The sequence below is a fragment of the Rutidosis leptorrhynchoides genome, chromosome 3, assembly GCF_046630445.1.
Source record: "Rutidosis leptorrhynchoides isolate AG116_Rl617_1_P2 chromosome 3, CSIRO_AGI_Rlap_v1, whole genome shotgun sequence".
Taxonomy (NCBI): domain Eukaryota; kingdom Viridiplantae; phylum Streptophyta; class Magnoliopsida; order Asterales; family Asteraceae; genus Rutidosis; species Rutidosis leptorrhynchoides.
This window is the reverse complement of record NC_092335.1, coordinates 428,080,840-428,152,928: the sequence shown is the minus strand read 5'-3', so window position 1 is coordinate 428,152,928 and position 72,089 is coordinate 428,080,840. Positions and strand designations below refer to the sequence as shown.

At 33.7% G+C, this 72,089-nt stretch overlaps 1 protein-coding gene across 1 annotated transcript; it reads right to left on the bottom strand.

Moving 5' to 3' along the window:
* Positions 1-36,144: 36,144 nt before the first annotated feature.
* On the bottom strand, positions 36,145-36,546 carry LOC139901459 (uncharacterized). Its single transcript, XM_071884171.1, has one exon. It carries the CDS (start codon positions 36,544-36,546, stop codon positions 36,145-36,147), a length of 402 nt encoding a protein of 133 aa, XP_071740272.1.
* Positions 36,547-72,089: the final 35,543 nt, after the last annotated feature.

Genomic DNA, 72,089 nt, shown 5'->3' with positions numbered 1-72,089 from the left:
AATTCTATTTAAAGGGCTCTCTCTATCCATTTCATCACACACTAAATTTGTAATTCAATTTATATTTTCAAGCTTTTAGTTAGTTTTTTAGTAGTAGTTATCATAGTTTTTGTGATGACCCGGAAATTTCCGACCAAATTTAAACTTAATTCTTAATTGATTTCGACACGATAAGCAAAGTGTAATGTTGAGTCTCGAAAATTTTGGAACTATGTTCATATAACCAATTATTCTTCGACTGTTCTCGACGATTCACGAACAACTATTTGTAAATAGATACATATATATTTAAAAATATAAATATAAATATATATATATATATATATATATATATATATATATATATATATATATATATATATATATATATATATATATATATATTAATTCGAAATATAAATTGAAATATTATATTATTTAGTTATTAGAATTAATTTTGTAAAATAAAATAATATAAGATATAATAAAATTTATTATTAAAAATGAATCTATATTTAGATATAAAAGTTTATTGGATACATTTATTAACTAATTGTAATACTCGGTTGGCATTTCGCTAGTGTTCATATAGATCTAATACGAGTTTATGAAGATTTAAAATAAAAGTTGAAATGTAAATCGATTACAAAATTTTTAGGTTTGATAGAAATATTTTTACATTCTTAGTTTCAAATTTTGGTACTCCGTACATATTAATTTGGAACAGAAAATAGATAATTAACGAACCTTTTTGATCAGGTTTTATACTGTTAATGACCAGAATAAACAAATGTATATAATATAAAAATTTGGAATTTTAGGAACACTTTTAAATGTTAACTGTTTAGCAATGGACACGATTTTCCATTCGGGTAAAACTGTCGGTAAACTAAATTACAAATATGATGGCTTTACTATTTTAAAAAGGTATCATAATCATTCACGATATGTAACTGATTGATTCACATTATTGTTAAAATTATATTATATTATAATTATCCTAAATTCTAGTTCTATACATATACATATAGATACATGAGGTGATATTTTCACACATCACCTAGTTCTTCTTCTGCAAACGACGACTGCAACCATCTACCCTCTACAACCTCATCACTATCACTCACGACTACACCCACCACCACCATAAACCACCAGCCACTCCACCATGGTTCCACCACCAAAAACTTAAGCCATCACCACCATATAACCGGGTCAAACTTAATCTAACCGAATCATCTTGTTATTTCTTCTACAAGATCACCACCCTCATTAAGCATAACCCACTAGAACACCTTTATTCTCTTATTGTTGCTAATTTGGTACTGTCTTGTTTTTGTACAACCGAAACCATAATCATCATCATTCATTGTTTGCTACTCATAAACCATGCTAATATTCAGGGTATTATGGCTGCTGTTCGATCTTAATCTCACACACACAGACTACTCAATCAGACCCAAGTGACTAGCGAACTACTACTGCTCAAACAAGACTGCTGCGATTACTGTTTCTGTTTCAGCTACAACATCGAGTTACTTTTGCTGCTACGCGTGCTTCCTTTTCTGTTTTCCTGTTGCTGCAGCCACTGCTCGACGTATGAGAGTCACGAAAGAAACCTGCAAACTGCATACCTTCTATTTCCTATTCCTATTCGGTTGTAACCCAAACAATTACCTTCGGTTGCCACCATTTACTACTATTCTTGTTCGACTTACAACAAAACGAAACCCACCACAACCCCACAACCACCTTTCTTCTTCGTAACCCACCTTCATCAAAACACCCTACAATCACCACTACAACATCATCCTCCACCATGAACAACCACGAGCATTTTTTCTGTTTTAATGCACCATCGATTACCATCTCCAAATCATTACCTATGATCACCACTTGCATACTACTTCTATTTCCGTTATTCGATCACCAAGATATAACCACAACCTCACCATTTTATCACAAACCATAAATTTCATCATCTTCATCAAATTGATCAACAAACCGTCATCCCTTGTGACCATGGTTGTTGTTTCTGTTTCAGTTTGTTGACAAGCAAGACCCAGGGACCCAAAAAAATCTGCTTCTTGTTTGCTACTTGATAATGCTAAAAACGAACATATATTTCATAGCATTATCCCTCAAGAAAGACAAGCGTTTAGTTGCAATTGTTCTATTTACAATTGATATTCGTTTAAATAATAAAAGGTGAAGACAAAAGATAGATTCGACGAATTGAAAACGCAAACGACCAAAAAGCTAAAAAGTACAAAGTACAATCAAAGTGGTTCAAATTATTGGTGAGAAACATCTCAAAATTACAAGAGTACAAGCCGTAAAACGCAAAATACAAGATATTAAATTGTACGAAAGGACGTTCGAAAATCCAAAACCGGGACCAGAGTCAACTCTCAACGCTCGACGCAAAGGACTAAAAATTACAAGTCAACTATGCACATGAATATAATATAATATATAATTAATTCTTAAAATTATTTATATATTATATTGTTATTTAAAAACCGTCGGCAAGAAGCAAACAACAACATGTGAACTCTCCCAGCTGGCCATGCGATCGCATGGCCAGGAAGAAGGAAAACCATGCGATCGCATGGCCCCAATTATCAGGCCACATCTATAAATTTCGCGTGTTTTGGCTCAAATTGAGACATCTTTTTCTCTTCCTATCAATCAATGTATATATATATATATATATATATTAATTATAATTTTAATTTTAATTTTAATTTTAATAATAAGGGTATGTTAGCGAATGTTGTAAGGGTGTAAGTCGAAATTCTGTCCGTGTAACGCTACGCTATTATTAATCATTGTAAGTTATGTTCAACCCTTTTAAATTAATGTCTCGTAGCTAAGTTATTATTATGCTTATTTAAGCCGAAGTAATCGTGATGTTGGGCTAAATATTAAAGACGGGGTAATTGGGCTTTGTACCATAATTGGGGTTTGGACAAAAGAACGACACTTGTGGAAATTAGACTATGGGCTATTAATGGGCTTTATATTAACTAAATGATACCTCGTTAATTTAATATATAGACTTATAATTTGACGTATTTATATATAACCACATACGCTTGACTGGGTACGGTGGGCGGGTTATCTATAAATACCAAAAATTATTCATTTTACCGGACACGGAACTGGATTAATAGTTAATGGACTAGTTGAAACAGGGGTGGATTACATTCAAGGGTAATTGGTGTAATTGTTAACAAAGTAGTAAAACCTTGGACTACACGCAGTCGATAACCTGGTGTATTCATTAAACAAAGTATTAAGACCTTGTTACAATTCGAATCCCCAATTAGTTGGAATATTTGACTTCGGGAATAAGAATAATTTGACGAAGACTTCCGCACTTTATGATTATGACTGATGGACTATTATGGATAAATCCGTATGGACATATCGAATAATCCAGGACAAAGAATAATTAACCCATGGTAATAAACTAAAATCAACACGTCAAACATCATGATTACGGAAGTTTAAATAAGCATAATTCCTTTATTTCATATTTAATTTCCTTTATTTCATATTTAATTGCACTTTTAATTATCATACTTTTTAATTATCGCAATTTTATTTATCGCAATTTCATTATCGTTATTTACTTTACGCTTTAAATTAAGTTGTATTTATTTTTAATATTTTACATTAGGTTTTAACTGCGACTAAAGTTTTAAAATCGACAAACCGGTCATTAAACGGTAAAAACCCCCTTTTATAATAATAATACTACTTATATATTTATATATTTACAAATCTAGTTTTAAAAAATATAGCGTTAAACTTGGCGAGTTCTCTGTGGACGAACCGGACTTACTAAAAACTACACTATTGTACGATTAGGTGCACTGCCTATAAGTGTTGTAGCAAGGTTTAGGTATATCCACTCTATAAATAAATAAATAACTTGTGTAAAATTGTATCGTATTTAATAGTATTTCCTTGTAAAAATATAACTATTTTGTATACACCTCTACGCACATCAAGTATTTTTGGCGCCGATGCCGGGGAAAGCTAAACGCCGAAAGCGCAACGCTATATAAAATTTTTTTTTAAAGTTTTTATTAAGTTCTTTTGTAAATATTAAAAATAAAAAAATATAAAAAGAAAAATAAAGTATATATTTCTAAGAGTTGTTTAAAATACATAAATTATAAAGTATTTTTATTTCTATTTTAGTTTTTAAAATTTAAGTGTTTATTTATTTTATATAAATAATTTAAATAATTATAAAACAGAATTTTAAAAACAGAAAAATATATATAAAAGCCTCGGCCCGAGAACTGTAGCAGCCCAACTCCTGGCCCGAAACTCTACTCCATGCGACTGCATGGAAATATAACCTCGAAGCCATGCGATCGTATGGCTTGAGTTGACAGGTCTGTAACCTCAGCCGAGCAGTTTAGGGTTTAATTTAATTTTAATTAATATTATTAACCCTAATTAGGGTTTATTAATTAATTAATTTTTAATATTTAGTTTTAGTTTTATTATTATTTTGTATTATTTAGTTTTAATCTAGTTTTAATTAATATATAAAATTAATAGTTTTATAAAATAAATAATATAAAATATAATATTTTTATAAAAATTGTATTTTTACAACTTTAAGTTTATTTTTTATATTTTGTATCTTTTTATTTGTTTTAGCGTAATATTTGTATTTTTCGTTCGTATTTAGTTTTAAGTCATAGTTTTTGCCATAGTTATTTTAATTTCTAGATTCTTAGGCTTTACCGTAAAATCCCTTAAGTGCTTTTTCTTTAGACTAAGATTTAGGTGCTTTAGAATTTTGCGACGCCATTTTAAGATTTTAGTACTTACTAAGTTATTGCCGTTTTAGATATAGAATTCCTTTTAAGCTTTAATATCTTTAGACGTAACTTTTAATTTTTAGTTTTTAGACTTTTAAGTTTCGACGCGCTACGTTCTTTTTATTATTTTTTGACGTTTTTCGACGCACTCTTTTTCTTTCTTATTTTTCGCCGCTCTAGTTTTTATGACATAGAATTTTCTATTTCTTCTCTAAAATTTCTTTAAATTTCAATGAAAAATTATTTTAAGTGGTTAAATTGATAGACATCCAAAATTTTCTGCTTCGTAGTAATAGTTGGATTTGTTAGTGGCTGAGTTGTGAGCTTCCGATTTAAAGGGTTCTGGCTCCGTGCTACATCTATTGGCTATTCTAAACGTGGGCAAAAGCAGAAAAGTCTATTAATTTGATAACTTATATAATTTTTATCTTTTATAACTAATAGGATATTCAGAGAATGCACCGAGCAAAACATTCACCACCTTTTATACGTTCACCACCTGTAACTCGATCAAGACATCTAGCCAATATTGTCGCCGTTGATTTTTCTTTAGAATCGTTATCCAGTCGACCAAGTACTCCAATTCAAATTTCCGATAATCCATTTTTTGAACCAGACCTCACAATTGAGAATCCGGAGGATATTCAGGGACAATTCAGAGATCCTGAACCATTAATCTTTTCTCCAGAACCACCAATCATTCAAACAGAGATTGTCGAGGAACAACCCATTAAATCAGAATCCTCTAGTGATTCAGATTCAACAAATTCAATCATGGAAAATCTGGAACCTCTAAGTATGGAAGACCGAATGCGAGCTAAATGCACTGGCCAAGGTCACGCAATTACTCAATCAGACATTAATGCGCCAGATTATGAAATTAAAGGACAAATTCTACACATGGTAACTAATCAATGCCATTTTAGTGGTGCGCCGAAGGAAGATCCAAACGAACATCTTCGTACATTTAATAGGATCTGCACTCTATTTAAAATTAGAGAAGTTGAGGATGAACAGATCTATCTCATGTTATTTCCCTGGACTTTAAAGGGAGAAGCCAAAGATTGGTTAGAATCGTTACCTGAAGGGGCGATTGATACATGGGACGTTTTAGTTGAAAAATTTCTTAAACAATTCTTTTCGGCATCTAAAGCCGTAAGACTTCAATGAGAAATTGTTACGTTCACACAAAAGCCAAACGAAACTCTATATGAAGCGTGGACAAGATTTGGAAAGTTATTAAGAGGATGTCCGCAACATGGTTTAGACACCTGTCAAATAGTACAAATATTCTACCAAGGATGCGACATCACTACAAGAAAAGACATCGATATAGGAGCCGGTGGTTCCATTATGAAGAAAACCGCAACTGACGCTTACAAAATTATTTAAAGCTCGAGAGTGTTACCTTTTCTGTGGATAGAGCCATGTAACAACCGCAATCTGCAGATGATACATGTTGTTATATTCAAACTATAGATTCACATGCAGAATTGTTAGAAGAATTTCCAGAATTACAAGGAACAGGAGAATGTTCTTTAGGAGAAGGAACTGAACCAATTGATGAAACTGAAATGTTAGCTACACTTATGGCTAATGGATATGAACCAACAACAGAAGAAATTCAAATGCTAAAAGAAGAAGACAGATATCGATATAAATTATCGATAGAAGAACCACCGACATTAGATATAAAGCCACTTCCAAACCATTTGGAATATGCTTATTTACATGGTGAATCTGAATTACCTGTAATAATATCGTCTTCTCTTGCTGAAAATGAAAAATCTCAATCATTACTTTGCTAAAAGCTCATAAACCAGCTATTGCATGGAAAATTCATGATATTAAAGGAATAAGTCCTTCGTATTGCACACATAAAATCCTTATGAAAGAAGGTCATAAAACGTATGTACAACGCCAACGAAGACTACATCCTAATATGCAAGATGTTGTTAAGAAAGAAATTATTAAACTGCTAGATGCAGGTTTAATTTATCCAATTTCTGATAGTCCATGGGTAAGCCCAGTTCAATGCGTACCTAAGAAGGGTGGCATGACTGTCATCACAAATGAGAAAAATGAGCTTATTCCTACTAGGACTGTAACATGATGGCGTGTTTGTATTGATTATTGAAAATTAAATGACGCCACCAGAAAAGATCACTTTCCCTTACCTTTCATTGATCAAATGTTGGAAAGATTAGTCGGAAATAGTTACTATTGTTTTCTTGATGGTTTTTCCGGATATTTTCAAATTCCAATAGCACCCGAGGACCAAGAAAAAACTACGTTCACGTGCCCTTATGGTACTTTTGCTTATAAACGCATGCCATTTGGACTTTGCAACGCCCCTACGACCTTTCAAAGGTGCATGATGGCGATTTTTCACGACATGATAGAAGAATGCATGGAAGTTTTCATGGATGACTTTTCAGTCTTCGGTGATACATTTGAATCATGTCTAGTTAATCTTGAACGAATGCTTATTAGATGCGAACAATCAAATCTAGTACTTAATTGGGAGAAATTCCATTTCATGGTTAAAGAAGGCATCGTTCTTGGTCATAAAATCTCAAAGGAAAGAATTGAAGTGGATAGAGTTAAAGTAGATGTAATTGCTAAACTTCCACATCCCACCAATGTTAGGGGAGTTAGGAGTTTTCTAGGGCATGCCGGTTTTTACCGACGTTTCATAAAAGATTTTTCTAAAATTGCCACTCATATGAATAAACTCCTAGAAAAAGATGCACCATTCATCTTTTCAGATGAATGCATCAAATCTTTTAATATTCTTAAAGAAAAACTCACTAATGCGCCGATCATGATAACTCCAAATTGGAATCTACCATTTGAACTAATGTGCGATAGTGATTTTGTAATGGGAGCCGTTTTAGGACAAAGGATTGAAAAACGATTTCAACCTATTTATTATGCTAGTAAGACGTTACAAGGAGCACAAAAGAATTATACAACTACTGAAAAAGAACTCCTTGCCATTGTCTTTGCTTTTGACAAATTTCGTTCATATCTCGTTCTAGCTAAAACGGTGGTCTATACCGGCCATTCTGCTCTTAGATACCTATTTTCAAAACAAGATGCCAAACCAAGATTAATCCGTTGGATCTTACTCTTACAAGAGTTCGATATTGAAATTTGAGATAAAAAGGGAGCAGAAAATCTCGCCGCTGATCATCTTTCTCGTCTTGAAAATCCTGAATTAGAAGTTCTGAATGAATCGGCCATACAAGACAACTTTCCTGATGAATATCTGTTGAAGATAGATTATAATGAAATTCCATGGTTTGCAGACTATGCAAACTACTTAGTATGTGGATTCCTTAAAAAAGGGTTGTCGTACCAAAAACGAAAGAAATTCTTTAGTGATATAAAACACTATTTCTGGGAAGATCCACATTTGTTTAAAAGTTGTCCCGATGGAATAATACGCCGATGTGTATTCGAAGATGAAGCCAGTCAAATCTTAAGCCATTGTCACACAGGACCAACAGGAGGGCATTATGGGCCTCAACTCACAGCAAGAAAAGTTTACGATACTGGATTTTATTGGCCTACAATTTTCAAAGACGCACACCTTCTTTGCAAATCATGTGATGCTTGTCAAAGGGCCGGAAAAATAAGTCAACGTGATGAAATGCCACAAAATGTCATTCAAGTATGTGAAGTATTTGGCATTTGGGGTATTGACTTTATGGGTCCATTTCCAAAATCTCATAATAATCTCTACATTCTCGTTGCCATTGATTATGTATCTAAATGGGCGGAAGCACAAGCTCTCTCGACTAACGATGCACGAGTTGTAGTCAACTTTTTAAAACGTCTTTTTGCAAGGTTCGGAACACCGAAAGCTTTAATAAGTGATCGGGGTAATCATTTCTGTAATAATCAACTTGAGAAAGTTCTCAAAAGATATGGAGTAACTCATAAAATCTCAACCGCTTATCATCCACAAACAAGTGGACAAGTTGAAAATACCAACCGAGCTTTAAAACGTATTCTAGAGAAAACTGTAGGATCAAATCCGAAGGAATGGTCCATGAAATTGGAGGATGCACTCTGGGCTTTTAGAACAGCCTACAAAACTCCAATTGGGACCACACCTTTTAGACTCATTTATGAAAAAGCATGTCATCTTCCAGTAGAAATTGAACACAAAGCATTTTGGGCTTTGAAGACATGTAATCTTGATTTACATGAAGCCGGACGTCTACGATTAAGTCAACTAAATGAATTAGAAGAATTAAGACTTGAGGCATATGAAAATTCCTTAATCTATAAGGAAAGAACGAAGAAATGGCATGATAAAAGAATCAGAAGTTCAAAAGAATTTAAAGAAGGAGACAGAGTTCTTCTTTTCAATTCAAGATTTAAGCTATTTCCTGAAAAATTGAAATCAAGATGGTCTGGACCATTTATAGTCAAAAGAGTTTTCCCATACGGAACAATAGAGTTAATAAATTCAAATGGAATTGAATTTAAAGTTAATGGTCACAGAGTTAAACATTACATACATGGTCCGATGGAAGTTGACAATGAAGTCAATCATAATTTCACCACTCAAAAAAACGCTCAAAATGAAAACATAAATATGTTATCAACAACATATAAAAAATCAAAATTGGTAAATATGGAGGATTCAAATTGGAGTGATGAAGAAGAATTCCTATATAAACCTCCCATTCCAAGAAATGAAGAAAAAGAAGTTCAAATAGAAGTGAAAGAACCAAGAAAAGAACACCCGAAAAAGGTTTACAAACCAACTCGACTTATTAAAGTAGGAGACCCGGGCGAATTTATCATTTCTTGCTTGCTTAATGATGGTGCTATATATAATGGACTCGCAGATTTAGGAGCAAGTGCAAATATTATGCCTCTTTCCTTATACAAAAGATTAGGTATGGGTAAATTAAAACCAACCAAAATAGGTGTTCAATCATTTGACCTAACCATTAAACACCAGGTTGAAATAGCAAATAATTTACTTGTTAACGTGGGAAGTTTGACCTTTGTTGCAAACTTCATAGTTATTAATATGGAGGAAAACCTTGATATTCCTCTAATTTTAGGCCGCCCATTTTTAGCAATCACCGAAGCATTCATTGATGTAAGAGAAGGTAGAATGACACTTAGGGATGGTGATAAATCGATCACCTTTGTGAACCGAAAGTTTAGATCTCCACCAACCAAAACTGGTAAACCAATAAAAATGCATAAGTATGGGGAAGATGAAGAAACACTTAATGATGATTCGATCACAAAGAACCCCGTTGATGATACGAAATTAGATGAACCCATTTTTAAAAGTTCAACGAAGAAACTTTATAAACGGATTCACGATGCTAGGATTAAGGGAAACTTTAAGTTATGTAACCGATTAGTATCCAATTTATCACCAAAAGAAAAGGCGATGTTAGTTGAATTTGTGAAAGTTACGGAGGAAATCAACAAATGGATTGAAGCAAAAGTCAGAGATATACAAGTTGTTGATGATCCAATTGAAAATAACGTTAATCACAATTTCAACACCAAATCTAACTAAGTATGGGGAGGTTCGAATCTTTTTAGGGTAATATGTATTTCTGTTAGAGTTAGATATTTTGTTTTCGTGTAGTTCTCGAGAATGGAATCCGAATGGTCTTTCCCTAGCAGACCCTAAAGAACTAGTCTTCTCCCCCCATTCTGAATTTTTATTTTTTTAGATTTTACGAGATGAAGAATTCCTTTAATCTGAACCATGGTCTAATGCTACATGCTATGATTACTAAACGTAATAACGACACACTTTCGAGTGAACTGGTATCATTCATAAGAGCCAAAATGGACAGAGTAAGAAAAGAACTCAGAAAAGATCATCATAAGATACATTTTGGGAAAGGAAAATCAAAATCCGCAACAAAAAGAAGAGCACGACACCTTGAAAGATGTTATAAATGCGGAAAATGGTCACACGAAGGTAAATGTTCAAATAATCAAACATATTCAAATACCGAATTTGTTACTCTATGCAGAGAAGGACCGTTTATATATTTAGAAGAAAAGATATTGAAGATTCGAGGTTATGCTTACGTAGCTATGGAAAACCAAATCACACGACTCTCCTATGAGTCAGCTAAAGAAGGTCTCTGAGAATTCTTTCTCACATGTAAGTATGTACAGTTTTTATTTTTTTATTGCTTTTAACCTTTTGATAATAAACGCTGAATCGTTCGCTATAAAGTATTAAATTGGTATTCAATAAAATTAGGTATGCGTAACCGAAATTATTGATATCATACAAAAATTTATTACATCACTGCGAAATTTACCGTTTATTCTTAAGGTATAAATATCTTTAATCAATCAACCCAAAATATTTCAAAAATTCGTCAGGAGTAAAACTAGGTCGTTGAACCGAAATTACTTTACCGAAAAGAGGGGCGTATATTTTTGATAATATTTGATTGATTAAAGTGGGATAAAAGACCAAAAAGATTTTTAATTTTTAATTTTTACCATGTTTTTAAAATTAATATATAAATATTAAATTAATATTGTAAACTTTTTAAAATCAATATATATAAGTTTTTAAATATTTGAAAAATTAATATTTTTAATATAAGTTTGTATGTATAAAAATGATATTTATATGAATTTTTAATTTTATGCATTTTAAATTTAAGTTTGGTGTGAATTTAAAAAAAAATTTACTTTATTTCACTAAGTTAAAAATATGATTTTTAAAATTCGTCGTGAGTTGAAAACTAGGTCGTTGAACCGAAATTGCTCTACCCAAGAGAGGGACGAGAACTTTTATTATCATTATTTTTAATATTATTGAATTAAAGTATGCCAAAAATATTTAAAAAAAACCCAAAAATCTTTACTTTTAAAACTGCGCTTAAAAAAGACAAATTTTAAAATTTTGTCGAGGAACGGACTAGGACAACGATCCGAAACGCCCTCATCCTAAAAAGAAACAAAATTTTAATTTTTAATTAATTATATGTTTTAAAAAGTGTAACCTTTTTTTTTAAAAAAAATACAGGGACCCATGCGATCGCATGGGATTTACCCTTGTAAGCCATGCGATCGCATGGGGATAAAAAACTGGTCAGGATCATAAAACTCAGCGAGCTGCTCTCTGTCTCCACTTCACACACACAAACACATACGAACACACACATAAACCCTCTCAAATTTCATCATTTTTTCACCAAAATTCACCAAATTTCTTGCTATAATCCGCTATAATCATGAAATTTTTCAGAAGCTTTTCAAAGAAGGTAAAAATTACACCTCTAAACTCATAAATTTTCTAGTTTTTATGATATTTATCAATATTTTACCTAATTTGATTTTGTTAATTTTTAGTGTAATTAGAGTTAAATTGTTAGTATATTATGCATGTATAACCTAGATTGATGCTATTTAACATGATTTGAAGCCAAAAACTTCAAAATTTTTAGAAATCTAGGGTTTGTGTTCTTGAGCAATTTGAGGCTTTTTGATATAAACATGTTATGGCCAATTTTTGTCATGAATTATTGCTAAATTAAGTAGTGTAACATATTTTGGTAGCTAAATGATCCAAACTTTGATCCTAAACATGCTTTTTGAGAATTAAAGTGGACTTTTTAGGTATAAAATTCATGAACTTGATTAAATTGGTGTAAATGCCATTTGAAACTTGTTTAATTGCTAGTAATGGTTATTTTAACATGTTATTTGAGTTGAATGCTTATGAACTTTGTAAACATTTTCATATATGCTTATTTGAAAAAGTGTAGAATTGTAAAAATTGTGAAAATGCGTATAAGTTTAATTTTGATTTAACATGTTATTGTAATTGTGTTAATTTGTTATTTTGCTAACACTAATGCATATTTGGATGCACAAATTTTGTGTTTAATGTGTTTTGCAGAGCTTTACTAATACTGATGGTGCATCATCATCTTCTAGACAACCTGCTCCAGAACCTGAACCGGAAATGCAATATGAACCGGAGCAACAACAGGAACAACAACAATAACCTGATCAACACGTACCTTATTATGATCCGCATCAAGAATATATTGATGCTTACGTAGTATTTTCGATGCATCCGATAATAGCTCACCCAACGATTCATGAAGAACAGTTGCATCCTAATCTAAGATTTGATCGAAGCTGAAAAGATTACCCAACATATTAAAGTAACAAATTCAAACTGGTACCGAAAAATGTAGAAGTACCAAGGGTAATCGATTGGGAGCCTTTGGAAAGGGTCCAACTTGTTAACTCAGTTAGACAGCATTTGATCCAAAGGTATGGCAGCTCTTCTTTTCCCCATTGGGAACGTTTATTCACCATTCGTAGACCTGTATATAAGGAATGGTGTGTTGAGCTTATGAGTACTATAGCGTTAAATGCGGATGTAGATAGGTTAGATGATAGAAGTTTTCTTAGATTTATACTTGGCCGTAGGATGTATAGGATGTCCATGCTGGACATGGCCAGGGCTTTACAGATATATACGCCCATTGAATTACTACTACCCGATTGTATGAATTTGATTTATCATGGTGAAAGGGTAGATAGGAATTTTGATGCTAACGCCGTCTGGAGGCGTATGTCAGATTTTAATGTTTTTGGACGGGCAGGAACACATACCTACTTACATATTCACAGAGCCGAGCTTCGTATAATTCATAGATTTCTGGCTAACTCGATTACACAGAGAGGTCACAACTAGGAGAAAATGACCTTACATGATTTATTTTACCTAAAGTGTATTCGAGACCCAAGAGGCTTTGTTAATATCCCTTACTGTGTTGGTTTTTATTTGTCTAAGATGGTGGAAGGGATACAGGAAGGGGGAATAATAGGAGGAGGTATTTTTGTTACTCTCATTGGAGAGTATTTGGGTGTAGATAGGGATCAAGGAGGTCCACTTTTGGTATGTAGGGAACAGGTTGAGCCTTTAGGATTGAGGGTCTATCAGGGTGCTAAGGTATTGAAGAGTAGACGCAATCAGGCAATACCATATGTTGGTAATCATCCTCAGGTAGAGAGAGGTTCAGATGAGGAAATGGAGGAAGCAGATGACATTAGGGATGTCATTAGGGAGGCTATGACTGACATCTACCAGCGTGTAGATGAGGTAAAAATGAAAAACGAGGAGAGACATAGACGGTACGAGCAGTGGCAAGCCCGGAATGAGTACAAGCATTCTAGGTAACGACAACATGATAGATGGGACTATCATCAGCGTCAGATCATGAGCCGGCTATCACCTCAGGATCACTACGTACCGACCCGACCCGCTTAATATCCTCCACACCAGCCCGAGATGAGACCACCATATACTCTCTACGACCCTAACGAGGAACCCGACCAATGACATAAACGACATGAACTGGAACCCCTATCCAGATTGATATAGTTCCGTTGGTGATTTTTTTTTATTTTTATCTTTTTATTATTTTTATTTATTTATTTATGTTTAAGCATACAAATATTGATACTTTTATTGTAATGTTTAATATTTTTATTATGTTGTACTAATATTTCATATTTGATTTGAAAGTGGGATTTTAAGTCCCATTTCAAATTATCATGCATGTTTATATTTGTATGTATGTATATTGTCAATTGTACACAACAGGGTAAAACAGCGCATTTTCAAAGACTGACATTAAGTTCAGCAAAAGCTACTAATTTTGACGACAAAACGAAAACAAATGTGATGTAACAACAAGACGGAATGAACAAATGATGTGCACCATTTATCATTCAACAAACAAACGCCAATATGTTTGGAAACTTTGGTAAAATTTAATCATTTTTCTACGCTAATCACCATCAATAATTTAAATTGTTACTGATTTCTTGCAAATGAGGGCATTGCAAGATCTTAAGCGTGGGAAGGGGTTAAATTCTTTCGGATTTTTAAAAATTTTAACTTATACACTTGGTTACCATTAAAAATACTAGTAACGCAGTAGTTGTATTAGAATCTAGTGCTCTCTGATAATAAAGAACAGTCCTAGTCTTATATACTTACTACCCAATTCTAGTAAAATTTTTCAAAATTTTCAAATAAATGAATTCAAAATCATGTTTATACATATTTATGAACGATAAAACTAGGTGTTAACATCGAAATTATTGTTACCTCGGAAAGGACATAAATTGAGAAACAACCCAAAATGTTAGAATTCATTTAAAATGGAATAAAGGACAATAAAAAGGCAAAGAAAGGAAAATAAAAGCCAAGTGTGGGAAAAATTTACCAAGTTATTTAAAACATATATCACATATTTTTGTACAAATAATTGAAGATACTTTTGTTTTGGACAAAATTAACCGTTTTACCCGGTAAATTGTAAGATATTTGAAAAAAAGATGGATCTACACGATGAATCAATTCCATCATTAAAAGGAAGTAAAGTCTTCCGAAAAAGAAACGCGCTTCTTGATTTAGGTCAGGAAGTTGTCGTCCAGACCAGTTGTAGAGTCTACGAAAAACCTTGAAAAGTTTTCTCGAAAATCAGCTGGAAATCCACGGACCTCAGCATCAAACAGGGTCGCCAAGTGGTCAGAGTTATCCTAACCATGAGAGGATCTGTCTCGTAAAATAGGGAGGGTGCCGTGCAAATTAGCTTGATAAGACTAATGAATCAGATCCCCAGAAAGGATAATCTCCTTAAAGATCAAAAATCAGATTTTAAGACTGATATTACTCAATCCTTGAGATTGACTTTTAAAGATTGAGAATTACAAACTCATGGAATTCGATGATATCTAAACTCGAGCTTGAACGAGAAAATATTTTGATCAAAATTACAAACCGATTTGTTTTCTGAAAACCTAGTTTTAATGCGTTCATTACCATTGAACGTAAAATCCTAAGAATTCACCTGGAATTCATTAGGTCACCTGAACCAAATCGGGCGTCAATCGTAAAAACGGTGGTTGCATAGCATGGTCGAAGACAGGACCTTGTGCCAGACCGGAAAATTATAAGGGTGAGCTTTACTATTGCTCCTACCAAGGATAGTAATTGCATCCGACACGTTATAGACCATAATTAAAAGCATGTCAGGGGACATTGCCTTAACAGTTGCTTGTTCAACGCTTTCCTTTACAACCGGACGGTAGTTTACCGAAAGGTAATATACGTAGCAAGTAAACTAGACGTGTTGCTTTCCCAATACAAGGTTAGCAAGTGGATGACACAAAACCGCAAGTTTTGAGCTAAAATTTTCAAATCTGAAACCCACCAAACCCACAAAAATATTTTGCAAACACCGGTGAAGGGTTATTCTGGAAAACTTATCTAGGGTAAAAGCTAGATAGAATTTTCAAAAAGATTAAATGTTTTCATAAAGATTCAATTTCCTAAAGGATCTAATTTTTCATAGTCATGTGGGACTGTAGACCACATCGTTACTACCATTGTTCATACCGCCGTATAGAAATCACTGATGTACAAAGTGTGAAGAATAAAGAAGTGATTCTAGTATTTTTATTTCAAAACAATATTGCTTGAGGACAAGCAACGCTCAAGTGTGGGAATATTTGATAATGCTAAAAACGAACATATATTTCATAGCATTATCCCTCAAGAGAGACAAGCTTTTAGTTGCAATTGTTCAATTTACAATTGATATTCGTTTAAATAATAAAAGGTGAAGACAAAAGATAGATTCGACGAATTGAAGATGCAAATGACCAAAAAGCTAAAAAGTACAAAGTACAATCAAAGTGGTTCAAATTATTGGTGAGAAACGTCTCAAAATTACAAGAGTACAAGCCGCAAAATGCAAAATACAAGATATTAAATTGTACGAAAGGACGTTCGAAAATCCGGAACCGGGACCAGAGTCAACTCTCAACACTCGACGCAACGGACTAAAAATTACAAGTCAACTATGCACATGAATATAATATAATATATAATTAATTCTTAAAATTATTTATATATTATATTATTATTTAAAAACCGTCGGTAAGAAGCAAACAACAACATGTGAACTCTCCCAGCTGGCCATGCGATCGCATGGCCAGGAAGAAGGAAAACCATGCGATCGTATGGCCCCAATTATCAGGCCACATCTATAAATTTCGCGTGTTTTGGCTCAAATTGAGACATCTTTTTCTCTTCCTATCTATCAACGTGTATATATATATACATATATATATATATATATATATATATATATATATATATATATATATATATATATATATATATATATATATATATATATATATATATATATATATTAATTATAATTATAATTATAATTATAATTTTAATTTTAATAATAAGGGTATGTTAGCGAATGTTGTAAGGGTGTAAGTCGAAATTCTGTCCGTGTAACGCTATGCTATTATTAATCATTGTAAGTTATGTTCAACCTTTTTAAATTAATGTCTCGTAGCTAAGTTATTATTATGCTTATTTAAGTTGAAGTAATCGTGATGTTGGGCTAAATATTAAAGACGGGGTAATTGGGCTTTGTACCATAATTGGGGTTTGGACAAAAGAACGACACTTGTGGAAATTAGACTATGGGCTATTAATGGGCTTTATATTAACTAAATGATACCTTGTTAATTTAATATATAGACTTATAATTTGACGTATTTATATATAACCACATACGCTTGACTGGGTACGGTGGGCGGGTTATCTATAAATACCAATAATTATTCATTTTACCGGACACGGAACTGGATTAATAGTTAATGGACTAGTTGAAACAGGGGTGGATTACATTCAAGGGTAATTGGTGTAATCGTTAACAAAGTAGTAAAACCTTGGACTACACGCAGTCGATAACCTGGTGTATTCATTAAACAAAGTATTAAGACCTTGTTACAATTCGAATCCCCAATTAGTTGGAATATTTGACTTCGGGAATAAGAATAATTTGACGAAGACTTCCGCACTTTATGATTATGACTGATGGACTATTATGGACAAATCCGTATGGACATATCGAATAATCCAGGACAAAGAACAATTAACCCATAGTAATAAACTAAAATCAACACGTCAAACATCATGATTACGGAAGTTTAAATAAGCACAATTCCTTTATTTCATATTTAATTTCCTTTATTTCATATTTAATTGCACTTTTAATTATCATACTTTTTAATTATCGCAATTTTATTTATCGCACTTTTATTTATCGCAATTTCATTATCGTTATTTACTTTACACTTTAAATTAAGTTGTATTTATTTTTAATATTTTACATTAGGTTTTAACTGCGACTAAAGTTTTAAAATTGACAAACCGGTTATTAAACGGTAAAAATCCCCTTTTATAATAATAATACTACTTATATATTTATATATTTACAAATCTAGTTTTAAAAAATATAGCGTTAAACTTGGCGAGTTCTCTGTGGAAGAACCAGACTTACTAAAAACTACACTACTGTACGATTAGGTACACTGCCTATAAGTGTTGTAGCAAGGTTTAGGTATATCCACTCTATAAATAAATAAATAACTTGTGTAAAATTGTATCGTATTTAATAGTATTTCCTTGTAAAAATATAACTATTTTGTATACACCTCTACGCACATCACTACTGCTCGAAGTCGTCCAACCCATCACCAAAACCTACTTATGAACAATGATTATTACTGCAGCTATATTCGATCATGGTTTCTGTTTTCTATCCGGAACAACCACCACTTCACGACCCCACCCTCACCATTCTTACAAGCTTCCACCATCAAACACCATTGATGCAGTCGATAGCCAACCTAAGAATTCAATCCACGTTTTATTTTTTTATTTTTTTTTGTGGGCGACAACTAATAAAGCAACACTCACATGTTGAAATTAATAATTCGGAGCTGGATGATAATGATATGTCTGGCTGCCTGTTTTGCTTTTAATCAAACCAATCATGTATGGTGGACTGCATCGAATTAAAACCCAGGAAAAACCACGAACGAGTTTACAGATTTTAAAGGTTTGGGCTTCTGTTTGTTTATTAAACGGGCTGGACTTGTTACTTTGATTGAGCCGTAAATGTTTTCTTTTGGGCCGCTGGACTGAGATCATATATATATATATATATATATATATATATATATATATATATATATATATATATATATATATATATATATATATATATATATATATATATATATATACTTGGGCTTGAATAGTGCTGGGCCATTTTATATATATTTAAGAGGCGATTAATGTACTAAATAAAATGGTATTGATAATGACGAGTGAACGGGTTTGATGATAGTGATAATACGTTCCTGAAGGGATGATGATAATAAGTATGATGATAATGATGGCGATATGATGATCACGATGGTATAAATTCCGTTATTGTTATTATCATCAATATTTTTATTAATTATTATTATTTTTATTGTTATTATTATTTTTAATATGATTATTGTTATTAATTATCATTATTTTTATTATGTTAGATATCATTAGTGACTAAAAGATTAATAATATAATTTATGACATTATCATTATTATTACTAGTATTATCATTTATAAATCATTAGTATTATCATTACTAATATTATTATTATTATTAGTATTATTAGTATTACATTATTATTATTAGTATTATCAACTTTATTATTATGAAAACTGTTATATCTATGAAAATGAAAGTTTTAAAGATGATGTTAAGATTATAGCTATAAAATTTTAAATATGAATATAAATGTTAAAACGGAATATCATTATTATTATTAGTATTATCACTATTATTATTATGGTTATTATTACAAATAAAAACTTTATATAAAAACACATTACAATACTTATTACTAAGTTCTATCAATAAAATGTTATTAGTAAAACTATATTAAAAATTTAATATGATAAGCACTAAAATGTATGAATTATATATATTAGATTTATCTAAATAACATATAATATAACAAGTATATTATTATTAATGATAATAATATATAAATTAATCGATCACGATTACCTGTTTTAATGTATATATGAATAATATAGGTTCGTGAATCCGAGGCCAACCCTACACTTGTTTAATGTCGTCATATGTATTTTTACTACAAAATACAGTATGGTGAGTTTCATTTGCTCTTTTTACCCTTTACATTTTTGGGCTGAGAATACATGCGCAACTTTTATAAATGTTTGACGAAATAGACACAAGTAATTGAAACTACATTCTATGGTTGAATGATCGAAGCTGAATATGCCCCTTTTGCTTGGTAACCTAAGAATTAGTAAACCGATCTACTACTTGACGCGAATCCTAAAGATAGATCTATTGGGCCTAACGAACCCCATCCGTTGGAGTGGATGCTTTAGTAGTTTGATGTTGTTTTATATCATGTCCGATGGATGTCCCGGAATGATAGGGGATATTCTTATATGCATCTAGTTAATGTCGGTTACCAGGTGTTCAATCCATATGAATGATTTTTGTCTCTATGCATGGGACGTATATTTATGAGAAATGGAAATGAAAATCTTGTGGTCTATTAAAATGATGAAAATGATCGATTATGATAAACTAATGAACTCACCAACCTTTTGGTTGACACTTTAAAGCATGTTTATTCTCAGGTATGAAAGAAATCTTTCGCTGTGCATTTGCTCATATTAGAGATATTACCTAGAGTCATTCATGACATATTTCAAAAGATGTTGCATTCAAGTCGTTGAGTTCAGTAAAGATTATGATTAAGTAAATGACAGATTAGATCATTTATAGATGGATATTATGAAATGGTATGCATGCCTGTCAACTTTCGATGTAATGAAAGTTTGTCTTTTAAAACGAATGCAATGTTTGTAAAATGTATCATATAGAGGTCAAATACCTCGCGATGTAATCATATCTTATTGTATTCGTTCTTATGGATTAGGACGGGTCTTTACATGTGGTATCAGAGTGGTGGTCTTAGCGAACCAGGTCTTGCATTAGTGTGTCTAACTGATAGTTGCTTAGATGCATTAGTGAGTCTGGACTTCGACCGTGTCTGCATGTCAAAAGTTTTGCTTATCATTTCATGTCAAAAATTAATTGTTTATCATCCTTAAAGTCTAGACACGTCTTACCGCCTCTATTGCATAGACAGTGTATAGATAAATTCATATCTTAGCGTATCTGTTATTGTTACCTTTGCCTGACAGCTTCCGTAGATTCCTCTGTAACTTATGGGATTTTAGTATTATATATGCATATGTAAATTATGTATTGCAGGGTACTAATCTACATCCTATAATCTATTTCTTATCGAAAATCCTTCATCTGATCGTACTAGATGAATCCCTCAACCTGTTCGAATTCCTCGAATTTCGACAGCTATTCCGATATGGAGTTTCACCTAAGCTCCGAAAGCAGTGTCACCAGAATGAAACAGCCAATCATCCATCCCCAATTCATCTGATGAGTTCGTAGTCGACTTAATCAATGGAGACGTGAAGAAGGTGATCCTTTTAACCAACCGAATTTACCTCTTGGCGACGAACCTGAAGCACTTATCAGCGAATCAATCAGAAACACCATTTTCACTCTCATTTCCCAAATATCTCGCCACAATTATATTCTATCTAAAATTCTAAACCTTATTCATCTGCTCGTTCTGACCGACAATCATCCCGGAGTAATACAAGAAGTCAACGAACTTCGCTCTCGAGTAATCAATTTGGAGAATATGGTGTAAAACGTACCAGCTTCAGCAACATCACCGGCATCAACAGTACCACCAACAATCCAAGTTTCAACATCACAGGCCTCAACATTCCATTCTGTATCTTGAGTATAATCATCGTTCTACGTATCGTTCTACATCAATATCTTTGTTCTTCATGGCGATTATGTAATCTCTAATGTTTTAGAGATTATGTATTCTAAGTTCTAACGATGAATCAAATGAGATTAATATCATATTAACTCATTAAATCCATGATTACATCTGAGGAAAATATATATGTAAGTATATTTTCATAAAGATTATAATTAAAAATTCTTTTATACAAACTGTTAATGGTGAAAATATTTTAACGGGTTGGTAATACCCGAGGAATATTTAGATTTCACATTAATAAGTTACACTGTACATTTTTCGAATCTGATTCAACAGTCATTTACTATCCTACTTACATCCACAGATATACGTATCCGTTCACCGCAGAATAACCATTTTCATTCAATTTCATATTCGGATTTTGACCTATCAGAATCCAACAAGTGGCATAATGAAGAAAATATTGGTCAAAATAAAATTTTTTAGAAACAAACAAATTAACTATGAAAATTTTTGTTAAGAATCCACGCTAACTGTTCCTAGCTAACTTTTCCTAGCTAACTGATTACATTTTATTTATCGCAATTTATTTATCGCAATTTATATTCTCGCAATTTTATTTATCGACATTTAATTTCTGTTATTTATTTTACACACTTTAAATATCGGGACACGTATACAAGGTTTTGACATATCATATCGATGCATCTATATATATTATTTGGAATAACCATAGACACTCTATATGCAGTAATGATTGAGTTCTCTATACAGGGTTGAGGTTGATTCTACAATAATATATATACTTTGAGTTGTGATCGAGTCCGAGACATGTACACGGGTCACGATACGTATTAATTAATTCGAATATTATATATTAAACTATATATGAATTATTGGACTGTTACTGCGGATTATCGACTGTGGACTAATAACATTGGACAATTAAAATGAATTAAAATATTTATTATAACATATGAAACTAAACATTTCTTCAAATTTGCCACTTGATCTCATCTTAAACCTCATTTGTATCTTGACAATTACAATCTGCGTTCAAACCTTTCATGATTCTTGAAAACACCTCAATCGAGAGGATGAACAAACCACACGTTATCTACGAGAAGAAAGATTTATGCATACAGTTATGCACCTCTCTCGGAACCTGAGTAAACGTTTAACACATAACTGTGTTAATTCCTTTAGTGTTATTATTACCCAAAATAACTTAGTAATCCCTTTCAAAGTAGCAAATTTTGTCACAGCTCCAGCAAGTCAACTTCGACTTTTCATTCGAATAAACTCTATTATTACCTGGATATATAAGTTGCCTTTTCGTCATCATTACCGGGGAACCGTTTATATCCCACCACACTAGCAGAAAACTTACCAGCAACTCCATTAATCTTTGATTTTCCGAAAAAATCATTATATTCATTGAAACCCTATCATGTACTCATCCACCTCTTATAACGAGAATTGTCATATCAATCACGGAAATTAGCAATCAGTATTTTGAAATCTCGCAGCATGTCTACATCAACAGTTATATGTATACATATAACCTTTATCTCTTAGAATTATGATCCTTCATTCTGAAATTCTGATAAGCACCCAGTCTACGAATTAATACTCTGAATGTTGAGAATGCTGAGGAAGCAGCAACTGTAAACGACTTTAACAGTCAAAAGTATGATGATAAAGAATGGATTGTTAGAAACGATCAATAGAAAATTTAGTACCGAAAAGTGGATTATGCAAAACTATGAAGGAGGCCGTGGACAATCACATAGAATAAACCCGCCTTCAAAGAATCCTGATGATTCTGTTTCTGATGAAATTTTTAGCGAATACCTTACTCCTTAATCTCTCTAAATCATCGTGAATGAATTTCTTCATCACAATTTGATTCTGAAATTCTAAGATATCATCGTATCTTTCTTTATTAATATCCTCAATATTTCTGAAGATATCTTCATAAATATTCTTGTCTGATATTAATTATCTCTCTGCTTTATCTGTGTTATATCATAAAAGAAACTATTTTAAGTTATAAAATTATGAAAAATTCGAATTTGAATTATGAATGATTTTGAAGTAGTGTTGGAAATTGATGCATGAGTTAGTATAATATAATGACACTTGATCAACGTGATTATATTACAGTAGGTCATGCTGAGTTTCTAATGGAACGTGATGATTCACAGATCATAACGTCATCATGTGCCATGTTACATAACTCTTTCATTCTGCTTAACTTCTGAACATATCAAGAAAGTATATTCTTGATAGTTCTATTCTCAGTGATTCTGGTAATTTGACAAATCAAATCGTGCTAATACATTCTTTCTTATTTAGAACATGATGTTTATCCGAAATTCCATACTTATGAATTCTGTACCGTTATTCGCTTTACTAGAGGTCGGGAGGATAATAAAAAAGGCAAAGAGCTCCAAAATATAAGAGAAAATATAAAGCCCAATAACAACACGGAAGTTACAAACTGTGGATATTAATACGAATAGCAATATAAAGACACGGTAGAATTAAGAATAGTATCACCCCAAGGTAATAGTGAAAGTAAACAGATTATTCTGGTAGAAGATTGAAGGAAGAATGACATAAATGATAATTAGGAAAATATCAAGGATTAGAATTAGATTAAGCATTTTCACAATCTTTTGGATGTATGGTCTAAGAAAGAAAGTATAGGAATGGTGAGAATAATGGAACGGAAGAGCTAAATTTATAAGGGAAATATCAGACAGAGTAATCGAGGCAGATCACCACATTTAATTATAGAGATCCTAATTTCCTTAAATCTCGAAGAACTAAATCTTATTACAAAGATTTCCTCTAAAAACCCTTGAATTCCGGAAATCAACCGTGACTACGTCACCGGTTAAGACGTATCTCATTTATTCATTTCACTCATTTGTGATAGCTTCACTTATACTCTTCGAATAATCGAATTGATTAATCCATATTTCTCAATGATGATAAAACTTTATTTATCAACTCGTATTCGTCATGAAAACATACTTATTGTTATTCATGACCATCCCACTCAAATTTCGGGACGAAATTTCTTTAACGGGTAGGTACTGTGATGACCCGGAAATTTTTGACCAAATTTAAACTTAATTCTTATTTTATTTCGACACGATAAGCAAAGTGTAATGTTGAGTCTCGAAAATTTTGGAACTATGTTCATATAACCAATTACCCTTCGACTGTTCTCGACGATTCACGAACAACTATTTGTAAATAGATACATATATATTTAAAAATATAAATATATATATTAATTCGAAATATAAATTGAAATATTATATTATTTAGTTATTAGAATAAATTTTGTAAAATAAAATAATATAAGATATAATAAAATTTATTATTAAAAATGAATCTATATTTAGATATAAAAGTTTATTGGATACATTTATTAACTAATTGTAATACTCGGTTAGCATTTCGCTAGTGTTCATATAGATCTAATACAAGTTTATGAATATTTAAAATAAAAGTTGAAATGTAAATCGATTACAAAATTTTTAAGTTTGATAGAAATATTTTTACATTCTTAGTTTCAAATTTTGGTACTCCGTACATATTAATTTGGAACAGAAAGTAGATAATTAACGAACCTTTTTTTATCAGGTTTTACACTGTTAATGACCAGAATAAACAAATGTATGTAATATAAAAATTTGGAATTTTAGGAACACTTTTAAATGTTAACTGTTTAATTAGCAATGGACACGATTTACCATCCGGGTAAAACTGTCGGTAAACTAAATTACAAATCTGATGGCTTTACTATTTTAAAAAGGTATCATAATCATTCACGATATGTAACTGATTGATTCACATTATTGTTAAAATTATATTATATTATAATTATCCTAAATTCTAGTTCTATACATATACATATAGATACATGAGGTGATATTTTCACACATCACCTAGTTCTTCTTCTGCAAACGACGACTGCAACCATCCACCCTCTACAACCTAATCACTATCATTCACGACTACACCCACCACCACCACCATAAACCACCGGCCACTCCACCATGGTTCCACCACCAAACACTCAAGCCATCACCACTACATAACCGGGTCAAACTTAATATAACCGAATCATCTTGTTATTTATTCTACTAGATCACCACCTTCATCAAGCATAACCCACTAGAACACCTTTATTCTCTTGTTGTTGCTAATTTGGTACTATCTTGTTTTTGTACAACCGAAACCATAATCATCACCATTCATTATTTGCTACTCATAAACGATGCTAATATTCAGGGTATTATGGCTGCTGTTCGATCTTAATCTCACACACACAAACAACTCAATCAGACCCAAGTGACTAGCGAACTACTACTGCTCAAATAAGACTGATGTGATTACTGTTTCTGTTTCAGCTGCAACATCGAGTTACTTTTGCTGCTACGCGTGCTTCCTTTTCTGTTTTCCTGTTGCTGCAGCCACTGCTCGACGTATGAGAGTCACGAAAGAAACCTGCAAACTGCATACCTTCTAAATCCTGTTCCTATTCGGTTGTAACCCAAACAATCACCTTCGGTTGCCACCATTTACTACTATTATTGTTCGACTTACTACAAAATGAAACCCACCACAACCCCACATCCACCTTTCTTCTTCGTAACCCACCTTCATCAAAACACCCTACAATCACCACTACAACATCATCCTCCACCATGAACAACCACGAGCATTTTTTTTCTGTTTTGATGCACCATCGATTACCATCTCCAAATCATTACCTATGATCACCACTTGCATACTACTTCTATTTCCATTATTCGATCACCAAGATACAACCATAACCTCACCATTTTATCACAAACTATAAATCTCATCATCTTCATCAAATTGATCAACAAACCGTCATCCCTTGTGACCATGGTTGTTGTTTCTATTTCAGTTTGTTGACGAGCAAGACCCAGGGACCTAAAAAAATTTGCTTCTTGTTCGCTACTGCTCGAAGTCGTCCAACCCATCACCAAAACCTACTTATGAACAATGATTATTACTGCAGCTATATTCAATCATGGTTTTTGTTTTCTGTCCGGAACAACCACCACTTCACGACCCCACCCTCACCATTCATACAAGCTTCCACCATCAAACACCATTGATGCAGCCGATAGCCAACCTAAGAATTCAATCCACGTTTTTTTTTTGTGGGCGACAACTAATAAAGCAACACTCACCTGTTGAAATTATGATTAAAGTTAAATAAGTCGGAGCTGGATGATAATGATATGTCTGGCTGCCTGTTTTGCATTTAATCGAACAAATCATGTATGGTGGACTGCATCGAATTAAAACCCAGGAAAAACCACGAACGAGTTGGCAGATTTTAAAGGTTTGGGCTTCTGTTTGTTTATTAAACGGGCTGGACTTGTTACTTTGATTGAGCCGTAAATGTTTTCTTTTGGGCTGCTGGACTGAGATCATATATATATATATATATATATATATATATATATATATATATATATATATATATATATATATATATATATATATATATATATATATATATATATACTTGGGCTTGAATAGTGCTGGGCCATTTTATATATATTTAAGAGGCGATTAATGTACTAAATAAAATGGTATTGATAATGACGAGTGAACGGGTATGATGATAGTGATAATACGTTCATGAAGGGACGATGATGATAAGTATGATGATGATGATGGCGATATGATGATCACGATGGTATAAATTCCGTTATTGTTATTATCATCAATATTTTTATTAATTATTATTATTTTTATTGTTATTATTATTTTTAATATGATTATTGTTATTAATTATCATTATTGTTATTATGTTAGATATCATTAGTGACTAAGATTAATAATATAATTTATGATATTATCATTATTATTACTAGTATTATCATTTATAAATCATTAGTATTATCATTACTAATATTATTATTATTATTATTATTAGTATTATTAGTATTACATTATTATTATTATTAGTATTATCAATTTTATTATTATGAAAACTGTTATATCTATGAAAATGAAAGTTTTAAAGATGATGTTAAGATTATAGCTATAAAATTTTAAATATGAATATAAATGTTAAAACGAAATATCATTATTATTATTAGTATTATCACTATTATTATTATGGTTATTATTACAAATAAAAACTTTATGTAAAAACACATTACAATACTTATTACTAAGTTCTATCAATAAAATGTTATTAGTAAAACTATATTAAAAATTTAATATGATAAGCACTAAAATGTATGAATTATATATATATTAGATTTATCTAAATAACATATAATATAACAAGTATATTATTATTAATGATAATAATATATAAATTAATCGATCACGATTACCTGTTTTAATGTATATATGAATAATATAGGTTCGTGAATTCGAGGCCAACCCTACACTTGTTTAATGTCGTCATATGTATTTTTACTACAAAATACAGTATGGTGAGTTTCATTTGCTCTTTTTACCCTTTACATTTTTGGGCTGAGAATACATGCGCAACTTTTATAAATGTTTGACGAAATAGACACAAGTAATTGAAACTACATTCTATGGTTGAATGATCGAAGCCGAATATGCCCCTTTTGCTTGGTAACCTAAGAATTAGTAAACCGATCTACTACTTGACGCGAATCCTAAAGATAGATCTATTGGGCCTAACGAACCCCATCCGTTGGAGCGGATGCTTTAGTAGTTCGATGTTGTTTTATATCATGTCCGATGGATGTCCTGGAATGATAGGGGATATTCTTATATGCATCTAGTTAATGTCGGTTACCAGGTGTTCAATCCATATGAATGATTTTTGTCTCTATGCATGGGACGTATATTTATGAGAAATGGAAATGAAAATCTTGTGGTCTATTAAAATGATGAAAATGATCGATTATGATAAACTAATGAACTCACCAACCTTTTGGTTGACACTTTAAAGCATGTTTATTCTCAGGTATGAAAGAAATCTTTCGCTGTGCATTTGCTCATATTAGAGATATTACCTGGAGTCATTCATGACATATTTCAAAAGATGTTGCATTCAAGTCGTTGAGTTCAGTAAAGATTATGATTAAGTAAATGATAGATTAGATCATTTATAGATGGATATTATGAAATGGTATGCATGCCTGTCAACTTTTGATGTAATGAAAGTTTGTCTTTTAAAACGAATGCAATGTTTGTAAAATGTATCATATAGAGGTCAAATACCTCGCGATGTAATCATATGTTATTGTATTCGTTCTTATGGATTAGGACGGGTCTTTACAGCTTTTATTTCCCGGAGGATATCCCGGCGAGTCCCTGCGATCTCGGGCAGATTTCTTCAGCCTTTTCAGGTTTTTATCCGAAACACTTGTCTTTTGTATTAAACATGTGTTCTTACTTTTTATGTTTAATAGTGCGTTCCAATATTACCATAATAGATTAATTAATCTATATGTTGCCATGATAGAAGTTTGGGTTAGCGTAATTATGTTAATTTAGTACGATTACTGTCGTAATGCTGAACTAGTAAGTCTAATAGATTTGTATGCTAGCATCTTAAGGATTGACCAACCTAGGTTGTAATCAGGACTTGTCCACCTATATGAACTTAACTACTTCATAGGATTAAGACCCCTGGTTATACTGTATCTGAAGATTCTATGAACTCGGTATGGCCGGAGTTCCCGAGAGGCATTTAATGCGCTTTTAGGACACGAAACTTAGGAATTGAGACATGAATGACCTAGTATACCTATTGACTGTTCCAAAGAGACTTCTTAGGAGCTGTTAAGATCTAGTAAGTGCCTTCACTGTATGACCCAAGCCTATTGCATGTTCTTATTTGATTGTTGCCTTAGGACTAAGTCATATCAACCGTTTAGGTATGTATTAGGTTTCTATCTGCTTCACTTTCAGTATATCAACTGTAATGCTGTATAATGCTTGAACTGATATAATCTCATTAGTATGATGAAATGGTTGTTAAATTTCATTTAAGGTTTTGCCAACTTAAACCGACGGACTCCTTCCGTTTGTGATCAGTGTTCAATCAACACGACACGTTGTTATTCAGTTAACCAAACTGATAACGAGGGTTAGGATTAGAGCTCAACTCACTAATAAACCTAGTACTTTGCTGAGGATAATCTCCAAGGTATAGCTACCTTTTAATTATACAACCAAGTGACATACTTCTCACTGCTCAAAGAGAACTCCGAGAGTTCAGAGATAAGTAGTTCTATGTAATTGGCTCATCCAACCAGATCTACATCATTCCAAGCATAGCTTTAACATAAGCATAATTACCTTTCCCTAACCCAACACTAATATCTTGATCAACATTTCCCTGATCTGCATACTCCGGATATCCTTCCACTTATTTACTCTTCCGCACTTAGGACTTTTAGCTTAAACCAACTACTATCCTTTATCTAGGTAATTTAAATAATAGACAATTATCCACTTGATTTTCAATTCGTTAATCTATTCAAAATACGACACTAGGTTAACTTACACCTTCTACATCTTAGAAAGTAAAAGTAAATTTAGGCCCCGCATAATATAAATAAACAAAACCACTGTGTGCTACCTTGATCAACTGAATCTGACGTCATGCGGCCTAACGACACCGCACGAATAAAACCGTCCGTTTCGGCCATATCATTCAGCACTTCTCACCATCCTCAAGCTGAACTGAAGTGACTAAAAGAACTGTGGGAATTCTGCTAAGAACACTTAAGATGAAAAGTTTGAAGGAGTGGGATATGAAGTTTGCACACGCTGAATTCACTTTTAACAAAGCACCAAATTACTCAATAGGAAAGTCACCATTTGAAATCTGCTATGGGGCAAACCCACTTACACCCATTGATTTGGTTCCTTTAGCCATTGAGTATAAGGAAAGTGTTGAGGCAGAAGCAAAGGCAAAAGAAATGAAGAAGCTGTACGAACAGGTGAAGGAAAAAATTGAGAAGGCTAACCAGTAGTACAAGGCTAAGGCTAACCAACATAGAAAGCAGCCCACCTTCATTCCTGGTGTTCTTATTTGGATTCATTCAAGGAAGGAAATGTTTCAAACAAAAATAAAGAACAAGCTGATGCCAAGAGCTGAGGGTCTTTTCAAGGTATTGGAGAAAGTAAGTGATAATACTTACAAAGTAGAGCTTCCTGGCGATGCCACTGTATCTAGCACTTTCAATGTGGGTGAACTGATTCCAAACTTAGAAAATGACAACCTCAAAAACTTGAGGTCAAGTTCCTATTCAGATGGGGAGGATGAAGCGGGTGCGCTGATCAATGTAACCAGCACAAGCTCAGAATCTGTTACACCCGAATCAAACCAATCAATGGTGGTGCTACCATCTCTTTCTTATCAACAAAATGTTTATGGAGCTGGTTCAAGATGCCGTTTTCTCTCTGAAGATCCAACTTGCTGATACGACTCAAAGTTTAACTTGTGCCTTTTAATAATCAGGTCAAGGCATGTGCTTAACAAGTGTGTGTGGTTGTTCTAGAATATTTGGCTGTCCAAAGAAGATATTCATCTATCATTGGTTGCGTTTTAACGTGGGAGAGGCATTACAAATGCTAGACTTTTTCAGATTATGTCCTATATTTTTATTGGGTGATTTGTAGGCAATTATCCTTTTTGTCTCTTTTCACTTTTTGTATTTTTGTCTTATCTAGAAAAGTAGCTGTTATGTTAGGCTCTATATCTTTGTAAAACTTTGTTGTTTGATGAATTAAAGTTAGATAGAGCTTATATATTTACTAAAATCTACTTTTCTTTACGAATCTTTGATTTCGGTAATTAAGAGTGATTTTTTATGAGTATTTGTGGTGTTACTTTATTAAACATTGTGGTAAAATCTCAAATCTACATTTTTGATTTTATAGTTGTGATGGAATCTTTATCAGCTATAACTAAGGGTTTGGAGTGTTTTCTAGATCTCTGATGGTGTGATATCTTTATCAATCAGGGTTTAGATTCTTTATCTTTCGTGTTCTTATATTTTAAGTTTTATACTCTGTTTTCTGGATTTGATGTTACAATTTGGGGTTTATGGTTAGATCTGATTGTAGAAGAAAGCTTAATCGAAAATGTGTTTTTAAAAGTCATAATTACGCATCATCTAGTCAGGCTTAGGCCATGTAATTGGTGATTCAAAACTTAAACATTCAAAATGTTTATTAGTAACATTTGAATAACAAGTGATACTTAACCATTCAATAATTAATATGTGTTCTATCATTGAAAGTAATACCCTTTTACTCATTCGGCACCTTCATTTCTTTTGATATCTCGTTTACATTATATTCAGAACACTTATTAAATAAATATATTAGTTTCTTAATACATTTAAAAGATTGATATATTAATTTTACTTTTTTTATAGAGTTGTTTCAGAATGAATTTCAAACAAATTATTGTCGTTATATATTCTCTATTTTTACGTACCGTAGAGATGACTTTAAAATTTTGAAATCAATCTTTTTGTCTTTGAATAACCGTTATAAGTTTATACATCCTATATGTTCATATTCTACAATACTAGGGAATTGTTGTCGTAGATATAAACTTTAGTCTTATCAGAAGTAAATTCGACATGATAATTAGTTTTCCAAATTCATCCATCCTAGCTTTAAGTATATTTCTTTTGTGAAGTTGTGATGTGGTCCAGTAGTTGGTGGCCGACTTCCTTTAAGAAGGTCAGAAGTTTGATTTCCATTGACTACATATTAACCCACAATTTCGTCCCTGTCACTTGGAATATAACATTTTTTTTTCTTTTTATTTTATGGCAAGTATTATATTATCTTAATAAATGAACTTATGAATAATTATTATATTATGTTTTGTTCATGCACTTGCATTGTAAGTTTGTAGTCATTTAGTCTATAGGACGAAATGCGATTTATATTTATTTTCGTTGCTTTTAGAGTAAATAAACAATTATTATTATTATTATTATTATTATTATTATTATTATTATTATTATTATTATTATTATTATTATTATTATTATTATTATTATTATTATTATTATTATTATTATTTCATTTTAGATTTATTGTGACAAAAATATACACAGTTTAATAAAACGTTTTTATTATTTTGTTATGCTATCTAGAAAGATAGCTAAATTATCTATATATCTAATAGACAAAACATTGTAGCACTATTGACCAATATTAACTAGGGTTTTTTCGTCATTTCATTTTTTTGTCTTATTAGAGATGAATAGTACTATTTAAATTTCTACTTTTCACAAAACTAACCCCCTAACTTCTATTAAAATACAAATCAAACCCCCCACTTTATACCTATATTCTAAATTCTAAATTATTATTTATCTGATTACTAAAACCAAAAATACTGAATAATAACACCCACCACGCTTTACCGACTTGTACATTGCGCTCAGACAGTTGGATCCACATGGGCCACTACTGTGCTACAATAATGTTCTTTCTTTTTGTTCTCCAACGATAAAAGAAGCAAATTTCGTAAAAGAACCAACCCTTCAATGCTACTAAAAGATGTCGAAAAACATTCTTTTTTACAAAATAGATCAACTAACATTTAAAAAAAAACCTCGAACGCTAAAAGAAGCAACTTTCACAAAATGAACAACCCTTCAATATTAGATGTCGAAAAAAATTCTATTTTACAAAATATATCAAGACTTTTTTTTAACTCGCATTCAAAACGGAGCCTAACAAAATTTAATTTTTGAACACACATTGATTAAGTAAATTATAATGGTAATCATAAAGTAACTTTAACTAATTAAGGAACGTTTAATAAAACTGAATGATTAAACGATGAATGTTTATAATCTAGATGATTCAAAAGTTCTGAATAAAGTTGTTTTTGAATGACAATAACCCGTTTGATTATCATTTTCAACGAATAGTGTAAATGATGTAAAATTATCTTATTAGATTTTAACATAAATAAAAACTATAATATAATTTTTTAATACTCCTAAGTGTTATTAATATAATTTGAATATGGTAACGACCTAAAATTTAAGTGTTTAAAAGTTTAGAAAAAATTCCAGCTATGTATGATTCAACGCTTATTTCTAACAATTCAACACTATCAATTATTCAGAGATAAATAAGAAACACAATAAATACTAAAAAAATTAATATTTAACACTGAATTATTCAATTAAGATTAAGAGGTAAATAAACACCTCTTCTATCTCAATTTTCTTTTTTTTTATCAAAGGCGAACATTTATATGAAAAAGGATAACTTCATCAAAACAAAGAAGAAAATCCTAAAAGAAACAAAGTTACAATGGTGGAGATAAACTCGACCATGAATTGAAAGGATTACAAATTAGGAAAACGAACACCTACATACATAACAAAAAAGGATTACGATCCCATACGTATGCTTAAAAGCCATTACAATAATTGAGATACTTTGCCCATAAGAAAACCTTCAACTTGATGTTTCACACAATGTTTCAAAAATTTGTTTGAACACACATTGATTAAGTAAATTATAATGGTAATCATAAAGTATGTTTGACTAATTAATGTGCGTTTAATAAAACTGAATGATTAAGCGATGAATGTTTGTAATCTGGACGATTCAAAAGTTCTGAATAAAGTTGTTTTTGAATGACAATAACTCGTTTGATTATCATTTTCAACGAATAATGTAAATGATGTAAAATTATCTTATTAGATTTTAACATAAATAAAAACTATAATATAATTGTTTAATACTCCTAAGTGTTATTAATATAATTTTAATACAGTAACAACCTAAAATTTAAATGTTTAGAAAAAATTCCAGCTATGTATGATTTAACGCTTATTTCTAAACAATTCAACACTATCGATTACTCAGAGATAAAAAAGAAACACAATAAATATTAAAAATATTTAACATTTAACACTGAATTATTCAATTAAGATTAAGAGATAAATAAACACCTCTTCTATCTTTTTTTATCAAAGGCGAAAATTTATATAAAAAAGGATAACTTCATCAAAACAATGAAGAAAATGCCAAAAGAAACAAAGTTATAATGGTGGAGATAAACTCGACCATGAATTGAAAGGATTACAAATTAGGAAAACGAACACCTACATACATAACAAAAAAGGATTATGATCCCATAAATATGCTTGAAAGCCATTACAATAATTGAGATTCTTTGCCCATAAGAAAACCTTCAACTTGATGTTTCACACAATAATAGAACGACACGTAAACTTGCCATTAAAGATGATGTCATTATGGGCTATCCAAATGGCCCAAAAGTAACGGGACCGATCATCTTCCAATATTTTAAAGCTTTAATGCCCATGCCATGATACCAATTGAATGAGAATTCTTCAACCGTTCTTGGTATAACCCATCTAAGATTCCACCAACGAAATAAATTGACTTAAATGTAGAAAGACCACTTACAATGTAACAAGAAATGTTCGACCGTCTCGTCTTCAAGCATACACCAAACACACAACTTAGAAGTGTGACTAGGTAAAATATGTCTTTGAGAAAGAATTACCTTCACCGGGATGCTTTGTTTGATTGATAGCCAATGGAAGATCATAACTTTAGAAGGTACATTATTTCCCCACCCGACTTTTGGCCAAACCGGAGATAAAGGATTGCCCGATTGTACAATAATTCTAATGGTGTCGGCGACCGAAAAGGACTCACACGCTTTATTTCTCCAAATAATGTAATCCGGTTTGTTATCGACCAACGTAACTGAAGCTAACAAAGAAAGAAACTCCTGTGACTTTATTGTTTCATACAAAGTAAGTGGTTGTCTTAAATGGAAGTTCCAACCACTTTGAGGCAAGTTGACATTCAAGGGAAACGACATAAACGAACCGAAACTTGAGGGCATTCGCAAATAAGAAAAAGGCTAGGAAACTCATATTTTAAAATGAGTCCATTAAACCACGAATCAAACCAAAAAAGCAAACTAGCCCCATCACTAATTTTCCAACTCCAAACATTAGAGCCTAAAATATCGTTAAGAGAACTATCTTTTTGGAGGTTAAGTAAATCTCTCCAAATTGATGAAATATGAGAAGCTTGTAAAGAAGAAACGTCATTCATAATTTTACCTCGAAAGCTAGCCCCGAAAGAAGAAACAACAATAGATTTCCAAATAGACTCTTTGTTAGAATTTAACTTCGCCTACCATTTAGCTAATAAAGCTAAATTCTTTATCCGAAGAGGAATGATTCCCAATCCACCCATCTCTTTAGGTAGACACACCGATTCCCATTTAACAAGACACGTTTTCTTTTTAAGGCAATCACCTCCCCAAAGAAATTTTCTACGATACCTTTTGAGAAGTTTTATAACTTGCACCGGGGCTCAATAAAAAGACATAATGAATAGGTAAGTTGGAGATAACCGTATTGATCATGACGAGTCTTCCACCAAAGGAAATACATCTTCCTTTCCAACCCACAAGTTTTCTTTTGAACTTTTGAATAATCGGATTCTACATAAAGATTTTATCTCTAGAAAGTCCAATTGGAATGCCCAAATATTCCAAAGGGAACACGCCGACTTTACAATTAAAAATGGCCAAAAACGAAGACATATCAACCCGAGACACATGAATTCCATACAATGTAGTCTTGGCATTCATTTGTAATCCGGGTAACTCGAAAAAGGTATGCAAAATGTGCTTGATACGAATAAGTTCATGAACGGATGGTTGTGCAAATATGATAGTATCGTTCGCGAATTGAGAATGATTGATTTTCACACCATTAGCAAATTGACAACCTTCTAATAAGCCGTTTGATAAATCATTAGAAGAAAGTTTACTCAACACCTCCGCAACAATGATGAATAAAAAGGAGGAGAGCAGATCCCCTTGTCTCAAGCCACATTTCATGACACCTTCCCGGGAAGGGGAGCCATTTAAAAAAACCGAAAAATTGATGTTGGAGATACAACACTTTATCCAATCTCTAAACTTGCACCAAACCCCATCTTTTCAAGTACCTTGAGTAAAAAGTCATGCGAGACACAATCGTACGCTTTAGAAAAATCAATTTTTAGAAGAAGGATAGGTTTTTTTCTTTGTTTTTTTTGCCATATGAATGACTTCATTGACTATCATTACGCCATCCAAGAGAAGCCTTGAGGGGACGAAACCATTTTGATTTTCGCTAATGATCAAAGGAATGACCAACTTTAATCTATTAGCAAGCGTTTTTGCTATCACCTTATATGGAGCATTGATTGGGCTAATAGGACGCAAATGCTCAATAGATTTAGCCGAATTATTCTTGGGGATTAACACAATGAAATAATAATTGAACCCTTTAGGGAATGAAGGATTATCATGGAATTGATCAAAGGTTTCCCTAACAATATCTTATAAGAAGAACCATGATTTTTTGAAAAATTGAAGAGTAAACCCATCCGGACCGGGAGTTTTATTGCCATCAAAAGAAAAAACTACCCCTTTAATTACGGTAGTGGTAAATATCACTTCAAGAGAAGAACTAGACACTGCCGAAAATTTAGATAAATTCAATGAGTCCCAGTCGAAGCTAGAGGAAGCAGGCAGAACAGTAACTTGATTAAAAAGATCTTCAAAATAGCAAACAACAAACTCTTTTACAATTGAAGGATTCTCTTCCTATTGATTATCGATTTGCATACCCGCAATATAAGACGATTGTTGTTTGATGTGTGAGACAAGATGAAAGAACCTCGAGTTTTTATCGTCTAGTTTTAACCAATGAAAGCGAGTGTGCAACCTCTGTTTGGATTTGATTTTGATCATCAAACATTTCTTGTATTTCTTTAGATTGATAAACTCAATTAATTCAGCTTGTTAAAGATCACGTTGTTTGTAAAACTGTTTTAATCGATTGATATCAGAATTGCAGTTCTTTAGGTCGACTGTATCTGATTCTGCGTTGGCTACTGACCAGGCTTTGATATCTGCCTTTAGCAAACGAAACTTCTTGTTTAGAATAAAAGTTGCCTATCCTACTGTATCATATCCGGCCCATTTATTTTCACTCCAACTAATAAAGCCTGGATTTCCTAACCATGAGTTGTTAAACCGAAAAGGTTTTGGGCCCCAACTAATCAATTCTTTCCCCCAAATAATAGGTTTATGATCCGAATTATCAGGAAGATAGGTTTGAAGAATGGCATCGGGCCATAAATTAGCCCAAAGAGCGTTTATAAACACCCTATCGATTCTTGAAAATTTCCCGAGAGGGCCTTCCCACGTAAATTCGTCGTTAGCTAAGTGTTGGTCAATCAATCTAGCATTAGCAATGAAATTATTAAAAGACGAGATTGCATTGAAGTTGATAACTTCCCGTAGTCTTTGTGATGCCCCGTACAAAACCATCGTGTACGAATCATCAACAACAGGATCATTACAAGGTCAAACACTATATGCGTTTTCAAAACAAGTTTGCATTCATGATAAAAGCTGACGTCATAACCAACGTCAATTGTTTTACAATCAAAAGTATGCTTCAACGAATAGAAACAAGGATAATAGTATGTAACCTATAGGTCGTTACAAATCATAGTTTCAAAAGTAATAATGTTTATGAATGCAAGGTAAATGTTCATTCGGTGACATCTCTAAAGTAGCGGGTGTCTACAGCAAGACTAGTACAACAGCGGAAGCGGCTAACCTTAAGCACCTGAGAAAAACATGCTTAAAACGTCAACACAAAGGTTGGTGAGCTATAGTTTAAGTATAACAGTAATATAATGTAGGCCACGAGATTTCAGTGCTACAAAGAGCGTTTCAAAATAGTATGATAAAGTATATGTTTAACCGTGGGCACTTGGTAACTAACTTAACGTTTATAACCCCCTGAAAGTACACTTGGCGAGTGCGTATGTTTATGAAGTATTAAACACCCGTTAAATGCTATCGCTACTAGCCCGAGTGGGGATGTCAAACCCTTTGGATCCATATCTAAGATTCGCGTTCAGCGGTTCAAAAACCAATGACTAAACGTTACCGAGCTAAAGGGAATGTTTATGCCGTTGTATAACCCACACATATATAAAGTTTAAGTACTCGTTCCTAGTATGTAAAATGTAAAATGCGCATGTATTCTCAGTTCCCAAAATAGTTAAAGTAAAAAGGGATGCTATAACTCACAGTGGTAAAGTAGTAGTAAAGTCGAGTCGGGAAGTAAGCAAGTACGTAGGTCCGGAAAGTCCTCAACTTAAGTCAAATAGTACTAAGTCATTAAATCATCCCAATAGGTTTAAATGTATGTAAATTAGGTCTTAAGGGTCATCATCATTCATCATCAAACAAAAGGTGTAAAGTAAGTTTCGTTCATGAAAAGAGTTTAAAACAAAGGCTGACTTAGGTCAGTCACCACGGCCTCTATACTTACTAAAATAAGGTGAGACCAGTGGCCATGGCTCCGTATATGAGTCATTTAGTTGCTGTAAAAATTCCAGAAGTAAACTCATCTTTGTTTGACCGTGGTGACGGTTTAAGTGCGGGTAGGTCAGAATTTTCAGCACAATGTTAAAAGGACATAGTGACGTTCGGAGGGCCATAGATCCTAAACTGTAACTCGGATTAAGACGAGTCTTAAACGAAAAATTATCTACTCAAATAGAGCTAAGTGAAAATCAAATTTACAATAGCCCAGGTATTCGGGTATATTCCAGAAAACAGTAAACAGTAGGTTCCAGTGGGTTCTTAGTGCTCGATGCTTATCACGGTTCTCATCCTTGATGCATATAGCTTCAAGTGTACAACTCGTTGATGTGTTTGCATCATCTTAACCAAGGTTTGACCATCATAACACTTGTGTAAGTCTAAGACATGTAGTACAACTCATTTAAGTGTTGCAAGTAGCTTGATGAACTAAAGTTACATCAAAATCTTAGATCCGACACTTACATGAACTATAAAAGTAATATTGAACTACAAACTTGAAAGTAAACTAACTAATCAAGATCTTAAGTTGTAGAACATAGTTCTTAGTTAGATCTTGAAAATCCAAGACCCAAAAGTCTAGATCTAAAGTTATTAAGTTAAATCCTAAGTAATAACACATGAATCTTTACTTTAATGAAACCATAAGTTACAAAACTTAGATTTTCATCTTGTAAAGTGTATGTAAGCTTACAAGCTTTTGATTATGACAAAATAAGTAGACCATAAGCTATAGAACTTAGATCCATCACAAGTATTTGAAGTTATAACTAGAAAGTTAAATCTCCATGTTCTTGAACTTATAAAGTTACTTTTAGTTCCAAGAAGTATGAGATCAAGATTAACTTGTAATACTTGACCATGTAACCAAAATCACGAATTTAAAAAGTGCAAGGATGAAGAAATAATTAAATCTACAAGTTAACAAGTTCATGGTTGTTCATACTTTAAAGATTCAAGCCAAAATCTTGATCTTTAAAAAAGTAAACTTTAAGTTTACAAACATGAATTCAAGTAATGATTTTTACAACACATGAACTTTAATCTTTAAACATTAAGTGTAGAACATAAACTAGGAAGTTTTGTTCTTGTATGTTCTTGTAAATACAAGATGAAATGAAGAGCAAACTCAAGAGTTTGATTCTTGTTAACTAGTAAGTAAACAACAACAAGTGAGTAAACAATAATCAAAGACAAGTAACTTAAACAATCAAAAGATGGTGATGATGAGAGTGTGTAGGTGCCACGGTTTTAGAGAAGAGAAAAGGAAGAACATTAAGCTTTGTTACTTAAAATTTGAGAGAGAAATGAGAGAAAGATGGAAGTATGAAATGAAGTGTGTGTAATGAAATGAGAGAATGCAAGAGTGTAAGTAAAAAAAAAAAGTTTGAACTCTCCCATTGCTATAGGTGGCTGACGGTTAGGGGAATCAAAGGGGGAAAAGGAAATGTTCACTAGTCTCTTGCATGCTTATGGCTCAAAAGTTGGTAATTAGAGGTATTTGCATGGGAAAGATGTGTAACCATACTAGTAACTAGATTCCATAAGTATTTATCAACTAGTTAAGTCTTAATGTGATACTTACATGAAAGTAATGGGCTAATAAGTCCATTAAGGTGAGTAGAGTGGGCTTCTAAGTCCACTAACACTAATGAAAGCCCAAGTTCAAGTGATTAACAAATAAATCCAACAAAGCCCAAGTAATTAACTAGTAACTTTAGTTAATTAAAAAATGATTAATAAAAGTCAATCATGAATGTAAATAATATCTGAAAATATTATTCGTGAAATGTACGTGTGTCACAAAGACGTTTCGGGCATTTAAAAGTGAAGTATGGTAACAAGTAAATGTATATAAACAATACATTCATTAAATCACAAGTATTAATAATAATTATTAATAAGTAAACGTTGAAAAATCCAAGGTCATTACAGTCTTTCTTCCGAGGTGCAAACCGAATTAAATACAATAAGGGTGTAAGCATTAATTAGGATTACAATACAATAATTTGAAGATAAATTCTTAAAGAGTAAATTATACGGATGATCCTGTTGAAATGTCCCGTTCTTATTGATTAAAAATGTTCCATATTAATTGATTTCGTTGCGATGCTTTGACCTCTATATGAGACGTTTTTCAAAGACTGCATTCATTTTTAAAACAAACCATAACCTTTATTTCATAAATAAAGGTTTAAAAAGCTTTACGTAGATTATCAAATAATGATAATCTAAAATATCCTGTTTACACACGACCATTACATAATGATTTACAATACAAATATGTTACATCGAAATCAGTTTCTTGAATGCAGTTTTTACACAATATCATACAAACATGGACTCCAAATCTTGTCCTTATTTTAGTATGCAACAGCGGAAGCTCTTAATATTCACCTGAGAATAAACATGCTTTAAACGTCAACAAAAATGTTGGTGAGTTATAGGTTTAACCTATATATATCAAATCGTAACAATAGACCACAATATTTCATATTTCAATACACATCCCATACATAGAGATAAAAATCATTCATATGGTGAACACCTGGTAACCGACATTAACAAGATGCATATATAAGAATATCCCCATCATTCCGGGACACCCTTCGGATATGATATAAATTTCGAAGTACTAAAGCATCCTGTACTTTGGATGGGGTTTGTTAGGCCCAATAGATCTATCTTTAGGATTCACGTCAATTAGGGTGTCTGTTCCCTAATTCTTAGATTACCAGACTTAATAAAAAGGGGCATATTCGATTTCGATAATTCAACCATAGAATGTAGTTTCACGTACTTGTGTCTATTTTATAAATCATTTATAAAACCTGCATGTATTCTCATCCCAAAAATATTAGATTTTAAAAGTGGGACTATAACTCACTTTCACAGATTTTTTTTACTTCGTCGAAAAGTAAGACTTGGCCACTGTTGATTCACGAACCTATAACAATATATACATATATATTAAAGTATGTTCAAAATATATTTACAACACTTTTAATATATTTTGATGTTTTAAGTTTATTAAGTCAGCTGTCCTCGTTAGTAACCTACAACTAGTTGTCCAATATGTTATGACTTTGTGCCATTCAAGGCACAATACCTGGTAAATATCTGAATCCAATACGTATCTCAGGTCAGAGGATACAATGATATTCGCCTTTACTCAAGATTACATGTGATCAACCACAAAGGCTCCATTTAGTAAATCTTGAGGGCGGGTCTTCCAATATTTGTATACTACAAATATCTATGAACCTTGGTTGCAACCTTGCCCCACATTCATCCCGTGAATGTATACCAATCCAAGTTCATAATAGTCTAAACCTCACACTTGCTCCCACAAATGTGATCGACTACGGAATTTAGAATAATTGCTTATTCATGGATAAAATATGCAAAATAGGAACTTAACTCAAAATAAATTAAACCATAATTATATTAATGAGTTTGAACAATTTCGTTCCGTTACAATACTTAAAACAGATCATGACCAATCACTAGAATATCGAAGCCCTAATGCACAAACATGTCCTGCATGTTTTGATCCATGTAAGAGCTTCGTGAGAGGATCCGCTATATTAAGATCTGTGTGAACTTTGCGAATACATATCTTTCCCTTTTCAACTTCATCCCTTATGTAGTTGAATCTCCGCTCAATGTGACGGGTCTTTTGATGAGCACGAGGTTCCTTGATTTGAGCAATCGCACCCTCGTTGTCACAAAAGATCTCAAGAGGGTCCTGAATGGAAGGGACTACTCCTAAGTCGTCGATGAATTTCTTCATCCATGCAGCTTCCTGAGCTGCCAATGATGCGGCGATGTACTCCGACTCTGTAGTGGATAGAGCAACAACATCCTGTTTTGAACTCTTCCAAGAGACCGCACCTCCATTTAGTGTGAAGACATAACCGGATTGTGATCGAGAATCATCACGATCAGTTTGGAAACTCGCGTCCACGTAACCTTTTACAGCGAGTTCCTCCTCACCAGACCCATATATCAGAAACATATCCTTAGTCCTCCTAAGGTATTTCAATATACTTTTAACAGCAATCCAATGACTGTTTCCTGGGTTATTCTGGTATCTACTTGTCAGGCTAAGAGCGCATGACACATCCGGTCTAGTGCATATCATTGCATACATGATTGACCCAATGGCAGAAGCATATGGGACTTTCTTCATTCTCTCCTGTTCATCTTTCGTGGTGGGGCACTGAGATGAACTGAGAAGTGTTCCCTTTTGAATAGGTACCAAACCTTTCTTAGAGTTCTCCATCTTGAACCTTTTCAAGATCTTTTCAATGTATGCACTTTGATTTAAACCTATCAGTTTCTTGGATCTATCCCTGTAGATCCCAATCCCCAAAACATATTGTGCTTCTCCAAGATCCTTAATGGAGAAGCATTTGCTTAACCAAGTTTTAACACCTTGCATTTCCGGAATATCATTTCCAAATAACAATATATCATCCACATATAGTACAAGGAACATGATAGTGCTCCCACTAGCTTTCTTGTATACACAAGCTTCATCACCATTTTTAATGAAGCCAAATTTCTTGGCCTCCTCATTAAAATGATGATTCCACATTCTAGATGCTTGTTTCAATCCGTAGATTGACTTCTTTAACTTGCATACCTTTTTAGGATATTTTGGATCAACAAAACCCTCAGGCTGAACCATATAGACATCTTCCTCAAGATGTCCGTTTAGGAAGGCAGTCTTGACATCCATCTGCCATATTTCATAATCATAATGAGCAGCAATGGCAAGTAATATCCTAATAGACTTTAGCATCGCCACAGGCGAAAAAGTTTCATCATAGTCAACCCCTTGAGTTTGAGTGAAACCTTTTGCTACAAGTCTAGCTTTATATGTATCCAAGTTTCCATGTATGTCGGTTTTCATTTTGAACAGCCATTTACAATCAACTAGCCTAGAGCCAGGAGGTTGCGCAACAAGTTCCCAAACTTGGTTGTCATACATGGATTGCATCTCAGCGTTCATGGCTTCTTGCCATTTATCTTTATCAATCCTTGATAAAGCATCTTGGTAGTTTATTGGTTCATCCAAATCAACCACATAGCAACCATCCATGAGAAACCCATATCTCTCAGGAGGATTGCTAATCCTACCAGATCTGCGAACGTCTTGTGTATTTTGATCATCCATCTGATCACTCTCAACATTTTCATGTTGAGTGCTAGTGTCAGCCAATTGTGTATCATCTACTTGATCTTGAACCTCTTCAAGATCTATCTTCCTCTCACTATTTCCTTCCATTAGGAACTTAGTTTCAAGGAATTCAGCCTTTCGAGCAACAAATACATTTTGCTCGGTTTGATCATAGAAATAGTATCCCATATCATCCTTGGGATATCCTATGAAGATACACTTCGTGGATCGAGCATTCAACTTATTAGGGACGTAACGCTTAGGATAAGCTTCACATCCCCATACCTTTAAGTATGATAGAGACGGAGGTTTTCAAAACCACATCTCATGAGGAGTTCGTTCCACTTTCTTGGTTGGGGCCATATTTAAAATACGAGCCGCGGAGCATAGACAATAACCCCAAAATGATAGAGGTAACGAGCTTCTAGCCATCATAGATCGAACCATATCCATTAGGGTTCGGTTCCTCCTTTCGGACACACCATTAAGCTGTGGTGTCCCGGGTGGAGTAAGTTGCGAGATAATCCCACAACTTCTAAGATGATCTTGGAAGGCATCGCTTAGGTATTCACCTCCTCTATCGGTTCGAAGTACCTTAATTGTCTTATTGAGTTGATTTTGTACTTCGTTTTGATACTCTTTGAATGCTTCAAAAGTTTTGTCCTTATGTCTTAACAAGTAGACATATCCGAAATGACTGAAGTCATCAATGAAAGTAACAAAGTATCTTTCACCATTCCTAGCTATGGGCTTAAAGGGTCCACATACATCCGAATGTATTAATCCCAATAAGTCCTTAGCCCTTTCGTAGGTCCCTTTGAAAGGTGCTTTAGTCATTTTGCCTTGTAAACAAGATTCACATACATCAAACGAGTCTAGTTCATTTGATTTCAAAAGGCCATTCTTTTGGAGTGTATGCATTCGATTCTTGTTTATGTGACCAAGGCGACAATGCCATAAGTAGGAATCACTCAAATTCCTTTTGAGTTTCTTGGTGCTTGTATGGTACATTGAGCTACTAGATGATGTGTCATCATGAACCAATTCATAAATTCCATTTGAAGGCGAAGCCTTGAAATAGAATACATTATCTAAACAAACATGGATATCATCATTAATAAAATTAACATTAAAACCATATTGTTTCAAACGGGAAACAGAAATAATGTTTCGACATAAGTCGGGTGCATACAAAACATCATTCAAAATAAGTTCCAAACCACTTGGAAGTTTTAATACAAAGTCTCCTTGAGCCTTCACTTGCACTTTGGCTCCATTACCCATAAAGAGACTTGATGTTCCCGTTTGCTTGCTACTTCTTTTGAACCCCTGCAAAGAATTGCAAATGTGAGTTCCACATCCAGTGTCTAATACCCATGTATTAGAAGAAGTAATACTAAGCTCTATATATACCATATATATGTTACCTGAGGATTGCCCCGCATCCCTCTTTTCCTTCAACTCCTTAAGGTAGACCAGGCAATTGCGTTTCCAGTGACCCATTTCACCGCAACCGAAGCACGGGTCTTCCTTGGGGTTTGCTTGTCCGGCAACCTTTTGCTTCTTGTTCTTGTTTTTGGTTGGGGTAACCATCCTCCCCTTTCCCTTGCCTTGATGGGCGGGTCCTTTCCTCTTAGCCGCCTTTGGCTTAGAGGTGTTGTTACCTTTGGACCCACCATCATTGATCATTAGCACGGGTGAAGCCCTCTTACCCATGCTAGTTTCGGCCGTCCTTAACATGCCATGAAGCTCACCGATGGTCTTATCCATCCCATTCATATTGTAATTAATTACAAATTGGTCAAACCTCTTTGACAAGGAGTTTAGGATAAGATCGGTGGCTAGCTCATTGGAAATGTTGAGGTTAAGACGGTTTGCGCGATCAATGAGGCTTTTCATTTTGAGGACATAGGAGGAGACGGATTGGGTGTCATCCATACGACATGCATGTAGCGCTCGAACCGTTTCGAAGCGCTCGACACGTGCTTCTTGAAGGAACATCTCCTTCAATTGCGTTATCATGTCAAATGCACTATGATGTTCGAAATCCTTTTGGAGTTTGGGTATCATAGTCCCAAGCATTAGGCAACCAACTTGCACCGAATCGGCACAATATTTGTCATAGTAAGTCATGCCCTCCGTATCATCCATGTCGGGTTGATCGGGAATGGGGTCCTCCAACACATACGCTTTATCCTCGAGTTTGAGGACAATCCTAAGATTACGGAACCAATCCATAAAGTTTGTATGGTTGAGTTTGTCTTTCTCAAGGAGAGACCTTAACGATAGGTTGTTTAGGTTAAGTGGTGTTTTTTGCATGTTGTTGTTGTTATTAGCGGCCATCTACAAAATTAACAAAGTTCATTTAAGTATTGATTTCAAATTTAATAAACAATACCCTTTTATATTATAATTGTCTTATTAAATATTAGAATCCAACGGTAAAACAAATTTCGGTTAGGTGACCTTTATCCCGTTATTTGATTTAGCTAGGTAGTCATTTATATGACAATTGCAATCCTTTTGCAACTTCTAAATTATGGGATCATGCAATCCTTTTGCATGGTATATTTATCCCATCAACGCCTATTTGTTCCTCATGCTTCGGTGACCCTAAGTTCATGATTCCCAAATCAAGTCGTCCTACTTGTGTAAACATGTAAAATTAACATGCAAGTGGTTAGGTGACCTTTATCCCACAAGCATGTGAATTTTACCTTAACCATATTAGTTTGCTCATAACGGTTAGGTGACCTTTATCCCATTATGAGTTCACTACTATGTTCAAGTATCCCACAATAGGATGGCGTTTAACTTGTTTTCCTTGTTTTAGTTTTAAAGGGATTTTAAGTCTTTCGTTAATTCTAGTTTGAGAAAACTTTTATGCCATACACCAACATGCATTTAGTGTATGGTACTTATGAAAAACCAATTTCATGTCTTGTAATTGAGCCAATTACTTGATATAAACCAATTTATATATGCGATCCTTTTCATGTTCTTAATAACCGTTTATTAATGTCCTTTTGCTACTTTTAATTTAACCATTTAAATTGTCGATATGCATGTTGTTAATAATGTTAATTTAACCAATTAAATTGTCATTCTAGTTTGTTGTTAACTTGTGTGATTAACTTGTAGCATACAAACATACAATCCACAATCATACAAGAAATAAAACAACCACGCATGCAAAACAAATGTGTTCACAATCAAGCTAATTTGGTGGAGATTTGTTTAGCCGAAAACAAATATCACCGGTTAAGGGTTAAAACACAAAGTAAGAGGTTTTAACCTCCCACTTAAACTTGCATCCAAATGCATCTTCATGTGTTCTTCAAGTCTTCATCATCTTCATCATTTTACAAAACATATCCTAATACATTTTGTCTAAAATTGAAATTACTACCTAATCTACTTTACATACCAAATATAAAATAAATTACATAACCAAATGAATTATTACATGCCAAATGAATAATTATTATTACAAACCAATTGAATAAATATTAATCAACCATGCATGCAACCAAACACAAGGTCAAGGCTTAGATTGTGAACATTTACATTCAACCAAAATTAGACCAAATGGAAGAACCCAAAAACCCATTTTGGGTCTCCTTAAAATCGGCCTAAATTCCAAACCCACCCAAACCCGACAATTTTTGCATTCCATTCTCATGCATGTACTTGAAATGCAAATATAGTGGGTTTAAAGACCATATAAGAAGCATAATCCATAGACCTCAGCTCTAGATACCATTGATGGAATTTAACAAGTTTCAAAACAACATGTTCATTAAGTTAACACAATCATAAAACCAATTTTAAGATAGTTGATACTAGCGGAAGCATTAATAGAACAAGTATATATATAAAACCGTTTTGTTAAATTCCATACTAATATCAAGTCTTGGAATCATACTTACATATAATACAAGTAGAAGAAGAAGATTATACCTCTTCAATGGTGAGTAATGAGCTGAATGGACAGCAGGATATGAAGAAGAAGATGATGGAGAAAATAGCTTCTAATTTGAAGCCTCAAGTGTGTAATACCCACAAGCCCTTTTGCACCAACACCCCTTATGATAGAGTTAGGATTTAAGACACTTAATCACCTAGATTTAGCAAGCAAAACCACTTCCTTCCCTCCCTAAAGCTCACGGCCAGCAGGCCTTATTTCAGCAGAAAAGTTGCAGTTTTCTTTTAGTGTTTGCTTGTTTTTCATCTCACTTGAGTCAAGGAATGCATTGGTTAAAAGGAGACATGCATGCTTAAGGAATATCTTGCTCCAAATTACCAAGCAAGCATGGGAATCACACCTAGGAGTCCCAAAAAACTGCATCCTCCCTTTTATTTAAATAACAAGTGCAATTTATATAAACTTGTAAATACATTTATAAAACTTGTTAAATAAAACCATGCATTATTTATGTTACTTATATTTTATAAACTTTTATAAAATATAAAATAATATAATCATTTAAACCTATAAACAATTATATATAAATTATCCAAATAATTTACCTCAAGTGATAATACTTTAGAAAACCGATTTTCTAAAATTCTAGTGTCGCGTATTTACATAACAATCCAATCGTTAAAGTAAATACATATAAAGTGCTGGTAAGCTTGTTATTGGGTATGACCCGACTTGGATCATAACATAGTGGCCACGTTAATTTAATATGTCTCTCGGGCATATGAAATACCTACAATAATATCATGATAATATAATAATTTAACATCTCATTAGATATAATAAACAATGGGTTAACAACATTAATTGAGACCGTTAACTTAAAGGTTTCAAAACAACACTTACATGTAACGACTAACGATGACTTAACGACTCAGTTAAAATGTATATACATGTAGTGTAATTAGATGTATTAAAATACTTTTGGAAGACTTCAAGACATATATCAAAACATTTTTTATTCGAGTTAGATATAATATCATATTCAAACTTTGATTCAATTTCTATAACTATAAACTATCTTAATTCGAGTAAAAATCTTACTTGAACTTGTTTTTGTGTCATGATCCTACTTCAAGAACTTTCAAGCCATCCAAGATCCTTTGAAGCTAGATCATTTCTTGTCACTTCCAGTAGGTTTACCTACTAAACTTGAGGTAGTAATGATATTCATAACATCATTCGATTCATATATATAAAACTATCTTATTCGAAGGTTTAAACTCGTAATCACTAGAACATAGTTTAGTTAATTCTAAACTTGTTCGCAAACAAAAGTTAATCCTTCTAACTTGACTTTTAAAATTAACTAAACACATGTTCTATATCTATATGATATGCTAACTTAATGATTTAAAACCTGGAAACACGAAAAACACCGTAAAACCGGATTTACGCCGTCGTAGTAACCCCGCGGGCTGTTTTGGGTTAGTTAATTAAAAACTATGATAAACTTTGATTTAAAAGTTGTTATCTTGAGAAAATGATTTTTATTATGAACATGAAACTATATCAAAAAATTATGGTTAAACTCAAAGTGGAAGTATGTTTTCTAAAATGGTCATCTAGACGTCGTTCTTTCGACTGAAATGACTACCTTTACAAAAATGACTTGTAACTTATTTTTCTGACTATAAACCTATACTTTTTCTGTTTAGATTCATAAAATAGAGTTCAATATGAAACCATAGCAATTTGATTCACTCAAAACGGATTTAAAATGAAGAAGTTATGGGTAAAACAAGATTGGATAATTTTTCTCATTTTAGCTACGTGAAAATTGGTAACAAATCTATTCCAACCATAACTTAATCAACTTGTATTGTATATTATGTAATCTTGAGATACCATAGACACGTATACAATGTTTCGACCTATCATGTCGACACATCTATATATATTCCGGAACAACCATAGACACTCTATATGTGAATGTTGGAGTTAGCTATACAGGGTTGAGGTTGATTCCAAAATATATATAGTTTGAGTTGTGATCAATACTGAGATACGTATACACTGGGTCGTGGATTGATTCAAGATAATATTTATCGATTTATTTCTGTACATCTAACTGTGGATAACTAGTTGTAGGTTACTAACGAGGACAGCTGACTTAATAAACTTAAAACATCAAAATATATTAAAAGTGTTGTAAATATATTTTGAACATACTTTAATATATATGTATATATTGTTATAGGTTCGTGAATCAACAGTGGCCAAGTCTTACTTCTCGATGAAGTAAAAATCTGTGAAAGTGAGTTATAGTCCCACTTTTAAAATCTAATATTTTTGGGATGAGAATACATGCAGGTTTTATAAATGATTTACAAAATAGACACCAGTACGTGAAACTACATTCTATGGTTGAATTATCAAAATCGAATATGCCCCTTTTTATTAAGTTTGGTAATCTAAGAATTAGGGAACAGACACCCTAATTGACGCGAATCCTAAAGATAGATCTATTGGGCCTAACAAACCCCATCCAAAGTACCGGATGCTTTAGTACTTCGAAATTTATATCATATCCGAAGGGTGTCCCGGAATGATGGGGATATTCTTATATATGCATCTTGTTAATGTCGGTTACCAGGTGTTCACCATATGAATGATTTTTATCTCTATGTATGGGATGTATATTAGAATATGAAATCTTGTGGTCTATTATTACAATTTGATATATATAGGTTAAACCTATAACTCACCAAAATTTTTGTTGACGTTTAAAGCATGTTTATTCTCAGGTGAATACTAAGAGCTTCCGCTGTTGCATACTAAAATAAGGACAAGATTTGGAGTCCATGTTTGTATGATACTTTGTAAAAACTGCATTCAAGAAACTGATTTCGATGTAACATATTTGTATTGTAAACCATTATGTAATGGTCGTGTGTAAACAGGATATTTTAGATTATCATTATTTGATAATCTACGTAAAGCTTTTTAAACCTTTATTTATGAAATAAAGGTTATGGTTTGTTTTAAAAATGAATGCAGTCTTTGAAAAACGTCTCATATAGAGGTCAAAACCTCGCAACGAAATCAATTAATATGGAACGTTTTTAATCAATAAGAACGGGACATTTTAGTTGGTATCAGAGCGTTGGTCTTAGAGAACCAGAATTTTGCATTAGTGTGTCTTATCGAGTTTGTTAGGATGCATTAGTGAGTCTGGACTTCGACCGTGTTTACTTGAAAAATGATTGCTTAACAAATTTTGTTGGAAACTATATATTTTTAACATGTGAATATTATGTGATATATTAATCTCTTAACGCGTTTGATATTATGTGATAGATGTCTACCTCTAGAACAAGTCCCATTGACTCACCTAATAATAACGAAGAGTCAAATGTAAATTGGAATGATTCGTGGACTGATTCACAAGTTCCCGAAGAGGAACCGGAAGAAGAGTCGGAATCAGAAGAAGAATCGGAACCGGAAGAAGAATCGGAACCGGATGAAGAAATAGAACCGGTGGGTGAAATAATAAAACGGTTAAGTAAAAGAAAATCCTCAACCAACCGACCAAGGTTAATTATGGTCAATGGTGTTTTCGCCAAGGAAGCAAAATATTGGGAGGATTACCAATTCTCCGATGAATCGGATTCCGACGAGAATTCCGATGATGTTATAGAAATTACCCCAACTGAATTTAAAAAGGCAAAAGAAAATAATAAGGGAAAGGGCATAAAAATAGAGAAATCTAATTCCAACCCCGATGAACTTTATATGTATCGTCAACCCCCGAAGTCCTTAAGTTGTAACAATGACCCGGGAACCTCTAAACCACCAGGTTTTTCTAAACCAATGTGGACAACGACGGCTCGTATTAGGGGAACATCATATATCCCTAGAAACTTGGCAAAACGAACCAAAACCGAAGAAGAAGAAACAAGCGAGTCGGAATAAGATAGTTGTATTCGTGTGGTGTAATATATGTAATATAGTGTGCTTATGCTTTATGATATATGTAAAAATTACTTATATTAATAAGTATTTTTTTTATGAATCTAACTCTTGTCTATTTTACAGTATAAAAACACAAAATGGATAGACAACCCAATATTTTAAGAGACCTACCCGGAGACATGATGGATGAAATCTTGTCTAGAGTCGGTCAGAATTCTTCGGCACAACTATTTAAGACGAGATCAGTTTGTAAGACATTCGAAGAACGTTCCAAGAATGCCTTGGTTTATAAAAGGCTTTCGTTCGAAAGATGGGGGATATCACATTGGGAAATCCATAAGTTACGGTGTGTTTACTTTGACGCATATATTGCGGGGAACCCAAATGCTATTTTACGCAATGGGTTAAGAAATTATTTTGACTTAATATATCCGAATATTGGACTTCGTGATTTAGAAAAAGCGGCTAACATGAAACATAAAGAAGCATGTTATGCTTACGGATTAGTAATGTTCGCTTCTCACCAAAGTGAGAACAAGAACATCGGCCTACAACTATTAAACAAAACGTTCCCACAAGTGACGGAGTCGGTAATTGGGGTAAGAAATGAGGTTTTTAGATTGTTACGGGACTGTTGGACATTACGTAACCCTCGTCCCTTTGACGACATTACAACACACTGTCTTATCAACGGCCATAACGGTTATGTTCCACAAGACCAAGGATGGGAAGTAGTCCTAGTAAAACCAGAATGCATGACTTGTTTCTGGACGTATGAATTACGTGTCTTTATTGCCTTTGCTGAACGACTTGTGTACTAGCTAGAATTATCTTCACAACTATCTTGTATCAAAGTTATTGTGTGCTATATTTCATGCTTTATGTAAAATAAGCGGTATTGTAAGTTTGTAAAATATTGTATAAAAGTTTGAACGCGAAATATTATTATAATCAGTTTTTCATATAGAATTGTAGTAGTTGATGTAGTGACCCGAACTTTTCCATGTTTATATATATTAATTGAGATTGATATTTACATGATTAAATGTTTTCAACATGTTAAGCAATCAAACTTGTTAAGACTTGATTAATTGAAATATGTTTCATATAGACAATTGACCACCCAAGTTGACCGGTGATTCACGAACGTTAAAACTTGTAAAAACTATACGATGACATATATATGGTTATATATATAGTTAACATGTTTTTATTATAAGTATGTATCTCATTAGGTATTTTAACAATGAGTTATATACATAAAAATGAGACTATTAATTTAAGAAACTCGAAAACGATACATATAACGATTATCGTTATAACAACGTCTTACTAGGTACATATGAATCATATTAAGATATTGATACACTTGGTTAATTATGTTAAATGATAAGTAAATATATTATTAAGTGTATTAACAATGAAATACATATGTAAAAATAAGACTACTAACTTAATGATTTCGAAACGAGACATATATGTAACGATTATCGTTGTAACGACATTTAACTGTATATACATCATACTGAGATATATTATATATCATAATATCATGATAATATAACAATTTAATATCTCATTTGTTATAATAAACAATGGGTTAACAACATTCAACAAGATCGTTAACCTAAAGGTTTCAAAACAACATTTACATGTAACGACTAACGATGACTTAACGACTCAGTTAAAATGTATATACATGTAGTGTTTTAATATGTATTCATACACTTTTGAAAGACTTCAAGACACTTATCAAAATACTTCTACTTAACAAAAATGCTTACAATTACATCCTCGTTCAGTTTCATCAACAATTCTACTCGTATGCACCCGTATTCGTACTCGTACAATACACAGCTTTTAGATGTATGTACTATTGGTATATACACTCCAATGATCAGCTCTTAGCAGCCCATGTGAGTCACCTAACACATGTGGGAACCATCATTTGGCAACTAGCATGAAATATCTCATAAAATTACAAAAATATGAGTAATCATTCATGACTTATTTACATGAAAACAAAATTACATATCCTTTATATCTAATCCATACACCAACGACTAAAAACACCTACAAACACTTTCATTCTTCAATTTTCTTCATCTAATTGATCTCTCTCAAGTTCTATCTTCAAGTTCTAAGTGTTCTTCATAAATTCCAAAAGTTCTAGTTTCATAAAATCAAGAATACTTTCAAGTTTGCTAGCTCACTTCCAATCTTGTAAGGTGATCATCCAACCTCAAGAAATCTTTGTTTCTTACAGTAGGTTATCATTCTAATACAAGGTAATAATCATATTCAAACTTTGGTTCAATTTCTATAACTATAACAATCTTATTTCAAGTGATGATCTTACTTGAACTTGTTTTCGTGTCATGATTCTGCTTCAAGAACTTCGAGCCATCCAAGGATCCATTGAAGCTAGATCCACTTTTCTCTTTTCCAGTAGGTTTATCCAAGGAACTTAAGGTAGTAATGATGTTCATAACATCATTCGATTCATACATATAAAGCTATCTTATTCGAAGGTTTAAACTTGTAATCACTAGAACATAGTTTAGTTAATTCTAAACTTGTTCGCAAATAAAAGTTAATCCTTCTAACTTGACTTTTAAAATCAACTAAACACATGTTCTATATCTATATGATATGCTAACTTAATGATTTAAAACCTGGAAACACAAAAAACACCGTAAAACCGGATTTACGCCGTCGTAGTAACACCGCGGGCTGTTTTGGGTTAGTTAATTAAAAACTATGATAAACTATGATTTAAAAGTTGTTATTCTGGGAAAATGATTTTTATTATGAACATGAAACTATATCCAAAAATTATGGTTAAACTCAAAGTGGAAGTATGTTTTCTAAAATGGTCATCTAGACGTCGTTCTTTCGACTGAAATGACTACCTTTACAAAAACGACTTGTAACTTATTTTTCCGACTATAAACCTATACTTTTCTGTTTAGATTCATAAAATAGAGTTCAATATGAAACCATAGCAATTTGATTCACTCAAAACGGATTTAAAATGAAGAAGTTATGGGTAAAACAAGATTGGATAATTTTTCTCATTTTAGCTACGTGAAAATTGGTAACAAATCTATTCCAACCATAACTTAATCAACTTGTATTGTATATTATGTAATCTTGAGATACCATAGACACGTATACAATGTTTCGACCTATCATGTCGACACATCTATATATATTTCGGAACAACCATAGACACTCTATATGTGAATGTTGGAGTTAGCTATACAGGATTGAGGTTGATTCCAAAATATATATAGTTTGAGTTGTGATCAATACTGAGATACGTATACACTGGGTCGTGGATTGATTCAAGATAATATTTATCGATTTATTTCTGTACATCTAACTGTGGACAACTAGTTATAGGTTACTAACGAGGACAGCTGACTTAATAAACTTAAAACATCAAAATATATTAAAAGTGTTGTAAATATATTTTGAACATACTTTGATATATATGTATATATTGTTATAGGTTCGTGAATCAACCAGTGGCCAAGTCTTACTTCCCGACGAAGTAAAAATCTGTGAAAGTGAGTTATAGTCCCACTTTTAAAATCTAATATTTTTGGGATGAGAATACATGCAGGTTTTATAAATGATTTACAAAATAGACACAAGTACGTGAAACTACATTCTATGGTTGAATTATCGAAATCGAATATGCCCCTTTTTATTAAGTCTGGTAATCTATGAATTAGGGAACAGACACCCTAATTGACGCGAATCCTAAAGATAGATCTATTGGGCCTAACAAACCCCATCCAAAGTACTGGATGCTTTAGTACTTCGAAATTTATATCATATCCGAAGGGTGTCCCGGAATGATGGGGATATTCTTATATATGCATCTTGTTAATGTCGGTTACCAGGTGTTCACCATATGAATGATTTTTATCTCTATGTATGGGATGTGTATTGAAATATGAAATCTTGTGGTCTATTATTATGATTTGATATATATAGGTTAAACCTATAACTCACCAACATTTTTGTTGACGTTTTAAGCATGTTTATTCTCAGGTGATTATTAAGAGCTTCCGCTGTCGCATAATTAAATAAGGACGAGATTTGGAGTCCATGCTTGTATGATATTGTGTAAAAACTGCATTCAAGAAACTTATTTTGTTGTAACATATTTGTATTGTAAACCATTATGTAATGGTCATGTGTAAACAGGATATTTTAGATTATCATTATTTGATAATCTACGTAAAGCTTTTTAAAACCTTTATCTATGAAATAAAGGTTATGATTTGTTTTAAAAATGAATGCAGTCTTTGAAAAACGTCTCATATAGAGGTCAAAACCTCGCAACGAAATCAATTAATATGGAACGTTTTTAGTCAATAAGAACGGGATATTTCAGTTGGTATCCGAGCGTTGGTCTTAGAGAACCAGAAAATTTTCATTAGTGTGTCTTATCGAGTTTGTTAGGATGCATTAGTGAGTCTGGACTTCGACCGTGTTTTCTTTAAAAATGATTGCTTAACATTTTTGTTGGAAACTATATATTTTTAACATATGAATATTATGTGATATATTAATCTCTTAACGTGTTTGATATTATGTGATAGATGTCTACCTCTAGAACAAGTCCCATTGACTCACCTAATAATAATGAAGAGTCAAATGTAAATTGGAATGATTTGTGGACTGATTCACAAGTTCCCGAAGAGGAACCGGAAGAAGAGTCGGAACCGGAAGAAGAATCGGAACCGGAAGAAGAATCGGAACCGGATGAAGAAATAGAACCGGTGGGGGAAATAATAAAACGGTTAAGTAAAAGAAAATCCTCAACCAACCGACCAAAGTTAATTATGGTCAATGGTGTTTCCGCCAAGGAAGCAAAATATTGGGAGGATTACCAATTCTCCGATGAATCGGATTCCGACGAGAATTCCAATGATGTTATAGAAATTACCCCAACTGAATTTAAAAAGGCAAAAGAAAATAATAAGGGAAAAGGCATAAAAATAGAGAAATCTAATTCCAACCCCGATGAACTTTATATGTATCGTCAACCCCCGAAGTCCTTAAGTTGTAACAATGACCCGGGAACCTCTAAACCACCAGGTTTTTCTAAACCAATGTGGACAACGACGGCTCGTATTAGGGGAACATCATATATCCCTAGAAACTTGGCAAAACGAACCAAAACCGAAGAAGAAGAAACGAGCGAGTCGGAATAAGATAGTTGTATTCGTGTGGTGTAATATATGTAATATAGTGTTCTTATGCTTTATGATATATGTAAAAATTGCTTGTATTAATAAGTATTTTTTTATGAAACTAACTCTTGTCTATTTTACAGTTTAAAAACACAAAATGGATAGACAACCCAATATTTTAAGAGACCTACCCGGAGACATGATTGATGAAATCTTGTCTAGAGTCGGCCAGAATTCTTCAGCACAACTATTTAAGGCGAGATCAGTTTGTAAGACATTCGAAGAACGTTCCAAGAATGTCTTGGTTTATAAGAGACTTTCGTTTGAAAGATGGGGGATATCACATTGGGAAACCCATAAGTTACGATGTGTTTACTTTGACGCACATATTGCGGGGAACCCAAATGCTATTTTACGCAACGGGTTAAGAAATTATTTTGACTCAATATATCCGAATATTGGACTTCGTGATTTAGAAAAAGCGGCTAACATGCAACATAAAGAAGCATGTTATGCTTACGGATTAGTAATGTTCGCTTCTCACCAAAGTGAGAACAAGAACATCGGGCTACAACTATTAAACAAAACGTTTCCACAAGTGACGGAGTCGGTAATTGGGGTAAGAAATGAGGTTTTTAGATTATTACGGGACTGTTGGACATTACGTAACCCTCGTCCCTTTGATGACGTTACAACACGCTGTCTTATCAACGGCCATAACGGTTATGTTGCACAAGACCAAGGATGGGAAGTAGTCCTAGTAAAACCCGAATGCATGACTTGTTTCTAGACGTATGAATTACGTGTCTTTATTGCCTTTGCCGAACGACTTGTGTACTAGCTAGAATTGTCTTCACAACTATCTTGTATCAAAGTTATTGTGTGCTATATTTCATGCTTTATGTAAAATAAGCGGTATTGTAAGTTTGTAAAATATTGTATAAAAGTTTGAACGCGAAATATTATTACAATCAGTTTTTCATATAGAATTGTAGTAGTTGAATTGTATATTAGCTACTAAGTATGAACTTAAAGGGTAGGTACTACCCGAATTTAAACTTATAAAACGCTAATATGAAGAAAAAGCTTTTATAAATGAGTTCATATTATGCTACGAAATACTATTAACTACTCTTAATATTCTGTATGATTAACTTGTTCCATTTAACTATTTTGAAGGAAATGGCACCGACTACTCGACACACCGTGAATATGAATGAAGAGGAATTTCGTACTTTTCTAGCTTCAAACATAGCTGCAGTACAGGCTGCGCTACATACCAACAATAACCTTGGATCTAGCAGTACAGGAAATCGTGTAGGATGCACCTACAAAGAATTCACTGCCTGCAAACCTTTGGAATTTGATGGAACCGAAGGATCGATCGGATTGAAACGGTGGACCGAGAAGGTTGAATCGGTGTTTGCCATAAGTAAGTGTACTGAAGAGGACAAAGTGAAGTACGCTACGCATACCTTCACAGGTTCTGCGTTAACATGGTGGAATACCTATCTAGAGCAAGTGGGACAAGATGATGCGTACGCACTACCGTGGTCAGCATTCAAGCACTTGATGAACGAGAAGTACCGTCCCAGAACCGAGGTCAATAAGCTCAAGACAGAACTTAGAGGGTTACGAACCCAAGGATTTGATATTACCACGTACGAAAGACGATTCACAGAATTGTGCCTATTGTGTCCGGGAGCATTCGAAGATGAGGAAGAGAAGATCGACGCGTTTGTGAAAGGATTACCGGAAAGAATCCAAGAAGATATAAGTTCACACGAGCCCGCCTCCATACAACAGGCATGTAGAATGGCTCACAAACTAGTGAACCAGATTGAAGAAAGAATTAAAGAACAGACTGCTGAAGAGGCCAATGTGAAGCAAGTCAAAAGAAAGTGGGAGAAAAACGGTGATAAGAATCACCAATACAACAACAACAGCAATTACAACAATAATCGCAACAATTATCCCAACAATCGCAACATCAATCGCAACTACAACAAACGGCCCAACAACAACAACAACAACAACAGCAACTACAACAATCATCCCAACAACAATAATAACCGCAACAACAACAACAATCAGAAGCAGCTATGCCAAAGGTGTGAAAAGAATCACTCGGGGTTCTGCACCAAATTTTGCAACAAGTGTAAAAGAAATGGTCATAGCGCGGCGAAGTGTGAGGTCTACGGACCAGGGGTTAATAGAACGAAAGGAACAAATGGTGTCGGAACGAGTAATGGCGGAGCAAGTAGTGTCGGAGCAAGTTATGCCAATGTAGTTTGTTATAAATGTGGAAAACCAGGCCACATTATTAGAAATTGCCCGAACCAGGAGAACACGAATGGACAAGGCCGTGGAAGAGTTTTCAATATTAATGCGGTAGAGGCACAGGAAGACCCGGAGCTTGTTACGGGTACGTTTCTTATTGACAATAAATCTGCTTACGTTTTATTTGATTCGGGTGCGGATAGAAGCTATATGAGTAGAGATTTTTGTGCTAAATTAAGTTGTCCATTGACGCCTTTGGATAGTAAATTTTTACTCGAATTAGCAAATGGTAAATTAATTTCAGCAGATAATATATGTCGGAATCGAGAAATTAAACTGGTTAGCGAAACATTTAAGATTGATTTGATACCAGTAGAGTTAGGGAGTTTTGATGTGATAATCGGTATGGACTGGTTGAAAGAAGTGAAAGCGGAGATCGTTTGTTACAAAAATGCAATTCGCATTATACGAGAAAAAGGAAAACCCTTAATGGTGTACGGAGAAAAGGGCAACACGAAGCTACATCTTATTAGTAATTTGAAGGCACAAAAACTAATAAGAAAAGGTTGCTATGCTGTTCTAGCACACGTCGAGAAAGTACAAACTGAAGAAAAGAGCATCAATGATGTTCCCATTGTAAAAGAATTTCCCGATGTATTTCCGAAAGAATTACCGGGATTACCCCCACATCGATCCGTTGAATTTCAAATAGATCTTGTACCAGGAGCTGCACCAATAGCTCGTGCTCCTTACAGACTCGCACCCAGTGAGATGAAAGAACTGCAAAGCCAATTACAAGAACTTTTAGAGCGTGGTTTCATTCGACCAAGCACATCACCGTGGGGAGCTCCTGTTTTGTTTGTCAAGAAGAAAGATGGTACATTCAGGTTGTGTATCGACTATCGAGAGTTGAACAAACTTACCATCAAGAACCGCTACCCACTACCGAGAATCGACGACTTATTTGATCAACTACAAGGCTCGTCTGTTTATTCAAAGATTGACTTACGTTCCGGGTATCATCAAATGCGGGTGAAAGAAGATGATATTCCAAAGACTGCTTTCAGAACACGTTACGGTCATTACGAGTTTATGGTCATGCCGTTTGGTTTAACTAATACACCAGCTGTGTTCATGGACCTTATGAACCGAGTGTGTGGACCATACCTTGACAAGTTTGTCATTGTTTTCATTGATGACATACTTATTTACTCAAAGAATGACCAAGAACACGGTGAACATTTGAGAAAGGTGTTAGAAGTATTGAGGAAGGAAGAATTGTACGCTAAGTTTTCAAAGTGTGCATTTTGGTTGGAAGAAGTTCAATTCCTCGGTCACATAGTGAACAAAGAAGGTATTAAGGTGGATCCGGCAAAGATAGAAACTGTTGAAAAGTGGGAAACCCCGAAAACTCCGAAACACATACGCCAGTTTTTAGGATTAGCTGGTTACTACAGAAGGTTCATCCAAGACTTTTCCAGAATAGCAAAACCCTTGACTGCATTAACGCATAAAGGGAAGAAATTTGAATGGAATGATGAACAAGAGAAAGCGTTTCAGTTATTGAAGAAAAAGCTAACTACGGCACCTATATTGTCATTGCCTGAAGGGAATGATGATTTTGTGATTTATTGTGATGCATCAAAGCAAGGTCTCGGTTGTGTATTAATGCAACGAACGAAGGTGATTGCTTATGCGTCTAGACAATTGAAGATTCACGAACAAAATTATACGACGCATGATTTGGAATTAGGCGCGGTTGTTTTTGCATTAAAGACTTGGAGGCACTACTTATATGGGGTCAAAAGTATTATATATACCGACCACAAAAGTCTTCAACACATATTTAATCAGAAACAACTGAATATGAGGCAGCGTAGGTGGATTGAATTATTGAATGATTACGACTTTGAGATTCGTTACCACCCGGGGAAGGCAAATGTGGTAGCCGATGCCTTGAGCAGGAAGGACAGAGAACCCATTCGAGTAAAATCTATGAATATAATGATTCATAATAACATTACTACTCAAATAAAGGAGGCGCAACAAGGAGTTTTAAAAGAGGGAAATTTAAATGATGAAATACCCAAAGGATCGGAGAAGCATCTTAATATTCGGGAAGACGGAACCCGGTATAGGGCTGAAAGGATTTGGGTACCAAAATTTGGAGATATGAGAGAAATGGTACTTAGAGAAGCTCATAAAACCAGATACTCAATACATCCTGGAACGGGGAAGATGTACAAGGATCTCAAGAAACATTTTTGGTGGCCGGGTATGAAAGCCGATGTTGCTAAATACGTAGGAGAATGTTTGACGTGTTCTAAGGTCAAAGCTGAGCATCAGAAACCATCAGGTCTACTTCAACAACCCGAAATCCCGGAATGGAAATGGGAAAACATTACCATAGATTTCATCACTAAATTGCCAAGGACTGCAAGTGGTTTTGATACTATTTGGGTAATAGTTGATCGTCTCACCAAATCAGCACACTTCCTACCAATAAGAGAAGATGACAAGATGGAGAAGTTAGCACGACTGTATTTGAAGGAAGTCGTCTCCAGACATGGAATACCAATCTCTATTATCTCTGATAGGGATGGCAGATTTATTTCAAGATTCTGGCAGACATTACAGCAAGCATTAGGAACTCGTCTAGACATGAGTACTGCCTATCATCCACAAACTGATGGGCAGAGCGAAAGGACGATACAAACGCTTGAAGACATGCTACGAGCATGTGTTATTGATTTCGGAAACAGTTGGGATCGACATCTACCGTTAGCAGAATTTTCCTACAACAACAGCTACCATTCAAGCATTGAGATGGCGCCGTTTGAAGCACTTTATGGTAGAAAGTGCAGGTCTCCGATTTGTTGGAGTGAAGTGGGGGATAGACAGATTACGGGTCCGGAGATTATACAAGAAACTACCGAGAAGATCATCCAAATTCAACAACGGTTGAAAACCGCCCAAAGTCGACAAAAGAGCTACGCTGACATTAAAAGAAAAGATATAGAATTTGAAATTGGAGAGATGGTCATGCTTAAAGTTGCACCTTGGAAAGGCGTTGTTCGATTTGGTAAACGAGGGAAATTAAATCCAAGGTATATTGGACCATTCAAGATTATTGATCGTGTCGGACCAGTAGCTTACCGACTAGAGTTACCTCAACAACTCGCGGCTGTACATAACACTTTCCACGTCTCGAATTTAAAGAAATGTTTTGCTAAAGAAGATCTCACTATTCCGTTAGATGAAATCCAAATCAACGAAAAAATTCAATTCATCGAAGAACCCGTCGAAATAATGGATCGTGAGGTTAAAAGACTTAAGCAAAACAAGATACCAATTGTTAAGGTTCGATGGAATGCTCGTAGAGGACCCGAGTTCACCTGGGAGCATGAAGATCAGATGAAGAAGAAATACCCGCATCTATTTCCAGAAGATTCGTCAACACCTTCAACAGCTTAAAATTTCGGGACGAAATTTATTTAACGGGTAGGTACTGTAGTGACCCGAACTTTTCCATGTTTATATATATTAATTGAGATTGATATTTACATGATTAAATGTTTCCAACATGTTAAGCAATCAAACTTGTTAAGACTTGATTAATTGAAATATGTTTCATATAGACAATTGACCACCCAAGTTGACCGGTGATTCACGAACGTTAAAACTTGTAAAAACTATACGATGACATATATATGGTTATATATATAGTTAACATGTTTTTATTATAAGTATGTATCTCATTAGGTATTTTAACAATGAGTTATATACATAAAAATGAGACTATTAATTTAAGAAACTCGAAAACGATATATATAACGATTATCGTTATAACAACGTCTTACTAGGTACATATGAATCATATTAAGATATTGATACACTTGGTTAATTATGTTAAATGATAAGTAAATATATTATTAAGTGTATTAACAATGAAATACATATGTAAAAATAAGACTACTAACTTAATGATTTCGAAACGAGACATATATGTAACGATTATCGTTGTAACGACATTTAACTGTATATACATCATACTGAGATATATTATATATCATAATATCATGATAATATAACAATTTAATATCTCATTTGTTATAATAAACAATGGGTTAACAACATTCAACAAGATCGTTAACCTAAAGGTTTCAAAACAACATTTACATGTAACGACTAACGATGACTTAACGACTCAGTTAAAATGTATATACATGTAGTGTTTTAATATGTATTCATACACTTTTGAAAGACTTCAAGACACTTATCAAAATACTTCTACTTAACAAAAATGCTTACAATTACATCCTCGTTCAGTTTCATCAACAATTCTACTCGTATGCACCCGTATTCGTACTCGTACAATACACAGCTTTTAGATGTATGTACTATTGGTATATACACTCTAATGATCAGCTCTTAGCAGCCCATGTGAGTCACCTAACACATGTGGGAACCATCATTTGGCAACTAGCATGAAATATCTCATAAAATTACAAAAATATGAGTAATCATTCATGACTTATTTACATGAAAACAAAATTACATATCCTTTATATCTAATCCATACACCAACGACTAAAAACACCTACAAACACTTTCATTCTTCAATTTTCTTCATCTAATTGATCTCTCTCAAGTTCTATCTTCAAGTTCTAAGTGTTCTTCATAAATTCCAAAAGTTCTAGTTTCATAAAATCAAGAATACTTTCAAGTTTGCTAGCTCACTTCCAATCTTGTAAGGTGATCATCCAACCTCAAGAAATCTTTGTTTCTTACAGTAGGTTATCATTCTAATACAAGGTAATAATCATATTCAAACTTTGGTTCAATTTCTATAACTATAACAATCTTATTTCAAGTGATGATCTTACTTGAACTTGTTTTCGTGTCATGATTCTGCTTCAAGAACTTCGAGCCATCCAAGGATCCATTGAAGCTAGATCCACTTTTATCTTTTCCAGTAGGTTTATCCAAGGAACTTAAGGTAGTAATGATGTTCATAACATCATTCGATTCATACATATAAAGCTATCTTATTCGAAGGTTTAAACTTGTAATCACTAGAACATAGTTTAGTTAATTCTAAACTTGTTCGCAAATAAAAGTTAATCCTTCTAACTTGACTTTTAAAATCAACTAAACACATGTTCTATATCTATATGATATGCTAACTTAATGATTTAAAACCTGGAAACACGAAAAACACCGTAAAACCGGATTTACGCCGTCGTAGTAACACCGCGGGCTGTTTTGGGTTAGTTAATTAAAAACTATGATAAACTATGATTTAAAAGTTGTTATTCTGGGAAAATGATTTTTATTATGAACATGAAACTATATCCAAAAATTATGGTTAAACTCAAAGTGGAAGTATGTTTTCTAAAATGGTCATCTAGACGTCGTTCTTTCGACTGAAATGACTACCTTTACAAAAACGACTTGTAACTTATTTTTCCGACTATAAACCTATACTTTTCTGTTTAGATTCATAAAATAGAGTTCAATATGAAACCATAGCAATTTGATTCACTCAAAACGGATTTAAAATGAAGAAGTTATGGGTAAAACAAGATTGGATAATTTTTCTCATTTTAGCTACGTGAAAATTGGTAACAAATCTATTCCAACCATAACTTAATCAACTTGTATTGTATATTATGTAATCTTGAGATACCATAGACACGTATACAATGTTTCGACCTATCATTTCGACACATCTATATATATTTCGGAACAACCATAGACACTCTATATGTGAATGTTGGAGTTAGCTATACAGGGTTGAGGTTGATTCCAAAATATATATAGTTTGAGTTGTGATCAATACTGAGATACGTATACACTGGGTCGTGGATTGATTCAAGATAATATTTATCGATTTATTTCTGTACATCTAACTGTGGACAACTAGTTATAGGTTACTAACGAGGACAGCTGACTTAATAAACTTAAAACATCAAAATATATTAAAAGTGTTGTAAATATATTTTGAACATACTTTGATATATATGTATATATTGTTATAGGTTCGTGAATCAACCAGTGGCCAAGTCTTACTTCCCGACGAAGTAAAAATCTGTGAAAGTGAGTTATAGTCCCACTTTTAAAATCTAATATTTTTGGGATGAGAATACATGCAGGTTTTATAAATGATTTACAAAATAGACACAAGTACGTGAAACTACATTCTATGGTTGAATTATCGAAATCGAATATGCCCCTTTTTATTAAGTCTGGTAATCTATGAATTAGGGAACAGACACCCTAATTGACGCGAATCCTAAAGATAGATCTATTGGGCCTAACAAACCCCATCCAAAGTACTGGATGCTTTAGTACTTCGAAATTTATATCATATCCGAAGGGTGTCCCGGAATGATGGGGATATTCTTATATATGCATCTTGTTAATGTCGGTTACCAGGTGTTCACCATATGAATGATTTTTATCTCTATGTATGGGATGTGTATTGAAATATGAAATCTTGTGGTCTATTATTATGATTTGATATATATAGGTTAAACCTATAACTCACCAACATTTTTGTTGACGTTTTAAGCATGTTTATTCTCAGGTGATTATTAAGAGCTTCCGCTGTCGCATACTTAAATAAGGACGAGATTTGGAGTCCATGCTTGTATGATATTGTGTAAAAACTGCATTCAAGAAACTTATTTTGTTGTAACATATTTGTATTGTAAACCATTATGTAATGGTCATGTGTAAACAGGATATTTTAGATTATCATTATTTGATAATCTACGTAAAGCTTTTTAAAACCTTTATCTATGAAATAAAGGTTATGATTTGTTTTAAAAATGAATGCAGTCTTTGAAAAACGTCTCATATAGAGGTCAAAACCTCGCAACGAAATCAATTAATATGGAACGTTTTTAGTCAATAAGAACGGGACATTTCAGTTGAATTGTATATTAGCTACTAAGTATGAACTTAACGGGTAGGTACTACCCGAATTTAAACTTATAAAACGCTAATATGAAGAAAAAGCTTTTATAAATGAGTTCATATTATGCTACGAAATACTATTAACTACTCTTAATATTCTGTATGATTAACTTGTTCCATTTGACTATTTTGAAGGAAATGGCACCGACTACTCGACACACCGTGAATATGAATGAAGAGGAATTCCGTACTTTTCTAGCTTCAAACATAGCCGCAGTACAGGCTGCGCTACATACCAACAATAACCTTGGATCTAGCAGTACAGGAAATCGTGTAGGATGCACCTACAAAGAATTCACTGCCTGCAAACCTTTGGAATTTGATGGAACCGAAGGACCGATCGGATTGAAACGGTGGACCGAGAAGGTCGAATCGGTGTTTGCCATAAGTAAGTGTACTGAAGAGGACAAAGTGAAGTACGCTACGCATACCTTCACAGGTTCTGCGTTAACATGGTGGAATACCTATCTAGAGCAAGTGGGACAAGACGATGCGTACGCACTACCGTGGTCAGCATTCAAGCACTTGATGAACGAGAAGTACCATCCCAGAACCGAGGTCAATAAGCTCAAGACAGAACTTAGAGGGTTACGAACCCAAGGATTTGATATTACCACATACGAAAGACGATTTACAGAATTGTGCCTATTGTGTCCGGGAGCATTCGAAGATGAGGAAGAGAAGATCGACGCGTTTGTGAAAGGATTACCGGAAAGAATCCAAGAAGATATAAGTTCACACGAGCCCGCCTCCATACAACAGGCATGTAGAATGGCTCACAAACTAGTGAACCAGATTGAAGAAAGAATTAAAGAACAGACTGCTGAACAGGCCAATGTGAAGCAAGTCAAAAGAAAGTGGGAGGAAAACGGTGATAAGAATCACCAATACAACAACAACAGCAATTACAACAATAATCGCAACAATTATCCCAACAATCGCAACATCAATCGCAACTACAACAAACGGCCCAACAACAACAACAACAACAACAACAACAACAACAACAGCAACTACAACAATCATCCCAACAATAATAATAACCGCAACAACAACAACAATCAGAAGCAGCTATGCCAAAGGTGTGAAAAGTATCACTCGGGGTTCTGCACCAAATTTTGTGTAACATCCCGCCTTTCTCCATTTACTTTTCCGTTTAACTATTTAAGTTCCGTTATATGTTTATAACACATCTCGTTAATACGCGTTTGAATTATCTCGTTTAGGTAATTCCCGTACCCGTTTCCTAAGTTGAGGGACTAAAGTTGCCAAATGGGGAAAGAGATGACTAGGTCAACTAGTCAACTCTTTCCTCTCCATTCATTTTATCACCTCCCAAATAATACTTCACCTTTTTCTCTCAAAACCCTCAAACCTTCAATCATCATCCAAATTCGTTCAAGAAGGATTCGATCAAAACAAATTGCATATTTGAACTCCTCGTGATCTCCTCTTCGTTTCCATACCGATTTCATCAATTTTGGGTAACTTTCTAAAATCACTAATTCTTGTGTTCTTGAGATTTTTAAGTTATAAGGTTGTTAATTAGTGTCTATGGCTCGAGTCTAGTTTGTTTATGTGATTTGTATGCTCGTTTTTGATATTTTGATGTAACTAGTTCATATTGAAAGAATGCTTGCTTAATCTTGAGTTTTAGGTGTTCATATGTTGTTGAATGATGAAAGTTCATGTTTTAATTGTGTTCCTAACATCACTAGCTTCAAATTGGTATGTAGGTTGACATGGATTAGTTTCATATGCAAGATTGTTGAATTTGTGATTTTGGATTAGGGTTTGATGAGCTTTACATGAACTTTTGATGCGTCAAATGCTATGAGATATTGTTGTTAAGTGTTTTGTTGCAATGTGTGTTTGATTACCTTCGAAACGGCATAACATACATGTAAATTGGTTGCCCGAATCATAAAATGCGTTTTTGGAACTTAAACTTTGATTATGAATGTTTAATTACGGTTTTTGGTTGTTTTAAGTGCAAGTTTGATTGATGATATGTGTTTAGTTGCATTCCTCGTCAAAATACCTTTCCAACGATGTATGATAGGCGTTATAAGTGTTTGCGGGTCAAGTTTTGTGTTAAAATTGATTTTGGCTCGTGCATAGTTTTACAAAACAGAAAAATAGCTGAACTACAGGTCGCGCGGCGCGCACCATACCCCGCGCGGCGCGCCAAATGGCCTGGCCAGAATTCTGTCCAACTTGGTCAATTTTTGAATAATGTTTGCTATGCTACGCACCTCCGATTCACATGTAACTTGTCCTAACATGCTCATACATGATTAAAAACCTCAGAAAAATAGTTCGGGACACGACCCGAACGTGTTGACTTTTTCGTTGACTTTGACCGACCAAGTTTGACTTTTTGTCAAACTTAATCAATTAATTATGCAATCTTTCTAACATGCTTTTATACTTGTGTCTTGCATAAAACTTGATGATTTGATTCACATGCTATATTAATCGAGTCGTATTGAGCCATAGGACTAATTGAACATCTTTGACCCTTCGTGACTATCGTTATTGATACAGCCTATTTGTTTAGGTCAAGACTAGCATTGTTCTTTGCACACGTTACTTGTCGAAGTACTTTTTGGTTCGTGCATACAAGGTGAGATCATAGTCCCACTTTTACTCTTTTGAACTTGCTTTTGGGATGAGAAAACATAAACGATTCTTTTGAACTAAGTGAACACAAGAACGGGAAAACAAACATTCTACATACGAGTTTAGAACGAAAATCCTCAATCCGATTATCATTAGTTACATCAGATGGTGTAAGCGAGAACTTATGTTATATGGCCATATGGGTTTGACAAACCCTCATTCAAACGGTTCGCTACCGTTTACGAATGAAATATATTTTCGGGAATAGTGTTGTTCTAGCACTAATTGATGGGGTATTCAACGGACGGAACGTTAAGCTTTGATAATTGGGTGCTCGTGAATATTAACTTTTAGAATGTACTATGGCTTTATCGATGTTGCAAATCTTGTGGTTCAACTTACTATTACTCATTTACTTGTTTAAACCTATGATTTCACCAACGTTTTCGTTGACAGATTCCCTATGTTTTTCTCAGGTCCTTGAATTTAGGTGATACATGCTTCCGCTCATACTATTTGATACTTGCATTGGATGTCGAGTATACTTGCATACGTGGAGCGTCTTTTTGACTACTTTTAATCGTGTCGCACGTGTTTCATACAAACTTTAAACATTGTTATGTACTTGTTATGGAAACTACTTTTGTAAACTTTGAAACACCCTTATTTATGAAATGAATGCGACATACTTTTCGGTCAAACTTTGTTATAAAGACTTACGACCATGTAATGGGACCATACGTAGATGACGCCGTCATTTGACGATTTGTCGGGGTCGCTACAAGTGGTATCAGAGCTTTGGTTGTAGGGATTTAGAGTTCATTGGTGTCAACCCCGAGTCATAGGGTACATTGGTGAGTCTAGACTACAACCGGCATATAGACTTGACGTAGGAATTACTTGACTATTTGTGCATTTATACTCGAACTCTCTTACTCATATCTACTCTTATCCTATCTAAATCTTGCGTTGTATAATTTAATTGACACGCCACCTTGACTATATGATGTAATGTCGAATGCACATATGAATTAGGGTAATATAATTCCCGGAAATTATATTACGGTGACTCATATGAACATACCGACATTATGACATAAAGAATTTAAGGCGGGTCAAGGATAATTTTCTCTTTATCTTTATTCCATATCGCGGTTAGTATTATTTAGAATACTAACCAACGGTATTCTTTTGTTTTGAAGGAACAATGGCTCCTCGTCGTGTACGCCGCAATGAAACCCCCGAACAAGCTCTCGAACGGATGATAGCTACCGCCGTAGATGCGGCCATGGCCGGTCACTCTTCCAACAACAATAACAATAACAACAACCACAACAACAACAACAACAACAACAACAATGGGGCCGGTAACTCAAACGAAGGATGCTCCTACAAAGCTTTCATGGGGTGCAAACCTCACACTTATGATGGAACCGGTGGACCGGTTGTGCTTACTCGTTGGTTTGAACAAACCGAGGCCGTCTTTAGCATAAGCGGTTGTCGGGATCAAGACAAGGTCAAATACTCCACCCACACGTTCTCCGGTGTTGCTCTCACTTGGTGGAACACCTATGTTCAATCGGTGGGTACCGATGAAGCTCATGCCCTCTCTTGGGCCGATTTGAAGGAAAAGATGATTGTCGAATACTTTCCGCACGAAGAAACCCGAAAGCTCGAGGAAGAACTAAGAGCTTTGAAAGCGGTCGGAAACGATCTTAAGGCTTATAATCAACGCTTCGCCGAACTATCCTTGATGTGTCCTAATCTTGTTAACCCCGAATCTCAAAGGATTGAGCTCTACATGCTCGGTCTTCCAAAAAGCATCAAACAAGGGGTGATGTCATCCAAACCCACTACTCATCAAGCCGCTATGAACATGGCTCGCCAATTAATTGAAACGGTTGACGAAATCATAGTACCGGCTCCTAAGGCCGAGGACAAGTCGGGTGGCAACAAAAGGAAATGGGAAGCCACTCCATCAACTAACTACAACAACAACACCTTCACCAAAAAGCCCTTCAACAACGACGGCAAGAAGGGTTATGTCGGAAACTTACCTTTGTGCAACAAGTGCCACAAACATCATTACGGCGAATGTAACAAGCTAATTTGTCACCGTTGCCAAGGAGTTGGTCATAGGGCCAACAATTGCACAAGCACCGCCCCCGTCGCTCGAAAGGGGCCCAATCCTCCAAAAACGGTCACTTGTTACGAGTGTGGCCAAACGGGCCATTATAAGAACGAATGCCCGAAAAAGAAAACCAACCCCAACAACCGAGGCCGAGCCTTTAACATCAACACCGAGGAAGCCCGAGATGACAACGAACTAGTCACGGGTACGTTTCTTCTCAACAACTCTTATGTTACTTGCTTATTCGATTCGGGTGCCGATAAATGTTTTGTGTCCAAGACTTTAGCTCCTACCCTTTGCACTCCACCACACCCTTTAGATACTACTTATTCCATCGAAGTGGCCGACGGAAAACTCTTAAGTGCCGACAAATATTACCGGGGGTGTACTTTGAACATTTTGGGTAAAGAATTTGAAATTGACTTGATACCCATGGAATTAGGGAGTTTTGATGTAATAATCGGTATGAATTGGATGGTCAAAAATAAATCTCACATTCTTTGCGATCTTCACGCAATTCGAATTCCTATCGAGAATGGTGAACCATTGATTGTCTATGGCGACAAAAATTGCACCGGACTCAATTTCGGTTCGTGCCTTAAAGTTCGAAAGCTACTTCGCAAGGGTTGTTTCGCGATTCTTGCTCACGTTAAGAAAGTCGAGGCCGACGAAAAGCGTATCGAA

Coding starts and splice junctions, on each gene's coding strand:
- LOC139901459 (XM_071884171.1), bottom strand. CDS start 36,546: ATGAAATGTGGCTTGAGACAAGGGGATCTGCTCTCCTCCTTTTTATTC.